The sequence below is a fragment of the Tachyglossus aculeatus genome, unplaced genomic scaffold (assembly GCF_015852505.1).
Source record: "Tachyglossus aculeatus isolate mTacAcu1 unplaced genomic scaffold, mTacAcu1.pri scaffold_78_arrow_ctg1, whole genome shotgun sequence".
Lineage (NCBI taxonomy): Eukaryota > Metazoa > Chordata > Mammalia > Monotremata > Tachyglossidae > Tachyglossus > Tachyglossus aculeatus.
Genome location: NW_024045093.1, coordinates 981,686 through 1,053,774, shown reverse-complemented (window position 1 = coordinate 1,053,774; position 72,089 = coordinate 981,686). Strand labels below are relative to the sequence as shown.

The following is a 72,089-nucleotide window of genomic DNA, read 5'->3' as shown; positions in this document are numbered from 1 at the left end:
ACCTGTCCCGCCACAAATGTTTGGTTTCTTCCAGTTTGTTCCAGACATCCATATAGTTACCAGTGGTATCCTTCCCTGAACCTTTTCTCTTCTTTACATTTGCGTGCCATTTCTCCACTCCAGGGTACGGGAACCCCTTTCCTGTTCTCCAAAAGATCTGCAAAATAATGAGAAGTGGCTCTCTGGTAACAACAGCCACTTCACTGGGGGAAAAGAGGGCGTACTACTAGGCTGGAGTGGTGTATAATACCACCAGATTTTTAGAAAGATATTCTTATATCTTATTTATTTTCCTACTCTAGTTTAGCATTCCAATTTTACAGCTCAAATAGAACTTCCCTGATGTACTGTTCCATTTGATCTTTTTTGAGAGAGAAGGAAAAAAATGAATGACATTTGTTATTTTTTATCAGATTTCCCTTCCTGTCAACTATGGGGGTGACATTTTCTTGGCCCTGTTTTTGCCAAATATAGATGACGTGGGTTCATATATCTTAGCTCGTGGCATGCTTTTTGCCTTGAGCTTTTCTAATTTTGTAAATTTATGAGCCTCCTCTTTGGTTCTCTTTAGTGATCTAGCTTAATTCCCATGCTTGGTAGCTAGTTCTTTTGCCTTTTGTGTAATGGTTAGTATAGGTTCTGGGTTTGGTCAACTTAGTATCCTGTAACCAACTTTCCTATGATATAGTTTGTTCCTTTTCTAAAATGTCCCTTTGAAGAACAACTAGCTTTCTTGGACTGACTTTCTTCTATCATATCCTCCCTACTAGTGTCCTATATCTGTTAAAATTTGCTTTCCTCTAAGTTATTTATTTCATTGTGTAATTTTTTTTCCTTCCCATCATTCAGGGTATCTTATACGTGTTTCCAGCAAAATATCCATTCACTTTCAGTTCTCAACAAATTCCTCCTTTTTCTGAAAATGGAATCAAATATATTCTGGTTTGGTGCTCTACATTTTACTTTAGGAAAGTGTTTCAGTGGAAACTCAGTGGAAACGTAAAATTTGTGTGATGATTTGTGGCCTGATGAACTGCTTTACTGCATCCTCTTCCTCCTCCTCCTCCTTTTCCTCTTCTTCCTCCTCTCTCCTTCTTATCCCCATTATCCTCCTTGTCTTTCTTCTCCCTTCCTCCTTTTTATCCCTTCCTGTTATTCGAGCACTAAGTACAGTGCTCTACACACTGTAAGCACTCAATAGATACTGTTGATTGATTAATTCTCCTCCTCTTCCTTCTCCTCCTCCTCCTCCTCTTCCTCCTCCTCCTCTTCCTCCTCCTCTTCTTCCTCCTTTTCTCTTTCCTTTCCTTCCTCTTTCCTTCCTCTTTCTCCACCTCTTCCTCCTCCACAACCTCCACCCACCATCCTACATACTGCATCAATCAACATTTAGGAGTCCCTATCATGTGTAGAACCTGAAACTGTGGTAACAGAATGCCTGTTCCCTGATACCTTAGTGAAGAAGGTATTAAAATTGATATCGAACCTCTAAACAATCTTGGTCATCATGAAGTTGAAAAGGAAGACACATCAGAGAGGGCTTTATTTTGTCAGAGCATGTTTTCCCATTCTCCAAATAACATTGAAATGATTTTCTTTCAATAAATAGCTTATTTGAGATTTAAATAATGCCAAAAGCTTTTGGAAGCCTAGGAAAGATGGTCCCTAACCTTCAGTTAAATTTGTATTATCTACACTTTATTCCCTGTCTAATTACAGTAATAAAGTCACAAAGAAAAGGAACTTTTAAAATCTCATAGCACACAGGGTTAATTAAAATTTTCTTTTTCATGGTTTAGAATCAGTCATTATATCAATCGTTAGGGATAATGTTCCTTGAACTATATCCGAATCAGCAAAGATAGAAAAACATTTGTGAATGATTCATTTCTCAAGTGAGCTCTGTGGTCTTTTCTGACCTTACTGCTGAATCACATTCTTATCAAATCAAGTTCTCTTAGCACTGGAAGGAACCTCACAAAATCATAGACTCAAACCCTCCAAACTTTGCTATGCCCAAGACAGGCAGGTTTGGGTATCTTATTCCGAAGAATAGAAATTTCATTGCTTGCACAAAATCTGTCCAATGCTAAAAAACCCTCAGTATCAAGCAATTGTTCCTTAAGATGGATCAAGCATCTCTGATTGCAATTGAAAGATATTTTCTTCAATTCTGACCTCCGTGGTGTTAGGGCATAATACCTGTGATATCCTTCAAGTATCTGGGTCCAGCTCTCAACAATTTGTTACCTTCTCTTCTCCAAACTAATGGCTTTAAATTCTCCATTTTAAATTCTCCATTTTAGTTAAGCCCTTTAATCATCTTTGAAGCTCTTCTACTGATTCTTCATGTATTCTTTATTCATCTCTTAAAATGGAGAGGTCATATCTGGGCATGGAACTTTACTGAAGACCACATTAGGGTCTACGTATTGGGTCTATTGTTTGATGCCTTTTATATAATAATAATAATAATAGCAGTATTTGTAAGTGCTTACTTAACTACTAAGCTCTGGGGTAGATTCCAGATAATAGGTCAGACACAGTCTGTGTGCCACATTGGGATCACATTCTAAGTAGGATTTCCCTCCCTCCCTGCTGAGGCACAGGTAAGATAAGTGACCTGCCCAAGATCACTCAGCAAGCTAGTAGTAGAGCTAGGATTATAACCCAGATCCTCTAATTCCCAGGCCTGTGCTCTTTCCACTAGGCCACTGCAACTGCTAGTGTCACTGCTCTCCATGTTATTCTCCACAAATCCATTTCTGTAGTCTATGGGCACCTGGGCTCTAATCCGAGCTCTGCCACAGGTCTGCTGTGTGACCTTAGGCAAGTCACTTAAGTTTTCTGGGCCCTACTTACCTCACCTGTAAAATGGTATTTGTTAAGCACTTACTATGTGCCAAGCACTGTTCTAAGTGCTGGTGTAGATACAAGGTAATCAGGTTGTCCCAAGGGAGGCTCACTGTCTTAATCCCCATTTTTACAGCTGAGGTAACTGAGGCACAGGGAAGTTAAGTCAGTTGCCCAAAGTCACAGCTGACAAATGGTGGAGCTGGGATTAGAACCCATGACCTCTGACTCTCAAGCCCCTGCTTTTTCCACTAAACCACACTGCTTAAACTGGATATTCCCGCTGAGATTCAGGTGAACTACTCTGGAGTGGGTTGGGGGAGAACCCCAGCTCTGCCACATCTGCTGTGTGATCTTGGGCAAATCACTTAACTTCTGTTTGTTTCAGTTACCTCATCTGTAAAATGGGGATGAAGACTGTGATCCCCATATGGAACACTGATTGTAACCAACCTGATTAGCTTGTACCTGCTCCAGCACTTAGTTCATGGACTGGCACATAGTAAGCACTTAACAAATACCATTTTTTAAAAATGAGAATGAAGAGTGATCCGCTGAGGACAAAGCATTTACCGAGAATCGCTTTGGGAATGAAGGGGATATTTTCCTGAGCCCGACAGTGGGCTCACTGAGCTCACAAAGGCTGATTGAACAACACTCCTTCCACGGGGCTCCTGTTTGGTTTAATAATAACCCTGGCAGTACTGGAGAGGGCAGGGCCCGCAATCAATCAATCTATCATATTTATTGAGCACTTACTGTGTGCAGAGCACTGTACTAAGCCCATGGGAAGTACAAGTTGGCAACATATTTCCCTCATCTGTAAAATGGGGATGATGACTGTGAGCCCCACGTGGGACAATCTGATCACCTTGTATCCCTCCCCAAGCGCTTAGAACAGTGCTTTGCACATAGTAAGCACTTAACAAATGCCATCATTATTATTATTATTATATAGAAACAGTTCCTACCCAACAGTGGGCTCATAGTCTAGAATGGGGAGACAGAGAACAAAACCAAACATATTAACAAAATAAAATAAATAGAATAGATATGTACAAGTAAAATAAATAAATAAATAGAGTAATAAATATGTATAAATATATATACATATATGCAGGTGCTGTGGGGAAGGGAAGGAGGTAAGACGGGGGATGGAGAGGGGGATGAGGGGGAGAGGAAGGAGGGGGCTCAGTCTGGGAAGGCCTCCTGGAGGAGGTGAGCTCTCAGTAGGGCCTTGAAGAAAGGAAGAGAGCTAGCTTGGCGGATGTTGGGAGGGAGGGCGTTCCAGGCCAGGGGGATGACGTGGGCCAGGGGTCGATGGAGAGACAGGTGAGAACGAGGCACAGTGAGGGGATTAGTGGCAGAGGAGTGGAGGGTGCAGGCTGGGCTGTAGAAGGAGAGAAGGGAGGTGAGGTAGGAGGGGTCGAGGTGATGGAGAGCCTTGAAGCCGAGGGTGAGGAGTTTCTGCCTGATGGGCAGATTGATTGGTAGCCACTGGAGATTTTTGAGGAGGGGAGTAACATGCCCAGAGCGTTTCTGGACAAAGACAATCCGGGCAGTAGCATGAAGTATGGATTGAAGTGGGGAGAGACATGAGGATGAGAGATCAGAGAGGTGGCTGATGCAGTAGTCCAGACGGGATAGGATGAGAGCTTGAACAAGGAGGGTAGCGGTTTGGATGGAGAGGAAAGAGCAGATCTTGGCAATGTTGCGGAGCTGAGACTGGTAGGTTTTGCTGATGGCTTGGATATGAGGGGTGAATGAGAGAGCAGAGTCGAGGATGACACCAAGGTTGCGGGCTAGTGAGATGGGAAGGATGGTAGTGCCGTCAACAGTGATGGGAAAGTTAGGTAGAGGGCAGGGTTTGGGAGGGAAGACAAGGAGTTCAGTCTTGGACATGTTGAGTTTTAGGTGGCGGGCAGACATCCAGATGGAGATGTCCTGAAGTCAGGAGGAGATGCGAGCCTGGAGGGAGAGGGAGAGAGCAGGGGCAAAGATGTAGATCTGGGTGTCATCAGCGTAGAGATGATAGTTGAAGCCGTGGGAGCGAATGTGGTCACCAAGGAAGTGAGTGTAGCTCGAGAACAGAAGGGGATCAAGAACTGAACCTTGGGGAACCCCCACAGTAAGGGGATGGGAGGGGGAGGTGGAGCCTGCAAAAGACACTGAGAATGAACGACCAGAGAAATAAGAGGAGAACCAGGAGAGGACGGAGTCTGTGAAGCCAAGGTTGGACAGCGTGTTGAGGAGAAGGGGGTGGTCCACAGTGTCGAAGGCAGCTGAGATGTCGATGAGGATTAGGATAGAGTATGAGCCGTTGGAGTTGGCAAACTGGAGGTCATTGGTTACCTTTGAGAGGGCAGTTTCCATGGAACATAGGGGACAGAAGCCAGACTGGTGGGGGTCGAGGAGAGAGTTGCTGTTGAGGACCCGAGGCAGCGCGTGTAGACAACTCGTTCAAGGACTTTGGAAAGGAATGGTAGGAGGGAGATGGGGCGATAACTAGAAGGGGAGGTGGGGTCAAGAGAGGGATTTTTAGTATGGGAGAGACATGGGCATGTTTGAAGGCAGAGGGGAAAGAACCAGTGGAGAGTGAGCAGTTGAAGATAGAAGTTAAGGAGGGGAGAAGAGACGGAGCGAGAGATTTCATGAGATGAGAGGGAATGGGGTCAGAAGCACAGGTGGCTGGAGTAGCACTTGAGTTAAGGGAGGAGAGCTCCTCTGAGGATACTGCTGGGAAGGATGGGAGAGTAGCTGAGAATGATGAGAGGCGGGGAGTTGGAGAAGGGGGGGGGAGTGACTATGGGGAGGTCGGACCTGATGGATTTAATTTTATTAATGAAGTAGGAGGCCAGATCGTTGGGGGTGAAGAAGGAGGAGGGGGAGGAACTGGGGGCCTGAAAAGGGAGTTGAATGTATGGAAGAGCTGACAGGATGATGGGCATGGGTGTCAAAAAGGGAGGAGAAATAGTTTTGTCTGGCAGAGGAGAGGGCAATGGGATGGGACTATCTCCCTGCTCTAGGGAAAGAGTTGCTCTGAGGGCCTTGATGTGGTGGGCTGCCATCTCATTTACACGCACAGAAAGGTGTTCTTTAAACGAGTGGGGAACGGACATTAAGAAGGTGAACTTGTTTTTCCCTGGAAGGGGGTAAGGAGAAGTGCTCCACCCTCTTGAACAAATTATTCAGGCATTCATTCAATCGTATTTATTGAGTGCTTACTGTGTGCAGAGCACTGTACTAAGCGCTTGGAAAGTACAAGTCGGCGACATATAGAGACGGTCCCTACCCAACAACGGGCTCACAGTCTAGAAACGGGAGACAGACAACAAAACATATCATGTAGACAGGTGTCAAAATCATCAGAACAAATATAATTATAGCTATAAGCACATCATTAGCAAAATAAATAGAATAGTAAGTATGTAGAAGTAAAATAAATAGAGTAATAAATCTGTACAAATATATACAAGTGCTGTGGGAAGGGAAAGGAAGTAGATTGGGGGGGTGGGCAGGAGGAGAGGAAAAAGGGGGCTCAGTCTGGGAAGGCATCCAGGAGGAGGTGAGTTCTCAGTAGGTCTTTGAAGGGAAGAAGAGAGCTAGCTTGGGGGATGTGGGGATGGATGGCATTCCAGGCCAAGGGAAGAACGTGGGCTGGGGGTAGACGGCAGGACAGGCAAGAACGAGGCACAGTGAGAAGGTTAGCAGCAGAGGAGCGGAGGATTTGTGCTGGGCTGTTGACGGAGAGAAGGTAGGTGAGGCAGGAGGGGCCGAGGTGATGGAGAGCCTTGAAGCTGAGAGTGCGGAGTTTTTGCTTGATTTGTAGGTGGACAGGCAGCCACTGGAAATTTTTGAGGAGGAGAGTAACATTCCCAGTGTGTTTTGGTACAAAGATAATCCGGGCAGCAGAGTGAAGTATAGACTGAAGTGGGGAGAGACAGGAGGATGGGAGATCAGAGAGGAGGCTGATGCTATCCAGTCGGGATAGGATGAGAGATTGAACCAACAAGGGGGCGGTTTGGATGGAGAGGAAAGGGCGGATCTTGCCGATGTTGTGGAGGTGAGACCGGCAGGTTTTGGTGATGGATTGGGTGTGTAGGGTGAACGAGAGAGCGGGGTCGAGGATGACACCAAGGTTGTGGGCTTGTGAAATGGGAAGGATGGTAGTGCCGTCTACAGTGATGGGAAAATCAGAGAGAGGGCAGGGTTTGGAAGAGAAGAAAAGGAGTTCAGGCTTGGACATATTGAGTTTTAGATGGCTCAGACATCCAGATGGAGATGTCTTGAAGGTAGGAGGAGATACGAGACTGGAGGGAGGGGGAGAGAGCAGGGACGGAGATGTAGATTTGGGTGTCATCAGCTTAGAGATGATAGTTGAAGCCGTGGGAGCAAATGAGTTCACAAAGGGAGTGAGTGTAGATAGAGAATAGAAGGAGACTAAGAACTGACCCTTGAGGAACCCCTACAGTTAGGGGATGGGAGGAGGAGGAGGAGCCCGCAAAGGATACTGAGAAGGAATGACTGGAGAGATGAGGAGAACCAGGAGAGAACAGAGTCTGTGAAGCCAAGTTGGATAGCGTGTTGAGGGGAAGAGGGTGATCCACAGTGCTGAAGGCAGCTGAGATGTCGAGGAGGATTAGGATAGAGTAGGAGCCATCGTATTTGGCAAGAAGGAGGTCACTGTTGACCTTTGATAGGGCAGTTTCGGTGGAGTGTAGGGGACAGAAACCAGATTGGAGGAGGTCAAAGAGAGAGCTGGCATTGAGGAATTCGAGTGTAGATGACTCTTTCTAGGAGTTTGGAAAGGAAGGGTAGGAGGGAGATAAGGTGATAACTAGAAGTGGAGGTGGGGTCAAGAGAGGGTTTTTTTTAGGATGGGGGAGACGTGGGCATGTTTGAAGGCAGAGGGGAAGGAACCAGTGGAGAGTGAGCAGTTGAAGGTGGAAGTTAAGGAGGGGAGGAGGGAAGGGGCGAGAGTTTTCATAAGATGAGAGGGAATGGGGTCTGAGGCACAGGTGGATGGAGTAGCACTTGAGAGGAGTGAGGAGGATCTCATCTGAAGATACTGCTGGGGAGGATGGGAGAGTCCTTGTTCCTTGTTCCATATGGGGCGCAAGTCTCAATATCCATTTTACAGATGAGGTAAATGAGGCACAGAGAAGTGAAGTGGCGTACTCAAGATCAAACATATATCCCTACACTGTGCTGTTTCCCGTAACTGTAATTTGTTTTAATGTCTGCCTTGCCTACTAAACTGTGAGCTCCTGTAAGGTTGAGATGGTGTCTTCCAACTGTATTGTTATTGAACTTCCAATAAGCATTTAGTATAGCGCTCTGCATACAGTAAGTGCTCAGTCAATACTAATGATTGATTGATTGAAATACAGGCACTATATTGGTGACTTACTTTTTTTCTTTATTATTCCCTCTGGATCTTTTACTTTTGTACTTCACTCTAGACAATGAGCTCATAGTGGACAGGGAAATCATTTACCAACTCTGTTATATTGTACTCCCTAAGCCCTTAATACAGTGCTCTACACACAGTAAGCACTCAATAAATATACTTAAATTTTGATACTTGATACTTGCCCCTTACCAGTGATTTATCCTTCTGGTTTTTGTGGTGTTCGGCTTTCATCCATAAATGTATTTCCTTGAACTGTTCCAATCTATGTCTTCTTTCCTACTGACTCACTTCATCAATTTATCAAGGTTTTAATTTTTTTTTTACAGTTTCCAGCACATTAGTGAGTCCACCAACTGGATGTCACTTGCAAATTTAACAAATGTTTTCTCTATCCCAACAGGTCATCCATGAAGTTTTATTGTACTTCCCATGCACTTAGTACAGTGCTCTGCACACAGTAAGTGTTCAATAATTATGACAATAAATGAATTGATGAAGGGAGACTTTATGGACAATAACATTTAGAGGTCATGGTAGGGTGTCAGTATAGGGAGAAGTGAGAAACAAGCCAAGGTGAGAGATAACTAGAAAGGGTTCATTCATTAATTCAATTGTATTCCTTGAGCACTTATGGTGTGTAAAGCACTGGGCTAAGTGCTTGGGAGAATACCATGAAAGAACAAGCAGGGAACAACATTACCTGCCCATAATGAAAGGGTTTTGTGGTGAAGAGTAAGAGCAAGAAGATATCTGGGAGGAAGGGTGGCTAAATATTTTGATCATTTGTCCGTTTGATGAACAGAAGACTAGAAGTCATTTATGAAGTGGCGTAAGCTCTTTGTGGCCAGGGAATGTGTCTGCCAACTCTGTTGTATATTATTATCCTAAGCCTTAATAAAGTGCTCTGCATTTGGTAGGTGTTCAATAAATGCCGTTGATGATGGTGAGGAAGTCAATAAGTGGGTTGAAGGAGAGGGATAGTACAGGAGATCAAAGGCCCCAGGGAGAGAGTTAACAAGTGAGACGTAGAGGGGGATGCCTTCTGGAGAAGATTCTGAAGAGGGAAATTGGAAAAACGGGAAGGGAAACCCACTGGAGAAAATTGAGTTGTTCAAGCACCTAACAGGGAAGGGAGTTCGGGAAAGGCAAAAGATCAAACTTGTTCAGGCAGTGAAAGAATTCAAGGAGGATGTAAATGAAGAAAAGGATGCATATAACTGTTGCTGAGCTACAAAACCCCAATCTTTTGTAATTGCAGAGTAAACATCTCTGGTAACACCCTTTGCATTCATCTATAGAATGGAGTTCATGGCAGTTACAAACAATGTTACAGAATTTGTTTTTCTAGGGCTTTCTCAAAATAAGGAGGTGCAGAAAGTGTGTTTTCTTGTATTTCTGCTCTTGTACACAGCCACTGCTCAGGGAAATCTTCTCATTGTACTAACTGTTAATGTCAGTATGAACAGTATGAATCTTGGCTCACCCACGTATTATTTCCTCAGCTATCTGTCCTATGCAGAGATCTGCTACTCCTCTACAACTGCTCCCAAACTAATTCTAGACATAGGCATTGAAAAGAAAGGGATTTCCTTGAATGACCTTATGACTCAGCTATTCTTCATTCATTTCTTTGGTGGGACAAAGATTTTCATCCTCACCGTGATGGCCTATGATCGCTACAATAATAATAATAGTATTTGTTAAGCACGTACTATGTGCAAAGCACTGTTCTAAGCACTGGGGGATACAAGGTTATCAGGTTGTCCCACGTGGGGCTCACAGTCTTAATCCCCATTTTACAAGATGAGGTAACTGAGGCACGGAGAAGTTAAGTGGCATGCCCAAGGTCACACAGCTGACAAGTGGCAGAGCCAGGATTCGAACCCATGACCTCTGACTCCCAAGCCCGGGTTCTTTCCACTGAGCCATGCCGCTTATTTCTATGTTGCCATCTGCAAGTCCCTGCACTACACCTCCTTCATGAGCCAACTTACGTGCGGCCTTCTGGTTGGAATATCCTGGATGCGTGGCTTCTTGCATTCTATGGCTCAAATTATCCTCGTATTCCGCTTACCCTTCTGTGGAACTACTGTGATTGACCACTATTTCTGCGACCTGCTCCCTCTGCTGAAACTTGCCTGCAAGGACACTTTTGTCATCGGCTTGCTGATTGTGGCTAATGGTGGGATGCTGTCTGTGGTCAACTTCCTGGTATTGGTTGTTTCATATGCTTTCTTATTCCACTTAAGACACGAGGTTCTAGAGGATGTCGCAGAGCCCTCTCGACCTATGGCTCCTATATCACGGTGGTGATCTTGTTTTTTGGACCTTGCATCTTCATCTACATGCGGCCCTCTGCCATGTTTTCCATCGACAAAATGGTGGCTGTGTTCTACACTGTCATCACCCCCGTGTTGAACCGTATCATTTACTCTTTGAGAAATACTGAAATGAAAAATGCTGTGAGGAGACTATGTGTCATTAAGATGAAAGGAAGGAAAAATGAAAGACAATATGGGAAGAAGATTGGTGATTTGTGATTAAACATCTGAGGGAATAGGAATTTTCTGTGCTGAGTGAGTGGTTACGGGAGAGATGGTATGCATTTAAGCAAATGAGTATGAGAGTGTAGGTGCGTTTGTCTGTATGTGCATGTGCATGTGTGTGACAGAGTGTGGGCATGTTTACTTCTCCCTTCCCTCTGCTTTCTCAGCCTCTTCTTCACCCTTTCTTACCTCCTCTACTCTTCAGTTTTCCCTTTACCTTACCCTCTCTTTCTCCATTTCCTTTATCACCTCTCTCCCTCTCTTCCTTTCTCTCTCCTTTCCTTTCTTCCTCACCCCCATTTCTCTTTCTCCCTTCAACCTTCTCCATTTTTCTCTCCCTCTCTAATCTAGGATCATTATGCCTGCCCCCATAGAAACCCTGCCTACCAATTCCCCACTTGCAAGACATTTTTAAAGGCAGTTCTATTCACCAATGCCATTTCTTTTCATTGTTTTAAGAATAATCTATTAAGCTAAGAGTTTTTGAAAGATTTGCTAAGGTGGCAGCATTTGTACTGAATCATTAACCTCTGAGCATTCATTCGTTCAATCGTGTTTACTGAGTGCTTACTGTGTGCAGAGCACTGTACTAAGCGCTTGGGAAGTCCAGGTTGGCAACATCTAAAGACGGTCCCTACCCCACAGCGGGCTCACAGTCTAGAAGGGGGAGACAGACAACAAAACAAAACATATTAATAAAATAAAATAAATAGGATAAAGATGTACAAAGATGTCAAGCAGAGTGGTGCAGTGGAAGCGTGCTGGGCCCATAACCCAGAGCTCGAAGGATCGAAACCTTCTTCTGCTAACTTCCTTTTCCCCCTTTTAGACTGTGAGCCCACTGTTGGGTAGGGACTGTCTCTATATGTTGCCAACTTGTACTTCCCAAGCGCTTAGTACAGTGCTCTGCACACAGTAAGTGCTCAATAAATACGATTGATGATGATGATGATGATGATGTACAAATAAAATAGAGTAGTAAATACGTACAAACATACATACATATATACAGGTGCTGTGGGGAGGGGAAGGAGGTGAGGCGGGGGGATGGGGAGGGGGAGGAGGGGGAGAGGAAGGAGGGGGCTCCATCTGGGAAGGCCTCCACTTGTCAGCTGGGTAACCTTGGGCAGGTCACTTCACTTCTCTGTGCCTCAGTTACCTCATCCGCACAGTGGGGATTAAGAGCGCTTGGTATTCAACCCAGGCTCAGCCCTCAGCCGCACATTAGCTATGTACGTAACTGCAATTTAATTATTCATGTTAATGTCTGTCTCCTCCCCTAGACTGTAGACTCGTCGTGGGCAGGGAACACGACTACCAACTCTGTTGAGGTATATTCTACCAAGCATTTAGTACAGTGCTTTGCACACAGCGCTGAATAAATATCATTGATTGATTGGTCTGCTGTAAAAAGATTCATTTAATAGGGAAGGAATTCAGAATTCTTGCAAACCAAAGTGGGATGGAGTCTCGCCTCCAAGAGGCAAGACTGGAAAAGTGGGGAAGGGCTATGGAGACAGAAGAGGACCGAGGGACCGACAGAGAAGAGGTGGAGAGATGCAAAGAGTTTGGAGACAGGGAAAGGGAGGATTATTGAATATGTCTGGCTCGGCTGGTGGCCCCAAATGACCCTGATATCAGATTTAAGTGATCCTGAAAACCCACATCACCAGAGGCCTCCGCTCATCCCGCCATAAAGAGGCCATCTAGAGCTTTCTCTAGAGGACAGTTGCAACTGATCCTTTTCTAGCCAGATCTTTTCTGGCTCCAGGATCTCAAATCTTTCCTGCATTCTTTGCTGGACAACCTCTTCTTTTCCAGGATTACAGGCTCTCCTGAAAGAAGAGGAGAGGATGATTTAAGATTGCAGTGACCATTTCTGGGACACTTTGAAGACACCAAAGATCATGGAGGGTCTTTCCCCAAAGCAAAAAAAAAAAAAAAAAAAAGAAATCAATTTGTCTTCAGAAATAAATGAGCCACAATTTACAGACCTTGGGTTAAAATCAAACCTATGAACAAAACTGGCTGTACACATTGAATCACTGTAACAATGCTTTGCACACAGTAAGTGCTCAATGAATACAACTGATTGATCATAGAGTCCCCTCAGATGCAGATGCAGGATCCAAGACGATCCCCTCATATCCTTCAACCTGCGCTGAGAGTTTAGATCTTCACTCATCTAGAACCCTCATTTCCATGGTGGGAATCCTGTACTGTGTTCCTCCTTCCTCCCTCAATTCCTCTCTTTTAATCTTGAGTTTTCTCAATTGTGATCTATTAAGGACAGGGAATGGGTGTTTTACGTCTCAGATACTATCCCAATTTCTTAAAACAGTGCTTCACACTCAGGAAGTGCTCGATAAATACCAATCATTGATTGACTGGATTAGAAAATTCTCTATGATGATGTTATGATTATGTCATCACTGCAGAGCTACACTGGAAGATAAAAATACCAGAGATTTTCCCTTTGAGACTGACATTGAGAAATTCATCAAATACTCCTGGGCTAATGAGAGATAGAGTGGCACAGATAAATGAAATCCACAGATAATCCACAAATAATCCCAAACTACACTTTATATGAAACAGTTTCAACCCCTTCTCCTATTAATCACTTTAATGGGAGCTGCTAATAGAAGCAAAAATGACTGTTTTGTATTTCACCTCCCTTCTCTTTTCTGCTCATTTTTAGGATCGGTTTAATCAGCTTCTAAATGACCACATTTAATATTGTTTGTCATTTCTTCTAGGTCAAATTATATTTATTGGAGTCCAATACTCTTGGGAGTTCAATTCCCAGCTTTAAGACATTTTGGGAAGTCACTTTAGGTTATCACCTCTGTATGCTATGGTAGGGGCAGAGAAGGGGAAAGTTCTCCAAGGATCGTATTGGATTATCTATTTAGAGGTTCTGGGAGACTGATGGTGTAGTATTTTGACTAGGAACACTCTGGAACCAAAATCCCTGTTTTCTAGTGAATCAGCTGCTGCTAACCGGAGTTGGTCTGAGCGAGGCTCTAGTTTGGACGACTTGGAGATTGGTCTTGTAGCTCTAGCAATCATTCCAGAAGACCCTGGGCATTTTTGTAGTACAAAATGCACTTGAATTCAAATTTTTGCCCTAAATCCAATATTTTAGCCCTAAGCACCAGTCCAGGCAGATTATTAGAAGAAGTGGATCAAATCACATAGCATCCAAGAAACCTTTGATGTCTTCACAGCCAAGTTCTTTCTAATAACAGCAAGAATAACAACAAAATGTGATTGTTCTCTTTTGTCCTAGTAAGAGTAAAAATAAAATAAAATCACATTGTCTATCTGACTATAATTGTTATAATGGAGTTGGATTTTCTTTTTTTTTAGTTAAGGTTGTCATTTGGTAGTGGTGGAAATTTTGATAGTTGACAATGATAATAATAGTGATATGGTATTTGTTAAGCGCTTACTATGTGCCAAGCACTGTTCCAAACGCTGGATATTTTCTTTTGTTCAGGATTAAAAACAAGCAAATTCTGATTTACACTCTTTTTTATATTTCAGTGGCATATGTTTTTAAGAACCATTTGTTACTTGAGTAACCCCCAGACCATGAATAGATTACATGGAGTCACAGGAAAAGATTACAAGGGGCATCTTATTTTGTGAAAGTATAAACAAAATTACTCGCAGAACATTCATATAAAATGCCTGCTAAATTAATGATCAAAGATTATAATAAAGAGAGTAAAGAAAAGTCTATTTGATTTTTGAAAAGCTGAATGGTTTGCAGTAATAATGCTGTCATTACTGTAGTTTTAATCTTTTTAATTATGCTAGGTGATTTTCTTTGACATAATCTTTTTTCTCATGGTGCAGTGGTTGGTAGGTAGATGTGCAAATTCCTCCTGATTTGTCAGAATTCAGCAGTAAACATTTTAAATTAAACTGATCACCACATCTTTATTATGCACATATTCATGGTATAAAATTATGAGCTATGCCTTTTAATTGAAAAGGAATAATTTGATGTCAATTGCTAGAAAATAGAAAGGTTAATGTATTTTTAATGGTATTTGTTAGGCGCATACTATGTGCCAAGCACTAAACTAAGCGCTGGAGTAGATACAAACTAATCAGGTTGGATATAGACCACGTGCCACATAGAACTCACAGTCTTAATCCCCACTTCACAGATGTGGTAACTGAGGCCCAGAGAAGTTCATTCATTCATTCAATCATATTTATTTAGCACTCACTGTGTGCAGAGCACTGTACTAAGCGCTTGGGAAATACAAGTTGGCAACATATAGAGACGGTCCCTACCCAACAACAGGCTCACAGTCTAGAAGGGAGAGACAGACAACAAAACAAAACATGTGGACAGGTGTCAAGTCATCAGAATAAATAGAGTAAAGCTAGATGCACATCATTAACAAAATAAATAGAATAGTAAATATTTACAAGTAAAATGAATAGAGTACTAAATCTGTACAAACATATATACAGGTGCAGTGGGGAGGGGAAGGAGGTAGAGTCGGGGGGGGGATGGGGAGGAAGAGAGAAAAAGGGGGCTCAGAAGTGAAGTGACTTGATCAAGGTCACAAAGAAGACAAGCGGTGGAGCCAAGATTAGAATCCAGGTCCTTCTGACTCCCAGGCCTGTGCTGTATTCACTGGGCCTTGCCTCTGATTAGATTCCACTTTGAGGGCACTGAAAGAAAGAGCTGGGGAACTAAGGAGTGTAAATAAAGACATTTTAGTAACATTTACAAATGCAGTGGGGTACGTCAAGGAAATTTTCTGCCCTTAGCAATTCCACACAGCCCTGTCCATTCCATCTTCTTCCAAATCCTGAAGTTGGTTTTTCTCTGATTGAAGAATTCTCAGTGTTGCAGTGGAAAACACATTCGAGGCATGTCCTCCGGGAAATCCCTCCTGTAGTTATTGTGTGTTTGCTGTCCATTAACTTTTGCCAACAATGTTTCAGTCATGGTTAGAAGGGCTTAGTGCATCAAAGCATTCATTCTACAAGTTGGATTCAGAACCATATTAGTTACAAACAATCCAAAAGAGAGAGGTATGGTCCTTTTAAGGTAGTGCCCATTCTGTGGTTCTAGGAAATACATTATCTGATTTAAAAGGTCTTTTGAATGGTGCTGGAACATTCTGTACAAGCTTAAAATGGAATGGGAAATCAAGCTTAAAATGCAATGAGAAATCTGACAGCCTCCTCAAATTGACAATAGAGTGAGAGGATTATAATACCTCACTGACATTTGCTTTATAAATCTAGTTGAACTCTGGTTCTCTCCTCTCCCACTTGTGTAAACAGATGTTAACCAATCAATATCATACGGGTAGGCGACACATATTTTTTATTTCGTGAAAGAGACCTCATTTTGGCTGAATTTTACAAATCCGCAGTATGAGAAGATCTGGGGAAATGACAGGTGAAAGGAATTATATATAAAAGGTGCAATAACTGTGGTATTTAAGGGCTCACTATGTTCCAAACACCGCACTGCAGCACAGGGGTAGGTACAAGAAAATCAGGTCCCACAAGGGGCTCACAGTCTAAGTAGCAGTGAGAATAGACATTGAATCCACATTTTGCAGATGAGGGACATGAGGCACAGAGAATTTTAATGACTTGCCCAAGGTTACACAGGAGGTGACTGGCACAGCCAGTATGAGAACTCAGGTCCTCTGGCTCCCCGGCCAGAGCTCTATAAATTAGGCCATGCTGTTTCTTTGGGAAACGTTCTGTAAGGGCCAGATCTTGGCTTCAGTGGCTATCAGGACCGACATGGTTGTTACGTGTACTATTAATCTGGAAATGGTGGGGAATTAGTCCTTAAAGGTTTCTGATATTCTGTAATCAATCAATCCACCTTTCAGGGCCACACATGGAGAGTCTCCAGTACTCTACCATTCTCCACTACTGGAGGGAGAGTCAAGCAGAGGCCTTTCCATTCCTTCCCATTCCATTCCATTCCACTCCATTCCATTCCATTCATTCCATTCCATTCCATTCCATTCCATTCCATTCCTAGCTTGGGTAGTGGCTAGCGAGTGGAAGGCAATCTGATGCAAGGCAAAACCCACCTGTGCTGGGCAGAAGTAGCATGTGGGGGAGTCAAGAGCAGAGACTCAAATTTACTTCACGGAAGAGGGCAATGGTAAACCACTTCTGTATTTTTACCAAGAAAATTATCTATATACAGTACCAGAACGATTGCAGATGGAGGTGGGGCATTCTGGGAGAGATGTGTCCATGGCATCTCTTTGGGTTGGAAATGACTCGACAGCAGAAGACAAGATAAGACAATCAATCAATAAATGGCATTTATTGTGTGTGAACCGTGTGCAGAGCACTGTATTAAATCCTTGGGAGGGTACAGTGCGATAGAGTTGGTAGACCCGTTCCCTGTTACAAACAGAACTTGTGAAAAACCTGTTAAGGGTTGGAATACCCTTTGGGTAGGATATCAGGGTGTGTTTCCCTGGTCCACAAACTGTAAGCTCATTGTGGGCAGGGAATGTGTCTGTTATATTGTTATATTGTACTCTCCCAAGCACTTAGTCAGTGCTCCATATACAGTAAGTGCTCAATAAATGTGAACGATTGATTGATGCAAATATCCTAATTTCTCCTGTCTGTAATCTTTTTAAATGTCTATTCCCCCTAAAGGGAAGAAGCTCTTTTTTAAAAAAACAAATGTTTTAATGGTATTTGCTAGGTGCTTCTCGACCACGAGGAGACACCGTAACCAGGAACAGGATCCAAGGTGGCAGTTCCCATCATAACCTTCCTACCCAGCATGGGGCAAAATGAGCCTCAGGTGAGCCAGAGTTGGGGACAAAGGGGCTCAGCTCTGTACTAAGCATTGGGGTAGGTACAAATTAATCAGATTGGACACACTCCATTTCCCACAAGGGGCTCGCAGTCTTAATCCCCATTTCACAGAAGATGTAACTGAGGCGCAGAGACGTGAACTGACTTGCCAAGGTCACACAACAGGCAAGTGGTAGAATGGGGATTAGAACTCAGGTCCTTCTGTAAGAGCCATTTAGACTGTAAGCTCCCTCTAGACTGAAAGCTTAATGTGGGCAGGGAATGTGTCCACCAACTCTAATATATTATTCTCTCCCAAGAACTTAGTACTGTGTTCTGTCCACAGTAAAAGATCAACAAACCTCATTGATTGATTGATTGATTCGCAGGCCCCTGCTCTATCCACTAGGTCATGGTGCTACTCTTGTGGGCAGCGGTCATGTCTACCAATTCACTTGTATTGTATCCTCCTGAGTGTTTAGTACAGTGCTCTGCACATAGTAAGTGATCAGCAAATACCATTGATTAATCGTTGTCCATACTCCCATGTTAGAGCTCCAAGAAGATGGATCATAGGGCATAGAATCAAAGAAAACATTCTAGAGACCATGGAGAACTCTTCGGATCAGAGGAATTCCCAGGGAGAATGTTTTTGGGAAAAAAAATGCATTTTGACTGAATTTGCTCCCTTCATAGTTATTTCTAATTGGGTTTTGTTGGAGATGTATTTCCCCTCTGCTCAACACAACTAAAGTGAACATATGGGGAAGAGAAACAATGCGACAGAATTTATTTTCTTGGGAATTTCGCAGAACCAGGTGTTACAGAGAATTGTTTTTTCCCTCTTTGCCCTCCTCTACACGGTATCATTGTTCATCATCAATCGTATTTATTGAGCGCTTACTATGTGCAGAGCACTGTACTAAGCGCTTGGGAAGTACAAATTGGCAACATATAGAGACAGTCCCTACCCAACAGTGGGCTCACAGTCTAACAGGGGGAGACAGAGAACAAAACCAAGCATAATAACAAAATAAAATAAATAGAATAGATATGTACAAATAAAATAAATAAATAAAAAAATAAATAAATAGAGTAATAAATATGTACAAACATATATACATATATACAGGTACTGTGGAGAAGGGAAGGAGGTAAGATGGGGGGGATGGAGAGAGTGAAGAGGAGGAGAGGAAGGAAGGAGCTCAGTCTGGGAAGGCCTCCTGGAGGAGGTGAGCTCTCAGCAGGGCCTTGAAGGGACGAAGAGAGCTAGCTTGGTGGATGGGCAGAGGGAGGGCATTCCAGGCCTGGGGGATGACGTGGGCCGGGGGTCGACGGCGGGACAGGCGAGAGTGAGCTACGGTGAGGAGATTAGCGGCAGAGGAGCGGAGGGTGCGGGCTGGGCTGTAGAAGGAGAGAAGGGAGGTGAGGTAGGAGGGGGTGAGGTGATGGACAGCCTTGAAGCCCAGGGTGAGGAGTTTCTGCCTGATGTGCAGATTGATTGGTAGCCACTGGAGATTTTTGAGGAGGGGAGTAATATGCCCAGAGCGTTTCTGGACAAAGATAATCCGGGCAGCAGCATGAAGTATGGATTGAAGTGGAGAGAGACACGAGGATGCGAGATCAGAGAGAAGGCTGATGCAGTAGTCCAGACGGAATAGGATGAAAGCTTGAATGAGCAGGGTAGCGGTTGGGATGGAGAGGAAAGGGCGAATCTTGGCAATGTTGCGGAGCTGAGACCGGCAGGTTTTGGTGACGGCTTGGATGTGAGGGATGAATGAGAGAGCGGAGTCGAGGATGACACCAAGGTTGCGGGCTTGTGAGACAGGAAGGATGGTAGTGCTGTCAACAGAGATGGGAAAGTCAGGGAGAGGGCAAGGTTTGGGAGGGAAGACAAGGAGTTCAGTCTTCGACTGTTGAGCTTTAGGTGGCAGGCAGACATCCAAATGGAGATGTCCTGAAGGCAGGAGGAGATGCGAGCCTGGAGAGAGGGGGAGAGAGCAGGGGCAGAGATGTAGATCTGGGTGTCATCAGCATAGAGATGATAGTTGAAGCCATGGGAGCGAATGAGGTCACCAAGGGAGTGCGTGTAGATCGAGAACAGAAGGGGACCAAGCACTGAACCTTGGGGAACCCCCACAGTAAGAGGATGGGAGGGGGAGGAGGAGCCTGCAAAAGAGACTGAGAAAGAACGACCGGAGAGATAAGAGGAGAACCAGGAGAGGACGGAGTCTGTGAAGCCAAGGTCAGATAACGTGTGGAGGAGAAGGGGGTGGTCCACAGTGTCAAAGGCAGCTGAGAGGTCGAGGAGGATTAGGACAGAGTAGGAGCCGTTGGATTTGGCAAGCAGGAGGTCATTGGTGACCTTTGAGAGGGCAGTTTCCGTGGAATGTAGGGGACAGAAGCCAGACTGGAGGGGGTCGAGGAGAGAGTTGTTGTTGAGGAATTCTAGGCAGGGAGTGTAGACAACTCGTTCAAGGAGTTTGGAAAGGAATGGTAGGAGGGATATGGGGCGATAACTAGAAGGTGAGGTGGGGAAAAGAGAGGGTTTTTTTAGGATGTTTTTTAGGATCATTGTTGGGAAATCTCTTCATAATGATAACCATTAGCATCAGCCCTCGCCTCGCCTCCCCCATGTACTTCTTCCTCAGCTACCTCTCCTTTCTCGACATCTGCTTTTCTACCACCATCACCCCAAAGATGATGGCCGACCTATTTGCTGAGAGAAAAACCATCTCCTTCAGCAGTTGTATGACTCAGCTGTTCGCTGTGCACTTCTATGGCTGCATGGGCATCTTCTTCCTCATAATGATAGCCTACAACTGGTGCGTGACCATCTGTGGACCTTTGTGCTACCCGACCATCATGAGCCGGCGGGTGTGTCAAGTCATGGTGACTGCCCTCTGGGGCGGTGCATTTCTACACTCCATCGTTCACACCCTCCTCATCATCCAGCTTCCCTTCTGCTGCCCTAGTGTGCCAGATGACTACTTTGCAATGTGCATCCGTTCCTGAAACTTGCCTGTGCCGACACCTCTGTGGTGGGCCTGATGGTGGTGGCCAACAGTGGGATGATCTCTCTGGTAGCCTTCTTCATTCTGGCGATCTCCTATGCCATCATCTTGTTCACCCTGAGGACCCAGTCACCTGAGGCGAGGCAGAAAATGCTCTTGACCTGTGGGGCTCACATGTCGCCGTCTTCCTATGCTTTGGCCCCTGTCTCTTCATGTACATTCATCCCTGTCACACCCTAGCGGTGGAGAAGATGGTTATTTAACACCGTTATGCCACCGATGCTGAATCCTCTCATTTATACCCTGAGGAATGATGCTGAGGTGAAAGGCTCCATGAGGGAATTGTGGAGGTGAAGGCTATCCTTCGGGAAGAAAATTAACACTGTGGTCAGCGTGGGGTTTCTGCATCATCAGTGTTATTTGCCAAGTGCTTACTGTGAGCAGAGTACTGTAGCAGAGTGGCCTAGTGGCGTCAGAAAGACCTGGGTTCTAATCCTGACCCTGCCATTTGACTGCTGTTTGACCTGGGGCAAATCACTTCACTTCTCTGTGTCTCAGTTGCCTCGTTTGTAAAATGGGGCTCGAGACAGGGCCTGTGCTCAACCTGATTAGATTTTATCTACCCCAGCCCTTAAAACAGTGCCTGACATATAGTAATCACTTAACAAATACTGTCACCATCATTATTATTATTACTAGGTGCTTGGGAGAGTAGAGTACAACAGAGGTGGTAGACATGTTCCCTGCCCACAATGAGTTTACAGTTTAGAGATGAGTTTGCATGTAATTGGTAGATTATGTTGGTAGGATCTTAGAGGACTTTACTCTGTAGGCATTTTGGTGACAGTAACAAAAACTGGGACTTAATGTTGACTGTGAGGACCAATTTAAAGAGTATATGAAACCAAATTCAATGTTTTCTTGTGAAATGGCAGAGTTTGTATCTCCAGTGGGTGAAAACAAGCTTGTTGTGGGCAAGGTATGTGGCTACCAACTCTGTTATATTGTACACTCCCAAGCACTTAGAACACTGTTTGGCACTCAGCAAGTGCTCAATAAATATAATTGATAATATTAATGATTGCATTTGTTAAGTGTTTACTATGTGCAAGGCACTGTTATAAGCGCTGGGGAGGATAGAAGGTGATCAGGTTGCCTCACATGGGGCTCACAGTCTTGATCCCCATTTTACAGTTGAAATAACTAAGGCACAGAGAAGTTAAGTGACTTGCCCAAAGTCACATGACTGACAAGCAGTGGAGCTGGGATTGAAATCCATGACCTCTGACTCTCAAGGCCGTGCTCTTTCCACTGAGCCAAGCTGAGGGCCTGAGGTAGGAATTACTGCCTTATGAATGACCACCCTGCTATCCCACTGAGGTCAATCAATCGGTCAATCAATTAATGATATTGACTGATTGTTACTGTGTCCAGAGTAAACAGCACGAGGTAGGGTGGAAGAGCCAGGGAGAAACTATAAGCTGGGAGGTGAGGTTAGGTTGGGGAAGCTGTAAGAATGAGAAATCCTATTGGTTTAGTCTTTCACTGATTCTCTGACTTTATTTCCCTGACTCTCTCTGGCCTCCTCTCCCACCATCCAGTGTGTTGCTGTCCCTGCCACCGCAAATCCTTCCTCCCACCCCATGTATCTCCTGAATTGCTGAAGCCCTTAAAGTAGTTTGTGGATAATTCCATCGTTTCTCAAAACCATGTAAATTGTCCTTATGAGTGATGACAAACATAATGATGTTTGTCCTGTTGTAGCATCTATGTCCCGATACGGGAGAAACACTTTCCCTTTCTGCAGTTTCTTGCCCGGCAATTTTTGGGCTGTAGCAGAGTAAAGCTAGGTGAGGGGGCCAATGGGGCTCTTGGCTTGTGTGCAGAGGAGAAAGTGACCCTAGTACCTACAGCCTCCCTGCCCATCTCTTTACCCCAACTTTCGGCTCCAGATCACCTTCAATCAAACAATCAATTGTATTCATTGATAGCTTACTGCGAGCCCTGTGCTATGCCCTTGGGAGAGTACAATATAACAGAGTTGGTAGACACATTCCCTGTCCACGATGAGCTTCCACTGCATAAGCAGATGGGGTAGAGGGAGGGTTTGAACTTTGATTCCTCAGCCCATCTCCCACAGCTGGGCCAAAGCTCCTTGGGTCAGATCACTGCGTGGCAACATCGGGATTGCCATCACCAGGGCCTTTCCACAATATTCTGGGCTCCTGGGCTGCCCTTACTCCTGCCACCACGGCCCACCTTGTGTTTGTTAGCAGCAGGAATCCCACTAACCTCAGTGGCTCCAGTAGCAGCAGTAGTAGCAATAACAGCAGCAATCAGGCACCTGAAGGTCTGTCCCAGGGCCAGAGCTATGCTGGTGGTCTGGCTCCAGACTAGCCGCTGCCCAGACTTTGTCCCTAAGTGGGCCAGGCCTGTGTATGGAAGGCTGCCTCTCCCTCTCGTCATCCTGTCCCCACCTCCCTTCACTCCCCACCCTTTCTGTAATTTCACTTTGAGTCATCTTTAGTAATTTTATGACAGAAAGAAGTAACAATTTACATAGGTAGCTGACACAGACCCTGTAATTTTTCTGGTTTATTTAATGATGTCTGTTAAGCATTTACTAGCACAGGCACTATGCTAAGTGCTGATATAGAATAATAATGATGGTATTTGTTAAGCACTTACTATGTTCCAAGCACTGATCTAAGCGCTGAGCAAGCTAATCAGAGAAGCAGCATGCGTTAATGTAAAGAGCATGGGCTTGGGAGTCAGAGGTCATGGGTTCTAATCCTGTCTCCACCACTTGTCAGCTGTTTGACTTTGAGCAAGTCACTTAACTTCTTTGTGCCTCAGTTAACTCATCTTTGAAGTGGGCGTTAACACTGTGAGCCCAATGTGGGACAATCTGATTACCTTGTATTTCCTCAGTGCTTAGAACAGTGCTTGGAACATAGCAAGTGCTTAACAAATGCCATCATGGTTATTATTATTAATCAGAGAGGACAAAGTCCATGTCCCACATAGGACTTATAGTCTTAACCATCATTTTATTGATGAGGTAATTGAGGCACAGAGATATTAAGTGACTTGCCCAAGGTCTCACAGCAGACAAGTGGTGGAGTTGGAGTTAGAACCCAGGCCCTTCTGACTGCCAGATTCTTGCTGTATCCACTAGGCCATGCTGCTTCTCACTGACCCCATCGTTCTGGAGCCCCAAACCTATGCCCCTTGATTCAGACACCCATCCTCATCCCACCTCTCAGTTAAGAGTATGTACTGAATACCTACCATGTACTGAGTACCAAACCTAGCACTTGGATAAGTACAGTAGTATAATAGATAAGGAGCTTATCATTTCTGCATTTTCCTTTCTCTCTAGTAGTAAATATTTTCATGTTTTTCTCTTTCACTGGAGTGTAAGCTTCTTGTAGTTGGGAAATATATATCACTTGTTATTGGGTACTTCTCAAGTGCAATACACCGAACCGAGTGGAAATCAATAAATATTATTACCTCTATACACACACACACACACACACACACACACACACACACACACACACACACACACAATCACAGAAGATTAACTACTTATTAAAACCAACTTGGTTAAAATTGATTCGAGTAGAGCAATAATGGCAGGAGAAGTTAACTGAAGCACTAACCCGCACCCTCCACTCCTCTGCCGCTAACCTCCTCATTGTGCCTCGTTCTCGCCTATCCCCCATCAACCTCCAGCCCACGTCTTTCCCCTGACCTGGAATGCCCTCCCTCCACACATCTGTCAAACTAGCTCTCTTCCTCCCTTCAAAGCCCTACTGAGAGCACACCTCCTCCAGGAGGCCTTCCCAGACTGAGCCCCTTTTTCCCTCTCCTATTCCCCATCCCCCCACCCTACCTCCTTCCCATTCCCACAGCACTTGTGTATATTTGAACAGATTTATTACTCTATTTATTTTACCTGTACATACTTACTATTCTATTTGTTTTGTTAATGATGTGCATATAGCTATAATTCTATTTTTTTCTGACGATTTTGACACCTGTGTACATTTTTTTGTTGTTGTTGTCTGTCTCCCCCTTCTAGACCGTGAGCCCGTTGTTGGGTAGGGACCATCTCTATATGCTGCCAACTTGTACTTACCAAGCACTTAATACAGTGCTCTGTACACAGTAAACTCTCAATAAATACGACTGAATGAATTAATTAATTGGTGTCAAAAGTTTGAACTGAGTGTTTCAGTTTAGGGAGTACAGACTGCACCTGTTCTGCCTACCAGTCATCTCACAATGCTTTTCAGAGGAGAGAGACTGTAGATGACTCAGTGCAAACCACCACCACTATGGTAAAAAAAACTCACACCCATGATCTGTTGGTAGTTCAGATCCACCTCTTCACCCTTGGCCATTGGTGCTTGAGCAATGTTCAAATGAATAGAAAGGGGCCAGAAAAGGTTCACTCCTGGGACAAAATGTTCAAGAGATTCTCTCTCATGGATGCAGTCACAACTTAATTACTGAATGCAGACCTGTGTATTTACTAGATGTCTGGGGACCCTACCAAAGATGTAAAAGTCGTCCTCCCCACCCTTAAAGAGTTTAGTGTAAAATGGGAGAGAGATTAGATATGAAGTAATGGATCTTCCACCACTGAGAGCAAGATAATAGATCTAAATAAAAGACATAAGTGAATGAATGAGCAGATGGTTTCAGAATCTCTGATGGTATGGAGTGACTGTGAAGGATTATCCGTTTGTCCAGATTTTCTCCTCCATCCCCATGAAAAGGCTCTGGGATGGGAATTCCTAGTCAATGGCAATCACCATGGTACAGGTAACAATAAATGTTCCCAGTCATCACGACAAAAATCAGTTTCTGAATTTCTATGTCTTTGTTAGTGTGTGGGGGTGGGGTGGGGGGGTTGGGGGGCTGCATGACATGAGTTGGAGCAGGTATATTTGCCTGAGGGAACGTGTGTGTTAGCATGGCTAATTGGCTGACTGGTGCTTGTCCCTCTAAGATCTACACTAGCCTACTCACCTGGGTGTCTTACTGGTGTGGGCCAGTGTAGATCTCAGAGGGAGAAGAAGCAGGTGAGGCTGTATTTGCAGAGGGCACAAGGGAGAAGGAAGGCCAGCCACTGACTCACCCTGCTTCAGGGTTATTTCCCCCCGAAGGTGATTACCGAGGGACCCAAGAGGTGCACCCTGTTTGTTAGCACTAGGGAAGAGCTCAGTGTATGGCAGAGAGCAATGTGACCTAATGGAAGAAGCATGGGCCTGTGAGTTGAGAGCTGGATTCTAATACCAGCTCCCCGATTTGCCTGCTGTGTGACTTTGGGCAAGTCATTTAACTTCTTTGTTATCCCCATAAGTGCTCTGCACATAGTAAATGCTCAATGAATACCACAAATTGATCGATCTGGAAAATGGGGTAAAATACCTGTTCTTTCTTTCCCGTAAACTGTGAGCACGATGTTGGGTAGGGACTCTGTCCAACCTGATTATCTTGTATCTTGTACAGTGCTTGACATGTAGTAAGGGGTTAAAGATATAACTATTATTAATAGCATTATTATTATTATTGTTATTATTATTGTTATTATTGTATGGATGGAACAGGAGGCATGCTGGGGAGACAGCTGCTGAGAGAAAAGGGCCCAAGAGGGTATGCACTGCCTTGGTAAAGTGGAAGAGTGAGCAATTTCACTGTTCATTCATTCATGCATTCAATCATATTCATTGAGTGCTTACTGTGTGCAGAGCACTGTACTAAGCACTTGGGAAGTACAAGTCGGCAACATAGTAGTAGTAGGAGTAATAGTAGCAGTAATAGCAATAGTATTTATTAAACAACTACTGTGTGTAGAGCTCTGTACTAAGCACTGGGGAAAATTACACAAGTGTGAGTTAGACTGTTGATTTCAGTCTTGACTGTAAGTTTGTTATGGGCCAGGAACTTGTCTGCTAATTCCTTTGTATTGTACTCTCTCGAGTGCTTAGTACACTGCTCTGTACATGGTAAGTGCTCAATAAATTGCATCGATTGAGTGGTTCCATGCATGGATGGATCTATCCTGGATCTAACATATTCAAGCCGGAAATGCAGGCCTTGAATTCCTCTGGCTGTGCTAGCTTTGGGAAGTGAATCAGTAATTAATAATAATTATGATGTTAAGTACACTTACTATGTGTCAAGCACTGTTCTAAACGCTGGGGTAGATACAAGTTAATCTGGTCAGGTCAGGCAGGTAATTTTTATGGTGTTTGTTAAGCATTTACTATGTACCAGGCACTGTACTAAAGCACTGGGGTAGATACAAGCTAATCAGGTTGGACACAGTCCCTCTCCCACATGGGACTCACAATCTTAATCCCTATTTTACTGTTGAGGCCCAGAGAAGTGAAGTGCCTTACTCAAGGTCACACAGAAGACACGTGGTGGGGCAGGATTAGAACCCAGGTCCTTCTGATTCCCAGGCCTGTGCTGTATCCATTAGGCCATGCTGTTTCTCAATTCCTCCATCTTCCCCATCATTTGGCCTAGGCGAACCTGGCCCCCCTCAACAATGACTCTCCAGTAAAGAGTGACACCATGACCAGGGTTAGACAACCTCCACCTCATGGGCGACAAATCCCTGGGATGCAATCTGCTATTTGGAGAGTTTAATGATGAGATTTCTTGGGAAAGAGTAAAAAGCATAGGGTACTACCAGGTACTGGGGCATCAGAAGGACCTGGGTTCTAATCCCAGCTCTGACCCATGTCTGCTGTGTGATTCTGGGCCAGTCATTTCACTTCTCTTTGCCTCTTTTGCCTCAGCTGTAAAATGGGAATTAAGATTCGGAGCCTCATGAGAGACAGGGACTGTGTACTTCCCAAGTGCTTAGTACAGTTCTCTGCACACAGTGAGAGCTCAATAAATATGATTGAATGAATGAATTAATAAACAAATACCACAATTGCTTTTATTAACCTACAGACTGGGCATTGTTAAATGTAAGGCTGGAGGCTAGAGAGGTTGAGGATTTGGTGTCTGCCCTATCTCACTGCTCTACTTGCTCTACAACCTTAGCAGCCAGTACTGGATCTGAGCTACAGCTGCTCAGTGCCCTTCAATCATATTCACTGAGCACTTAGTGCAAAGCACTGGACTAAGTGTTTGGGAGAGTAATAATAATAATACTAATAATAATACTAATAATAATAATAATAGTATTTACTAAGCGCTTACCATGTGCCAAGCACTGTTCTAAGTGCTGGGGTAGATACAAGGTAATCAGATCATCCCACATGGGGCTCACAGTCTTAACCCCCATTTTACAGATGAGGGAAGTGAGGCACAGAGAAGTTAAGTGACTTGCCCAAGGTCACGCAGCAGACAAGTGGCAGAGTTGGGATTAGAACCCATGACTTCTGACCCCCAAGCCTGGGCTCTTTCCACTGAGCCACACTGCTTTTCAATACAAAGGTGGTAGACATGTTCCCAGACCGTGAGGACCATACCTTCAGTTGAAGAGATTTTGGTTCAGCCTTGATAAACTGTAGTCTTCTTTCATGCATTTTGTGTAAGGATAATAATAATATTGATAATAATAATGATAATAATAATAATAGTATTTGTAAAATGCCTACTTTGTGCCAAGCACTGTTCTAAGAGCCGGGATGGATACAAGGTAAAAGCGTTGGACCCTGTCCTTGTCCCACATGGGGCTCATCAAGCAAGATTAGCATACACTGAGGGGCAGCATGGCCTAGTGGAAATAATAATAATAAAAATTATAGTATTTGTTAAGTGATTACTATGTGCCAGACACGATTCTAATCACTGGAAGAGCACTGGCCTGGGAGTCAGAGGACCTGGGTTCTAATTCCAACTCTGCCACATGCCTGCTGTGTGACCTTGGGCAAGTCGTTAAATTTTTCTGTGCCTCAGTTATCTCATTTGTAAAATGGAGATTAAATACCTGTTCTCTCCCCGACTTAGATTGTGAATACTGTGTGGGATAAAGGACTTTGTCCTGACTATCTTGTATCTTCCCTAGGGCTTAGAACAGTTCTTGATACATATTAAACAATTATCATTATTGCTTTCTGATTAAAGGAGTGCCCACCGGGGGTCAGAGGCAATTTTGACTCCCTCAGTTAAGCATCAGTGGAGCATTTGAGCTAGAATACAGCAGGGCAGACTTATCTAATGCTCAATGGACAAGTAGCTCATATAAATTTGAGATGTCAGTAGTGAGTATGTTCATTATCTTTGTGTTTTCTTGGAAGGAAAAGTGACTCTCATCTGTGTGCTCACCGTCCCCCTAGACTCAATGGAAAATGAAAACAGTGTGACAGAATTCATTCTTTTGGGTCTTACACAGAATCCAGGGATGCAGAAAATAGTATTTAACGTGTTTTTAGCCATCTACAGTGTTACTATGATTGACAACTTGCTTATCATTACAACCATAACCAGGAGCAAGACTTTGGGCTCTCCCGTGTACTTTTTTCTTACTCATTCATCCTTCACAGATATGATTGATTCTTCTTCCTCAGCCCCCAAGCTGATTGCAGACTCCATCCGGGAGAAAAACACCATCTCCTTTGAAGGGTGCATTACTCAGGTCTTGGAGGTGCTGAGATCATCCTCCTCAATGTGATGGCCTAAAATCACTACGTGGCCATCCATAAGCCTCTGCACTACCCGACCATCATCAACAGGTAGTTATGCAGGCTGCTGGTGGGGGTCGTCTGCATGGGAGGGATTCTTCACTCAATGATCCAGATTCTCTTCATAATGAGGTTGCCATTCTGTGGCCCCAGTGTGATCGATCACTTCATGTGTGATCTATACCTTTTGCTGAAACCCAACTGCAGTGACACCCAAACCCTTGGTCTCTTCATAGCTGCCTGCAGCGGGGTGATCTGCCTGTTCAATTTCATTCTGTTGATGCTTTCCTATGTTGTCATCTTACGTTACCTCAAAACTCACAACTTGGAAGGCAGATTGCTGAGCCCTTTACACCTACCACATCACTGTTGTTGTCTTACACTTTATTCCCTGTATATTTGTGCATATGTAACCCTTGACCACTTTGCCTATACATAAAAACATGGCTGTGTTTTAAACCATGGTAGCCCCTATGCTAAACCCCCTAATCTACACTCTGAGAAATGCAGTGGTGAAGAATGCCATGAGGAAACTATGGCGAAGGAAAGTGTCAAGCCACAAGATAAATGGCCCAAAATGAAACTCATGTTCACATAAACGAGAGAAGCAGCTGACTTTCTAAGAGAAAATTGACCAAGAGAAATGTACCCATTGGGGTTCGTGGTCAGAAACTTTAATTGTGTAGTCTCTTTCCTTTTTTAGAAACCCTTCTAGATTTTAGGTGCTTTTTTCCCATCTCCTTCCAGCCATGTGTAGTGTGTTTTCTAAGAGAAAATTGACCAAGAGAAATATACCCATTGGGGTTCGTGGTCAGAAACTTTAATTGTGTATTCTCTTACTTTTCCAGATTTTAGGTGCTTCTTTCCCAACTCCTTCCAGACATGTGTAGTGTGTTTTCTCAGCTTTCTACAGGGAATAATAATAATACTTTTGGTATTTGTTAAGTGCTTACTGTTTTCCAGGTACTTTACTAAGTTCTGGGTGGATACAAGCAAATTGGGTAGGACACAGTCTATGTCCAACATGGGGCTCACAGTCTTAATCCCCATTTTACAGATGAGGAAACTGCGGCACAGAAAAGTGAAGTGACTTGCCCAAGGTCACACAGCAGACAAGTAGTAGAGCTGGAATTTGAGCCCACTACCTTCTGAATCCCAGGCCTGTGCTCAATCCACTACACCATGATGCTTCACAACCGACCTGATGCCAGACTTTGGGGTCTGTTTCCTGGATGAACACTACTTTCTATTCTAATTTAGCAAAAAGCAAATCCCACCCAAAGCCCCCCAAAACAGTAGCATTATTCATAGTGTCTTTGTTTAGTGTTCTATTAGACCAGTTATGTCTGGCTATAATCAGTGAAGGGTATCTCTGACCAGAGGGATGATATAATAATTAAATGCCTGATATGGTGCACAGAGAAGGTGTGCTTGCCTCTTTGTTTACGGTATTGGTTAAGCACTTACTATGTGCCAAGCACTGTTCGAAGCGCTGGACTAGATACAAGGTAATCAGGTTGTCCCACATGGGGCTCACAGACTTAATCCCCATTTTAAATATGAGGTAACAGAGGCACAGAGACGTAAAGTGACTTGCCTAAGGTCACACAGCAGACAAATGGCAGATCCGACATTTGAACCCACATCCTCTGACACCCAAGCCCGTGCTCTTTCCACTAAGCCACCTTACTTCAGGATAATTTCAAATGGAGTTGTCTGCTGTTCTCCAAGTCCAGGTGGGACTTAAAGTGGATGGGATGGGTTGGAGAGGTCGAAAAAAGAGCAGTTCAGGCTGTTAGCCTTTTGAGGGTCAATCATGCTATTTGCAAAACTGCACCCAGTTCCCCAGAGAGGCAAGTGCTGAAAACATTGCTGAATTCTTCAGTTTCTCTGCACATTCTCTCCCACTGAGGGAAGCTGTGAAATGACAAATCAAAGTACTCTTACTGCAAGGAGAGGAAAAACATACAAACAAGAATGATAGAAAACTGGGGTGAACTCATCTGTGTTCAACTCCTACCTGACTCTCACCAGTTAAACTCCGTCCCAAGATCCCAGGTGAATGTCCCTTATAGACTTTTCTGATGCTTCTGGAATACTAACCAGGCCTATTTTCTCCCAAAGGAAGATCATATGGCTCTATGTCCTACCTACTATCACACAATAGGGGACATGACATGAATGGGGAGCGGTGGCAAGGGCAAAAGAGTGTGGATGGATCAGAAACTGAGGAGCATCAGTTGATCAAAAAGATTTATTGAGCACTTACTAGGGGTGGAGCACTGTATTAAGCAATTGAGAAAGCATAATACAATAGAGTTAATAGATGTTATGCCCACTCACAAGGAATTTATACCAACAGGAGCAAGGCCTGCAGGTGGTAGACCAGACTTTCCCCTTTTTATCACTCAATCAAAGATATTTATTGTTTACTGAGTACAGAGAGCAGGAGTAAGTAATTGGGGCAGAATAAGGGAGAGAAGCAGCATGACCTAGTGGATAGACCACTGGCCTGGGAGTCAGAGGACCTGGGTTTTAATCCCATCTCTACCATTTGCCTGTTGTGTGACCTTGGGCAAGTCACTTAACTTGCTGTGCTTCAGTTCCCTCATCTGCAAAATGGGGATTCACTTCCTGTTTTCCCTCTTAGACTGTGAGGCACATGTGGGACCTGGTCAGCACATAGTACAGTGGCTGGCACAAAGTAAATGCTTAACAAATACCAGAATTAGTATTATTATTATTACCTCGTATCGACACTAGCATGTAATACAGTGCTTGATGCATACTAAGCACTTAACAATTACTACCATTATAATTATTATTACAACACAATCGAGTTGGTAGACACATTCCCTGCCCACAAGGACCTTACACACCTCAGTGATGCCTTAGGAAGACTCAGCTGAACGGCAATTGACTAGAAAAGGGATACTATTTTCATGGACAAAATGTGTAAGGGAGAGCCTTTCTTAATATCACACTCATGGATGCAGTCTCATCCATGACAGGACAATATTGGACCGTAAGGCCAAGGAAATGCATGCAAAGGTGAGATTAGATTAGAAAAAGAAGGAATTTGAGAAGTATTCCCTCTGTTTCACCCAAACCACCTTGCTTCGGTTCAGCAGTTAAATTAAATGTAGTAGCTTTAATGCTTACACGGATTGGTCTTCTGAGCTCCTAAGTCTGCTTATTGTGACTGCGGCATTCCAAAATGTTTTCCTGGAATGGACTAAGTCTCAAAGCATCAAACTCGTCTCATCTCTGTGTCTCCATGTTCTTACTCTATGAATAGGTCGATAAAGCCTGCATTTATGATGCTGGCACCCACTAACAATCCCTCTTCAGCCCTTCCCAAAAGAGAAAAAAAGCATGGCCAGTAAATCCATCAGTTGTAGTTTTTGAGCACTTACTACGTGAGAGCACAGAACTAAACGCTTGGGAGGGTACAGATAGGAACAGTGCTTGGCACATAGTAAGTGCTTAACAAATATCCTCATTATTATTATATAACGGCCACATTCCCTGCCCAAAGCGAGCTTGCAGCCCAGATGGACTGGTCCCCATGTTGTCATTTAAGGTACTGAGTAAATGTCCTTGAATAATCAACTCTTTTCTCAGCTAGACTCAGTCCTTACTCACTTGGAACTAGAAGTGGCATCCTGTGATAATATGATAACAGGACGCATCATGGCATAGTGGAAAGAGCACAGGTCTGGGAGTCAGAAGGCCTGTGTTCTTATCCCGGCTAGCCACTTGTCTGCTGGGTGACCTTGGGAAACTCACTTCACTTCTCTATACCTCAGGTAACTCAATTGTAAAATGGGGATTCAATACCTGTTCTTCCTCCTACTTAATCTATGGGCCTCATGTGAGACAGGAACCAACCTGATTGATATATGTCTATATCATCATCATCATCATCATCAATCGTATTTATTGAGCGCTTACTGTGTGCAGAGCACTGTACTAAGCACTTCGGAAGTACAAATTGGCAACATATAAAGACAGTCCCTACCCAACAGTGGGCTCACAGTCTAAAAGGGGGAGACAAAACCAAACATACTAACAAAATAAAATAAATAGAATAGATATGTACAAGTAAAATTAATAAATAAATAAATAGAGTAATAAATATGTACAAACATATATACATATATACAGGTGCTGTGGGGAAGGGAAGGAGGTAAGATGGGGGGATGGAGAGGGGGACGAGGTGGAGAGGAAGGAAGGGGCTCAGTCTGGGAAGGCCTCCTGGAGGAGGTGAGCTCTCAGTAGGGCCTCTAAGGGAGGAAGAGAGCGAGCTTGGCAGATGGGCAGAGGGAGGGCATTCCAGGCCCGGGGGATGATATGGGCCGGGGGTCGATGGTGGGACAGGCGAGAACGAGGTACGGTGAGGAGATTAGCAGCAGAGGAGTGGAGGGTGCGGGGTGGGCTGTAGAAGGAGAGAAGGGAGGTGAGGTAGGAGGGGGCGAGGTGATGGAGAGCCTTGAAGCCCAGGGTGAGGAGTTTCTGCCTGATGCGCAGATTGATTGGTAGCCACTGGAGATATTTGAGGAGGGGAGTAATATGCCCAGAGCGTTTCTGGACAAAGATAATCCGGGCAGCAGCATGAAGTATGGATTGAAGTGGAGAGAGACATGAGGATGGGAGATCAGAGAGAAGGCTGATGCAGTAGTCCAGATGGGACCAGTGCTTAGCAAATACCATTGAAAAATAATCCCATTTTATCCCTCCCTGTTACTTGCTGACACCTGAACGAAGCGACTCGTATTTCTCTAATGTCCCTAGAGAACGAATATGAAAAGAGATGACAAAGAATCAATAAATCATGTTTATTAAGCACTTACTGTGTGCAGAGTCCTGTACAAACAACTTAGGAGAGTACAGTATAATAGAGTTCGTAGACACATTTCCTGCTCACGACAAGCTTAGGTACTAGAGGGGGAGTAGAATCAAGTAGAACAATAGTTCAACAATGGAATGAAGAAATTCCTATGAATTTTCTCCTCAAAGTTATGGCCTAGAAGACAACAGTCATTGATTGTGAGTTCAGTCATTCAGTCATATTCCAATTGGGCACTAGCTGTGGCACTCTTGGCATTCATGAATGAAATTCAACCTTCTAGATTTTCCAAGTATGAGTCTCAGAAGATCTGCGTCTGTTCTAGAGGATGGCCAATTCAAGAAAACATCCAGAACATTCCCCCTTTTAGACTGTGAGCCCACTGTTTGGTAGGGACTGTCTCTATATGTTGCCAATTTGTACTTCCCAAGCGCTTAGTACAGTGCTCTGCACATAGTAAGCGCTCAATAAATACGATTGATGATGATGATGGAGAAACAGACATTCATATGAAGCATATTCTGCAATGAGTGATAAAACCCCTAAATGACTACATGTGCCTGATCTTCAAATATTGCTTGTCAAGGGATTTTTTAAAATAACTTGGCTCCCTCAGCAGAGAGAGATAATTAATACTGTTGACGTAACAGTTGGGTATTCATTGAAAAATGAGTCACTTTACAGGATTACTAAAGGACAATGTCAGAAGATGGTTTTTCATGTTGATCCAAATGCTTTATGTTTCTGAGGAGAACTCCATGTCCCCAGAATTGAATTACTGAAAAACACTGATTAAAATTTATAATGTAGGTGCAAAAGTGAAAACAATGAATTTAATTTCATTCAAAGGGAATTTCAATTTGCTGAGTGATGGTGTTAAAATTAATCAAAATGGAATACAGGTGAGCAAGTCTCACAAAAGAGAAATAAGAGTTACAGGTAATGAGGAAGTATTTGGCTTTTCAGGCAAGTACATTTCATATCTAGCACAAGAAACAAGACATTTAAGACCTTTCAAAGAGGATAAATACCACAAGAGTCAAAAAGTATTGAGTAAAAGAGCATTGCCACTGCAGTATACTCAGAGAAAACAAAATATTAACGAGTACCTGAAAACAAAGACCCAGTACAACAATATACATGTAATAATGTGGAGCCAAAAGGTATCAGAAGCATAAGAAGCTAAATCAGCCAATTATATTTATTGAGCACTTACTATTTGCAGAGCACTGTACTAAGCTCTTGGGAGAGTACAAGACAACAGAACCTAAAGTTGAGACAGAGACTAAGCTCAAATGAAAACAGAGCCCCTCTAATTTACAATTGGCCAAAAACCAGTAACAATACGTGTCTGAAATTGTACCACTCCATAATTACAAATGTTAAATTTTAGTTATTATTATAATAATAATAATGTTATTTGTTCAGCACTTACTATGTGCAAAGCACTGTTCTAAGCGCTGGGGAGATACAAGGTGATCAGGTCATCCCACATGGGGCTCACAGTCTTAATCCCCATTTTACAGATGAGGGAACTGAGGCACAGAGAAGTTAAGTGACTTGCCCAAAGTCACACAGCTGACAATTGGCAGAGCCAGGATTTGAACCCATGACCTCTGACTCCAAACACCATGCTCTTTCCACTGAGCTACGCTGCTTCTCTATGTATTCTAGGGGTCTGGCATAGTGGATAGAGCAACAGCCTGGGAGTCAGAAGATCATGGTTTCCCATCCTGGCTCCATCACTAGTTTGCTGTGTTATCTTGGACAACTCCCTTAACTTCTCTATGCCTCAGTTACCTCATCTGTGAAATGGGGATTGAGCCTGTGAGTCCTATGTGGACCTGGGACTGCATCCAACCTGGTTTGCTTGTATCTATCCCGGCGCTTAATACAGTGCCTGACACATAGTAAGCACTGAACAAACACCAATATTATTATCATTATTTGTGAAATGTATCAAAAATATCAACAATGACTGTGGATTAGGAAATACTGAGGCCTTGGTTAAAAGTGGTAACTGATCTCTTTTAATATAAAGGAAATGTCTGTATTTTTAGATATTAAAATTCCAATTTCCTGAATGTGAAATGCTGATTAGGATTATGGAGAGTGTAGTAGCTAGAATCGAGACTGTTTTAGTAAGCCATCATCATTCTTGTAGCATTGCATTCAAAAAAATTGAATTGGCTTTAAATTTCCTACACTGCCTGTCTAAGATAATTCCTGGTTATAGATTTAGCAGAAAAAGGGACAAAATAATAAGAAAGACTATTTGTCAAAGCTAAACATTTAGGAGAGAGCTCCACTTGGGTTTAGGAAATTTAACACCATGTTTGACAATTGGACTAATCACCACCAGAGTTTTCTTTCTGGAAGCAAGTCTAAGCTACATTTCCAATTAATTTGTAGGCAAAACGGGTGAAGGGGACATTTAGTAGAGATAGGATGTCAAGGAAAAAAAAGCAAGAAGCTCAAGGATATACTGCAGAATGGGCGAGGACATAAGGAGTTTATATCCACTTGTCATTTGGGTGTAAGGATGTCACTATTGAGATTTTTATTGGTCTAAGTGTGACTAACAATTCCTTCCACACTGTGGGCATATAAAGATGCTCCCTTTCCCCCTTTTTGGATATTTGTTAAGTGTTTACTATGTGTCCTCCCTCTGCCCATCCACCAAGCTAGCTCTCTTCCTCCCTTCAAGGCCCTACTGAGAGCTCACCTCCTCCAGAAGGCCTTCCCAGACTGAGCCCCTTCCTTCCTCTCCCCCTCGTCCCCTTCTCCATCCCCCTCATCTTACCTCCTTCCCTTCCCCTCAGCACCGGTATATATGTATATATGTTTGTACATGTTTATTACTCAATTTATTTATTTGTTTTACTTGTACATATCTATTCTGTTTATTTTATTTTGTTAGTATGTTTGGTTTTGTTCTCTGTCTCCCCCTTTTTGACGGTGAGACCACTGTTGGGTAGGGACTGTCTCTATATGTTGCCAACTTGTACTTCCCAAGCGCTTAGTACAGTGCTCTTCACACTGTAAGCGCTCAATAAATACGATTGATTTATTGATTGATTGATGTGTCAGGAACAGTTCTAAGCACCAGGGTAGATACAAGATGGTTAGGTTGGACACAGTCCGTGTTCTACATGGGGCCCATAGCTTTAAACCCCAAGCTCAGCTGGCTGCTGCCCTACCATGTTCAGTTAACAAAGACCTTGTGACTGTGTGTTTTGACAGAGGGCTGAGAACTTAATTCCTGGAGGACAGCTCACTGACCTTCCTCTTTGCAAATCTATAGCTGCAGAAAATAGGAAAGACCACTAAGAGGAGACCCTTTTATTAATGCCTCTCCATCACTCCTTCCAGTCTACAACTTCACAGGTTTCTCTTTGACCTGCAGACAGACATTTAAAGGGGATCCCATACAAGTTCATAGCTCTATTATAATGCTTAGGATTCTCTCTCCTTCCCTCAGAGGAATTTACTTTTTTTTCCTTGAAGCATGTGCCAGAGTAATAATAATGTTGGTATTTGTTAAGCACTGTTCTAAGCGCTGGTGGGGGGAATACAAGGTAATCAAGGTTGTCCCATGTGGGGCTCACAGTCTTAATCCCCATTCTACAGATGAGGGAACTGAGGCCCAGAGAAGTTAAATGACTTGCCCAAAGTCACACAGCTGACAAGCCGTGTAGCTGGGATTAGAGCCCATGACCTCTGACTCCCAAGCGCGGGCTATTTCCACTGAGCCACGCTGCTTCTCAGCCATGCTGCTTCTCAGCCACGCTGCTTCTCAGCCACGCTGCTTAACTCCTGTGTAAAGACACAGATAATCTCCCAGATAACCCCGGGCTTAACTACTTTGAGAAGCAGCGTGGCTGAGAAGCCACCACTATGACTCAAACCCTTGCTGCCTCACTCTCCCTCTGTTTTCTGTCCCACTATCCTTCATTTATGTAAGAAGACAATTTTGTTCTACTTGTTGTGGTCACTGCATTCTCAGACACTTTCTGCCCTTGTAGTAGTAGTAGTAGTAGTAGTAGTAGTAGTAGTAGTAGTAGTAGTAGTAGTAGTTAGACTGCTAACTCCACGTGGGACAGGAACCGTGTCTGATCTGATTAACTTGTATCTATTCCAGCACTTTGTGTCAAACATTGATTTACATAGTTACTATCTATGAAGAGCCTGGAAAAAGTCATGAAATGTGCTGAAGCAACAATTGCCATAAAAATACAAATTATCAACTCTATGGTGATTCCAGTGACAATGTATGGATCTGAAAGCTGGACAGTGAAAAAACGGGATAGGAAGAACATCGATTATTTTTTTAAATGTGGTGTTGGAGAAGGCTTTTGCGAATGCCTTGGACTGCCCAAAAAACAAACAAATGGAGTTCGGATCTAATTAAACCAAAGTGGTCTTTGGAAGGCTAAATGACTCGACATGGATTAGCATACTTTGGACACATAATCAGGAGGACTACTTCTCTGGAGAAGACGTTAATGCTAGGAAAAGTCCAGGGAAATCGTGGAAGAGGCAGACCGGCAGATAGATGAATAAAGACCATAACAACGATAAGCAGAAGAACCATTAGAAAGGTTGTGGATTATGGCAGAGGACAGGACGTTCTGGAGAAAGTATATCCGTGGAGTCACCATGACTCGGAAATGACTCGATGGCACTTAATAATAATGATAAATATGTCAAGCAGTGTTTTACATATAGTAACCCCTTAACAAATACCATAATTAGTAGTAGTAAGTGTAGGCAGTAGTAAGCAGAAAAGCAGCGTGGCTCAGTGGAAGGAGCCCGGGCTTGGGAGTCAGAGGTCTAATCCTGGCCCTGCCAGTTGTCAGCTGTGTGACTTTGGGCAAGTCACTTCACTTCTCTGTGCCTCAATTACCTCATCTGTAAAAGGGGGATTAAGATTATGAGCCCCATATGGGACAACCTGATCACCTTTTATCCCCTACCCACCCCAGTGCTTAGAACAGTTCCTCGCACATAGTAAGCACTTAACAAATACCATCTTTATCATTATTAATAATAGTAGTAGTATTGGTTTAGGGCTCGCTGGGTCTGATGCACTATACAGCCAAACTAGAGACCACACCCAGAAATAGACCTCATCCAACACCTGAGGAAGGAGGACCTAGAAGGTAAGTCAGCAACTCTCCCTGCCCACCACTCCCTCTACACTCATTCTATTCAACTAGCCCACCCCCCAGCCTGTATGACAACTTTGGCCAATGTTCCACGTGGCTCCTACTAAGAGCCAGATATAAGCCTCCTACCTCAGAGGTGAAAGTTGGGAGCCTCCACCACACCTGCCCTCTGTTGGTCCATAAGGTCATAGAGGCTTTGATCAGGGTGGATGGATGCACCCTATAACCTTGGATCTTGTTTTGATTTTTTGTCTGTCTTCTCCTTCTAGACTGTGAGCCCATTGTTGGGTAAGGATCGTCTTTATATGTTGCTGATTTGTACTTTCCAAACCCTTAGTACAGTTCTCTGCACACAGTAAGCGCTTGATAAATATGATTGATTGAATGAATGAATGATTAAAAAGCTCCACAAGATTTGGACTGGACCAGCCACTGTGAAGTTGTTCTAGGCCTGGCCAGGGTCCCGCATCCAGCGCATGTGGAGCATGTCCTTGTCAGATGATGAGTTCAAAGTAGAGAGGCCATTTTTTATGACATTTGTTAAGGGCTAACTATTTTCAAACAGTGTTTTAAGCGCTGGGGTATGTACAGGCCAATTAGGTCAGATGCAGTCCCTGTCTCACATGGGTCTCACAGTCTAAGTAGGTGGGAGAACAGGTATTGAATCCCCATTTTATAGTTGCAAAAACTGAGGCACTGAGAAGTCAAGTGATTTTGCCCAAGATTTACAAAGCAAGCAATTGGCAGAGTCAGGATTAGAATCCGGACCCTCTGACTCCTAGTCCTGTGCTCTTTCTGCCAGGGCACACATCTTCCCTACTTCCCCTGATCAATTCTATGGGCAATAGGTAAGTTTGAAACTGTTAGTGAGACAAGAGTCCATGCTCAAGACAGACCACAGGGGAAACTGTGGGAGGGTCTTGGAAACTGTAAAACTGAGGAGTTGGAGAATGGAATTTCTAGCTGTAGTTCTGGTGGCCGGGAACAGAGGATTCTTTTGAGTCTTTCTTCTTCTCCCTTTCCTTCCCCACACTGAAGGTCACTTGTCACAGAGATAGAACTACAATTCCCACTGTCACCACCAACCTGCTGGAACAGGATGTCCTGATGTTGCCGCCTTCCCTTACTCATTCCAGTGACTCATTCTAGAGCCTTCTCTGGAACATTGTGACTAGCCCCAACTCTACAGGGGGCTGGGCTATCGTTCTGAGCTGGGTTAGGGAGCACTGGGAAGTTTATCAGGCCTCCAGCTGACCTTGTCTCTTGGTCATCTGAACTGAAACTGTTAATGGTCTTTTGGCTTAATCTTCCCTGTCCATTCCTTTATGCCTGAGTATCTGAGAGGCCACCTCTGGGCATATGCTTAGTGACCTTTACTGACCCCCTCTGCATAGGCAGCAGGGTTTTCCTGACCCCAGAGGTCAAAAATATGCAAGTCATGGGTGACCAGTTTCTGTTTATGTCTCTCAGGCTGGTGACAATATTAAATGCCAGGTAGTTGTGGTAAGAAACTTTTTTTTCACTTTCACCGATGCTCCCATCTATCTTTCTCTCCTTGGGTTGGTCATCCCTAAGTCTCTTCCCTCCACTCCAACTCTTTCCTCCCTTCCCTCCAGCTCTAGGACACTAACAATCATCTCCTATCACCTTTCCTCCAGCCAGTCAGTGGTATTTATTGAGTGCTTACTATATGAGAGTACTGCACTAAGCTTCTGGGAGAGTACAATATAACAGAGTTTGTAGCCACATTCCCTGCCCACAGTGAGATTACATTTGGAAACAACATGTCTCTTGCCCTTTCTTCCCCTTCCTTTCTCTGTTCTAGTTTCAGCACCTCATCATGAGCTTTTCTCCGGAGGTGAACTGTGGAAAAAATGGGAAGAGTGAGAAAGCAAGTAGGAGTTGAGAATCTTTTGACTCAAACCAAACATTTTCCATTCATTTTAAGAGGCTGTCTTTAGTGTGTGGGGGAATGAGAGGTGTGAGAGAGAGAAGAAAAGGAAGACTTGAATCTGTTCTGAAGGAGGGGCTAGAGGTAAAGTAGAGCAACACTTTCACACAGGTGCCTCTGCCACCCAGATTATCCAAAGATTCCCCAAGACAGGTCATGCAAACCTAGTTCCAGTGTTATGATTCTGTTCTTGTCGCAGCATCAATTGAACCAATTGGTGGATTATGTGGGTTATCTGGGGCTCGGTCTTTCTAACCATTATCTATCATTTTGAAAACCCTGGGGATGGTCAGTTCCTAACCTGGGTAGGGCCTGGATAGAGGGATAGAATGCCTCATGATCCCGGGCCTGCCATGCCTATAAGGAATTCAACAGAGTCACATTAGCAGACAGAGCCCTCTCTGCCTAGGGAGAATCCTTTCACGGTCAATGGTGTTTACTGAGTGCTTACTGTGTGCAGAGCACTAAACTAAAAGCTTGAGAGAATACAGCGTAACAGTAACCATACATATTCCCTGCACACAATGAGCTTTCAGTTTGGAAGTCTCTTCTCCAATAGCTGGCTCCTCCAACGAGGAGGACCATTTTGATGGCAGCCCAGAAACCCATCCACACACCAGAGATCACCTAGCAGGACTCAGGCTTCCACTGCACCTCTATCCTGTAAGTGACCAAGAACTGTTTTACCAGTGGAATGGTTTCCTCTGGAATTAGAGGAAATGATTTTGCCTTTTGCACCCTCCTGGCTTTTTTTTAATGGTATTTGCTATGTTCTTACTGTGTGCCAGGCAGTATACTGAGCCCTGGGGAAGGTACAAGCTAATCAGGTTGAACACAATCTATGTGCCACAAGGGGCTGCCAGTCTTAATACCCATTTTACCAATGAGGTAACTGAGGCACAGAATAGTGACTTGCTCAGGGTTACATAGCAGAGAAGTGGTAGAGCAGAAATTAGAACCCAGATCCTCTGACACCCAAGCCTGTGCTCAATCCACTAGACCATGCTGCTTCTGAGCTATTCCAAGTTCTCAAAAAGTTTGGCTGATGATACCAGCCTGGGCCATTAGTCCTTCCTACCTCCTCAGAGTTTCACGGTGTCAGTTAGGGTAACTAATTCTCTCCCAACTCTCAATTATGTAGACTACTCCATCATCTAGGATGAGATTTTGCACCAGGGGAGACAGTCTCCATTTTTGAGCAAGGCTGTGAAGCATGATGGGAAGTCTCAATGCCTTGGTCACCACCTCTGGATAGAGCCCCACCTTCCCTCTGAAATGCTTCACTGTAGATGGCACCATCATCCTTCCCATCTCACAAGCCTGCAACCTTGGTGTCATCCTTGACCCCATGTCTCATTCACCCCACACATACAATCCATCACCAACACCTGCAGGTCTCACCCCCACAACATCGCCCAGATCCGCCCTTTCCTCTCCATCCAAACCGTTATCTTGCTGACTCAATATCTCATCCTATCCCGACTAAATTACTGCTTCAGCCTCCTCTCTGGTCTCCCATCCTCCTATCTCTCCCTGCTTCACTCTATAACTTCATTCTGCTGCCCGGATTATCTTTGTATACAAACGCTCTGGGCATGTCACTCCCCTCCTCAAAAATCTCCAGTGGTTGCCTGTTAACTATGAACCAAGCAAAAAATTCCTCACTCTCGGCTCCAAGGCTCTCCATCACCTCGCCCCCTCCCACCTCACCTCCCTTCTCTCTTACAGCCCAGCTCGCACCCTCTGCTCCTCTGCCCCTAACCTCCTCACTGTGCCTCATTCTCACGCGTCCCACTGTCGACCCCCGGCCAATGTCCTTCCCCTGGCCTGTAATGCCCTTCCTCCACACATCCGCCAAACTAGCTCTCTTCCTCCCTTCAAAGCCCTACTGAGAGCTCACCTCCTCCAGGAGGCTTTCCCAGACCTAACCACCTTTTTCCTCTCCTCGCCATCCCCCAGCCTTACATCCTTCCCCTTCCCACAGCACTTGTATTTATTTGTACAGATTTGTTACTCTATTTTACTTGTACATATTTACTATTCGATTTATTTTGTTAAAGATGTGCATATAGCTATAATTCTATTTATTCAGATGATTTTGACACCTACATGTTGTTGCTTTTTGGCTGTCTCCCCCTTCTAGACTGTGAACCCGTTGTTGGGTAGGGACCGTCTCTATATGTTGCCGACTTGTACTTCCCAAGCGCTTAGTACAGTTCTCTGCACACAGTAAGCACTCAATAAATACGATTGAATGAATGAATGAATGAATGCTTCTAAACTTGATCAATCAAATGCTTAATAATTCCTTGGGTCTTCTTTTGTGATGGCACTTGGAACCAATACATTCTCTATCAAGTAATAGCTTATGTCCCTGAGAGAAAAGTAAAAACCAATTGACAAATTCATCCCTTTCCTTGTTCTTCTCTTGCCACCACAAGCACCTCTGTCTTTTCCTTTTCTCTCTTTTTTTTAAATGGTATTTGTTAAGTGCTTATTATGTGCCAGGCACTGTAGTAAGTACTGAGGTTGAAACAACATAATCAAGTTGGACACAGTCCCTGTCCCTCATGGGCTCAAAGCCTGAATCTCCATTTTACCGATGAGAGAACTAAGGCACAGAGAAGTGAAGTGCCTTGCCCAAGGTCACACAGCCAATAAGTGGAGTATCCAGGATTAGAACCTGGATACTCTGCCTCCCAGGCCTGCATTCTTTCCAGTGTCACGCTACCTCTCACAGTGGACCCAGACTGGTTTCTAACAGCTCTCATTTTCATGATCTGATGCATACTTATTCATTCATTCATTCATTCATTCATTCATTCAATCGTATTTATTGAGTGCTTACAGTGTGCAGAGCACTGTACTAAGCGCTTGGGAAGTACAAGTTGGTACTTGGTAACTTGGTAACATATAGAGATGGTCCCTACCCAACAGCAGGCTCACAGTCTAGAAAGGGGAGACAGACAACAAAACAAAACATATTAACAAAATAAAATAAATAGAATAGTAAATATGTACACGTAAAATAGAGTAATAAATATGTACAAACATATATACAGGTGCTGTGGGGAGGGGAAGGAGGTAAGGCGGGGGGATGGGGAGGGGGAGGAGGGGAGAGGAAGGAGGGGGCTCAGTCTGGGAAGACCTCCTGGAGGAAGTGAGCTCTCAGTAGGGCTCTGAAGGTAGGAAGAGAGCTAGCTTGGCGGATGTGCAGAGGGAGGGCATTACACACCAGGGGGAAGACATGGGCCGGGGGTCAATGGCGGGACAGGCAAGAACAAGGCACAGTGAGGAGGTTAGTGGCAGAGGAGTGGAGGGTGCGTTCTGGGCTGTAGAAGGAAAGAAAGGAGGTGAGGTAGGAGGTGGCAAGGTAATGGAGAGCTTTGAAGTCCAGAATGAGGACTTATGCAAACTTCGATCCCTCAAATTGGACAGTGACCTATTTAAGCCACTTTATTTGGGCTGAGATAGTTTGCCAAGCAGTCCCAATGTCTCTGATTTGATCTTGGGCTCCTCCAAGTTGTTTTTGTTTTCTGATTTGCTTAATCTAGTGCAGAATCAATGAATGAAAGAACACTTGGAATGCCTTCATAGCTAAGTATCATGATATGCATGTGGAATGTTATCATGGATCATTATTCCTAATCTCCCTCTCTGATTGTTGATTGGCAAAACAATTAGCATTGATTTGTTTTGAAATTCACAGGGAATTCCCATTTTCTATGACCTGCTTTGCAGGAATCAAATTAGTAAACATCCCATTTTACTGTTAATGAATATGTTATGTCTGGTACAAAGTGATATTAGATGGGGCTATGGGAAAAGGAATGGTAAAAAGACAACACTCTGTTGCTAAATATACATTTATTTTATTCTTTAAACTAGAACAGGTCTGACGGTGTGCTACTGAGCAGGCTCCTCTCATTTCTCCTCATTTGAGGTGAGAGAAGGATAAAAAAATAAATGAGAGCAGCCGCAACAGGAACAAAACCAGCTCTTTAACATGTAAAGATTGCTAAATAAGCTGAAGTGAGAATGAATACCTCTACAGCTAAGAAACTCTTTAGTAGATCATGTAGTGGTATTTCAGCACCTACTGAATGCAATACACTACAATGAGCTTTTGGGAAATACAACAGATATATGAGACGTGCTTCACTGAGCTTTGAATGCTCTATACATTTTTCCTAAAAAAGTTACCTGAAATCCATGCTTGCCACTTCCCTTGTACAAATATTACCATTTTCACAGGGTGATGCCTATTTATCTTCAGAAGTCAGTTTTCTGCTCCATAGCTTCCTGATGGCATTTTTCATCTGGACATTTCTCAGGGTGTAGATGAGGGGGTTTAGCATAGTGGTTATAATCGTATAAAATACTGCAATAGCTTTATCCAAGGGGAAGGTGAAGGCAGGCCGCATATATATAAACATACACGGAATGAAGAACAGGATGACAATGGTGATGTGGGAGGTGCAGGTGGAGAGCGCTTTGCGCCTACCCTCTTTACTGTGTGTTTTCAAGGAGCGCAGGATCACGACATAGGAAATCATCAACATGATGAAGTTTAATAGACAGATCAACCCACTGTTGGTGACTACAAAGAGGCCGAGGGTGTGGGTGTCCATGCAGGCAAGTTTCAGCAAAGTGTTCAAATCACACATGAAGTAATCGATGACATTGGGGCCACAGAAGTGTAAATTTATCATGAAGAGAATCTGGATGGTCGCGTTCACCAGGCCCCCCATCCAGACAACCCCTATCAGCACACCGCACATGCGCCAGTTCATGATGGTCGTGTAATGCAGAGGCTTACATATTGCCACACAACGGTCATAGGCCATCACTGTGAGGAGAATAACTTCGGCCCCACCAAATTAATGTTCTCCAAAGACCTGAGTCATACAGCCTTTGAAATCGATGGTTTTCTTCTCACAGAGAAAGTCGATGATCAGTTTAGGTGTGTTGACAGAAGAGTAGCAGTATAAATGACAAATAGGCCAGGAAGAAATACACGAGGTAGTCCAAAGTCTAACTGGCAGTTATGGTTACCACAATGATCATATTTCCCACCATGGTGATGATGTAGTTGATTAAAAAGACAACAAAGATGACTTTCTGCAACCTTGGATTCGGTGTAAGTCCCAATAGAATGAATTCTGTGACGTTGTTTTCCATTACCCATCAACTCAGGATAGGCAATGAAGGTACAGGTGAGAGCTGCAGATTCTGTATAGAGAATGATGACCTTGGCTAGTTTTGCTTTGAAACGATCAAGTTACAGAACCCAAAGTACCACATCTAGCATCTTGTCAACTTTCTCCGAACCCCAGGGCAAGATGTGAAAGTATTTACTGTACTCAGTTCATGCAGTGGAAAATTGAAGCAGATCAGGTTAATGTAACTTAACTCCTCAAAGCCGATGGGCAATTACTCTGCTCACTTCAAAGACTTATTGAAGGTACATCTCCTCTAAGGGGCCTTCCCTGACTAAACCCCCCTTTTCTATTCTCCCTATCCCTTCTGCATCACCCTGACTTGATCCCTTTATCCATCCACCCTGCCCATCCCCATAGCACTTATATAGATTTCTGTAATTCATTTATATATGTTAATATCTGTCTCTCCATATAGACTGTAAACTCAGTGTGGGCAGGGAGTGTCTATTTATTGTACTCTCCCCAGTTAGTACAGTGCTCGGTACACAGTAAGCACAGTAAGCACTCAATAAGTAATGATTAAATGAATGAATGAACTTACCCAGAGGTGTCCTAAAAGGTCAGTGATGGAGTTGGCAACACAGTCAATATCTTCAGAGCCTTTTTGATGTAGTCATCTCTGAAGTACACTCTGCTTGATTTTCATGCCCTTTTCAATAGACAAGCTCAGTAATTCTGACTATTCTTGTCTCAAAAATGCCAACTGATAATCACATTCACATTACCCTTAAGAGAAAAGTGTATTAGGCTGATAGTTCAGAACTTTCTAAAATCCTACTGGGAAGAGGATGATAAACCAAATGTTTAGCAGACAAGAGACCTACAACCTTTTGTATTCTCCTGATGCTGTTCTACGATTGTTTCTCCTCTTATGGCAGCCCTAGGTTTCTTCCTCTTCCTTATGGGATCAGTGAACATATATTTTCCAGAAAAAGAAGAAATGACAGTTCTGCCAAGGAAACAGATTGTAGGTAACCCAGGAACTCACATAGAAACATGAAATACACAATTAACCCAAAATTTAATATAAAACAATAGCAGACTCCCTTCCCAGTGATAGGAGTGGTAATTGCTACCTCTCCAACTTCTACTGATGGTAGGGCCAAGCTTGAAGTCTCTGTTATAAGTTTTAATGCATAGATATTGGTACAAACAAAATATTGGAAGGTGGTATCCAACCTTTCAAAAACAATCAAGCTCTGGGAAAAGACTTGAATAGTGGCTGTAGGCAGGAATTGTGTCTGCCTGTTGTTATACTACACACTCCCAAGTGGTTAGTACAGTGCCTTGCACACAGTAAGTGCTCAATAATTATGATTGATTGATTGGTAGTCCTGTTTTGTAAGGTATTTTTAAATACTTACCATGTGCCAGCACCGTACTAAGTGCTGGGGTAGGTACAAGCTGATCAGGCTGGACTCAGGCCCTCTCCCACATGAGGCTCACTGTCTTAATTCCCATTTTACAGGGTCCAAGTTCCCACAGCAGACACGTGGCACAGCTAGGATTAGAATCCCAGTCCTTCTGATTCCCAGCCAATGCTCTATCCACTAGGCCACACTGCTTCCTAGGTCCTTGGTGGCAAATGCACAGTAGCCCTGCTGGAACAAGGAAACTCAGATAGGTCTCGATGTGGACAGTGAGTAGATGGGAATGGATTTAGGAAGCTATCAAGCTGGGGGGCTCAGCAAAGTGACATCACCAAGATTAATACTACTACTAATAATAACAACAATAACAACAATAGTGGTATTTGTTAAGCATTACTCCATGCTAGGCACTACACTAATGCTGGGGTGGATACAAGCGAATCGGGTTGGACACAGCCCCTGTCCAACCTGAGGCTTACAGTCTCAATACTCATTTTACAGATGAGCTAACTAAGGCCCAGAGAAGTGAAGTGACTTGCCCAAGGTCACACAGAAGACAAGTGGCAGAGCCGGGATTAGAACCCATGACCTTGGTTGATAAAAATGGCAGCGGGTTAAAGACTACTGACCACAAAATAGGAAATGCATCAACATCTCTGAGCTCCTGATAATCAAAACAAAATATTTGTTTACAAAATCCTGCCAAGGGATTTATAGTTCAAGCTAGGTTAGGAAGATAAGCAATGGTGGGATATCAGAGTGGAAGAGATCAGGTACATGCTGAATGTCACAGTCTAAAGGCAAGGGAGAACAAGGAGGGAATTGCCATTTTACAGAGGAGGACTCAGAGGGACAGAGAAGTGAAGTGACTTGCTCAAGTTCACCCAGAAGACAAGTGGCAGAGTTAGGTTAAAACTCAGGTCCTATGACTCTCAATCCCATACTCTTTCCATTAGGCCACACTGCTCCCAGTTGCAATATGTTTTAAAAAGAAACATTTCAAGTCAGTATCAGGTGAATGTAAATAAGACCTAGAAATATACTCGAATACTTTTTGAGCTATACGAAGAGAATCTATTTGTAGACACCACCAAAAATATTATAGAGTAATGATGAAAATGTGGTTGTTTTAATGTGAATGCAAAATAAAAATCAGGAAGGCTGGAAAACTTACACTAGTCAGATTTGTTGATGCTGAAAAGGTCTGAAGGAGTGAGGCTTTATCCTATCTTTCCACTTACCTCTTCACATGGTAAAGTCCTTTACAGATGAAAGACAAAATAGGGCTTTAAAGCAGAAAGTTCAGATTGTCTAGCCACAAAGTCATCAGTCAGGAATTCATTTTAATAAATCTTCTAGGGGAAATGCATTTGGTGGTAGAAATTCACATCCTGTTCACCAGACCTCTTTGCTCATTAAGGAGACAGGACAATGAATAGACCAGGGAGGACATTCTGAACATCCCCTTTTCAAATCTATAACCACAAAAGAGGAAAAAATTGGAGTTAATAGTTCTCCCTCCAGCCCCACTCTCAAATTGCTCTTACTCAGATTATTCTTTGGGTTACAGAATGACATTTAAAGTTGCCTCTACAGGAGTGTGGAGACCTATTGTAATACTTAGGGATCTGAGTCTCTGTAGAATTTCTTACCTCCCTTTCTGGTAGGGTCTTTATGCCAAAAGCAATAGGCTTAAGGCTTAAGCCTTATGTGAATTTGGCTAGCTCTTTGGGAAAATACCTGTGTCCTTGACTAATTGGTTCTTTTCATTACGAGCCTTGTCTTATAACAGGTTCTTGGTTACTTTCTTGAAAGTGGCACTGGTTATTATGTAGACTCTGACATTAACTCCCATCATGGGGGCAGGGGATGAGAGGGCTCAGCACCCTGTGGATATGTTTTGAACAATAACAACCCAAGGTTGCATCATTTGACTGGACTGTCCCTGATGCTATGTCTATTCTGTGAGTTCAGAGAAGATTGCTGCAGTCCCCCAATGAATTTATTATCTTCCATGTGAGCCTAACTGGGGTTCAGACTCTGAAGAGACTCTTGGGGATGAAAACATCAGCAAGGTGAATTCCTACTGTGGACAAAACATCTGCCAGCGGTTCATCCAACACTGAAGTTCACAAAAGGGGTTCATTGAAAGGTGCACTTCCCTTGAGAGCTTTTGATAGATTAGAGAGCCTTCCAATCTCTGCCATTCAGAATGGCAGAGCCGCCCCAGGTGATTGACAGCTGCTGCTGGGAAGTCCCCCAAGTCTTCCTTCCTACCCAGTTTAGAAATTCCCAGCAATGAGGAGCCTCTATATCTGCAGGCTGGACCAGAAAAGAGAGGCAATGGACAGACCACCTAGATAGATAATAGTAATCATTATGGTATTTATTAGGCTCTTACTCTGTGCCAGACACTGTATTACGTGCTGGGGTGGGTAGAAGCAAATCGGATTGGGCACAGTCCCTTGTCCAACTTGGGGCTCACCCACATATTTGGTCTTTTAGTTGTCACTACAGTGAATCTTAATCTTTGCAATACTTCTTGTCTCTCATTTTGTCATTTTAGCTTCCTGGAAATCTCTCAGGTCTGAGGGGAGATGCCAAGCTCTTTCACTTGTACTACCCACACCACTGTTATCTTATTTTTTGTACATTTCATCTTTGTGTGTGTTTGTAACCTACATCCACCCTGCCCATCAATGAGTGGCAGCAGTATTTTATTCTATTATAAGCCCCATGCTAAACCCCTAAACATACATTCTGAGAAATTCATAAGTGAAAAGCATCATGGAAGAGGTATGGTGCAGGAAAGTGACTGCTATCATCCATAAATGTCTCAATACCAAATTAATTTATTGGTATTTGGAAAAATTTGCTAAAATAGATTTTCTGTTGATTTTTTGAGGAGAAATTTCCCCACTATTGATCAAGAGGATGCTGGACACTGAAATAACTAGATCATACATGCAGACAAGCACAGTCACCTTTCTCTCCCAAGTTTCATGTTCATATTAATGTCAGTCTCCCCATCTAGACTGTAAGCTCATTATGGGCAGGGAATGTGCCTACCAATTCTCCTGTATTACACTCTCCCAAGTGCTTAGAAAAGTGCCCTGCACACACTAACCACTCAGTAAATACGATTGTTTGATTGATTGATTGTTGGCAGAGAGAATGGGTGATCCAAGAGTCATGTCAACGAAGTCAAGTCTTCTCCATGTTCGGTAGCTGTCACAAGGGAGTAGTGGAGAACACCTTCCCTGCCCCTAAACCTGGATTCAGAGATGCTGAGATGTTTTAATTCTCTTGGGGGAATGATTTGGGCTGGGAAATAGATAGGGAGGGTTAGGGCTGCGGTGATTTGCTCCAGCTGTCCTTAGCTCCTCCAAAATGTCCGAGACTTAGCCTTTTACCTCATTGATTTTTCGATGCTTTGAGAGGCCTTACTTTGGCCAGCAAGCGGCCAGGACCTGCTGGTTGTGAGTGGCCAATCAATTCTCTGAAGTAACCAAATGCAAACCTCCTATAGAGATGGAGAGGGATAGAAGGAAGAGTTGAGATGTTCTTTCAAGCAAGAGAGGAAGAATCAAACTTTACTTGTAAACTCCAATTTCAAATTTTGCTTACAAATGGGTCTCCAAATTTTAGATCCTGCTGGACATGTTCCCTCTAGTTATTTTTAGCATATCCCATGGCTTGCTGGAAAGAACCCGGGCTTTGGAGTCAGAGGTCATGGGTTCAAATCGTGGCACTGACAATTGTCAACTGTTCGACTGAGCAAGTCACTTCACTTCTCTGTGCCTCAGTTACCTCATCTGTAAAATGGGGATTAAGACTGTGAGCCCCCCGTGGGATAACCTGATCACCTTGTAACCTCCCCTGCACTAGGAACAGTGCTTTGCACATAGTAAGCGCTTCGTAAATGCCATTATTATGATTAATATCTCAAGAGCCCAATTCTCCCTTCCTGCTGATCCTGGTACCAGGTCATACTTGTCAGTTCCTTGCACTCACTACCGAGTCCCCAAAAGGGTATGGCCTCCACGGCATCCCCAGCAGGATACATACAAAATAGTAATGATAATGCTAATTGTGATATTTGTTAAGGGCTTACTATGTGCCAGGCACTGTACTAAGTACATATGCAAATCAGGTTGGATGCTATCCCTTTCTCATGTATGGTTCACAGTCTCAATCCCCATTTTACAGATGAGGTAACTGAGGCTCAGAGAAGTGAAGTGACTGTCCCAAAGCAGCAGACAAGTGGTGGAATATGTTGAAATGATATTAACTATTTGACCAGCAGTAGGTATGTGACAGACAGAGAAGGAGGTGAGGGGGGGTGTTATTTGCCTAAGAGGTATTTGATTGGATTATGGATGTACCTGGGTTCCCCTATCTAATTGACCTCCATCTTGTTAAAGGGGGTGATTTACAAGTTGCTAATGAGTCTTGCTAATGAGTTGACAAATCCTTTGGAAGATTTCTCAGTTCTAGAATGCAATCTGAAGCAACCTGGGAGGGCTTGGGTTCTAAACCTGGCTTTTCCACTTGTCTGCTTTGGGTCCTTGGGTAAGTCACTTTTCTGTGTCTCAGTTACCTCATTTACAAAATGGGGATCATGTCTGTGAGCCCCATGTGGGATGTGGACTGTATCCAACCTGATTAGCTTGTACTTACCCCAGCACTTATTACAGTGCCTCTATATACTGTGATTCATTTATTTATTTATATACCTATTTATTTATTTCTACTAATGTCTGTCTCCCCATCTGGACTATGAGCTCTTTGTGGGTAAGGAATGTTTCTGCTTGTTGTTTTACCATACTCTCCCATGTCCTTAGTTTAGTATAGTGCTTTAGACACAGTAAGCACTCAATAAATACAATTGAATGAATTAATGAATGCCTGGCATACTGTAAGCACCAAAAAATACCATTAAAAAATAAAACATTACAAAACAAAAGAAAAAAACCAAACTCTACAACTTCTTACCTCTTTTCACCAAGACATAGTAGAGCATATAGGACGTGGTTTCAGCCAGTCAGGAAATCATATTTATCGAGTACTTACTGTGTGCAGAGCTCTTAACTTAGCGCTTGGGAGAGTAAAATATAACATTACAACAGACACATTCCCTGCGCACAATAAGCTTAAAGTCTAGAGGGGGAGACAGACATTAATATAAATAAAATTATAGATGTGTATGTAAGTTTTGTGGGGCTGGGAGGGAGAAAGAATAAAGGGAGCAAGTCAAGGTGATGCAAAATTGAGTGGAAGAGTAAAGGAGAGATTAGTCAGGGAAGGTCTTTTGGGAAGAAATGTAATTTCCATGACACTTCAAAGAGGGGGAGAGTAATTGCCTTTTGGATATGAAGAGGAAGGGCATTCCAAGCCAGAGGCGAAATGTGGGTGAGAGGTCGATTGTGAGATAGATGAGACTGAGGTACAGTGAGAAAGTTGACATTAGTAATAGGAGAATGAAGACTTCAGGAAGATCCCAAGTGACCTGGGGCCTTGTGAGTTTTGAAAGACCACTTTAATGGGACACCATCTCTACTGCTGACTGATTCTCATTCTTAAGTGGATGTTATCTACATAGACCTTCAGTGTAGATGAGCTGGCATTTCTGAGCAATATTTTCATCCATGCATTCTGTCAGAATTAATGCATTATTTTTGGCTAAATCCATGTAATACCCTTGAGAACCCACAGGTTCTCTGTGGATGTGAAATATTCGTTCCCCACAAAATGTGATAACTGGGGGCCAAGGGTTGGGTAGGCTTGGGAATAGAACAGGGAACATCCAAGAATACGACTGGTGAATCTGGACTAAGCTGTCCAACAGAAAGACTTGCCAATCAGGCAAGCAGGAAGGCAAGGTTAGAGTGCAAGCCCAACTTTTGCCTGAATTTAAAGAGAAATCTGTTAGAGAACAAAATAGAACATTCAGTAAAACCAAGTGGATTTACCATGCATAATAAGACCAAATGTTAAATCAACCTGGAATGGATTAGTTTTAATAGTGGATGTGCTCTCTTCATCTTTGTTTTTGTTTTCTGAACTGATAATTTTGCTTCCTGTTGCCAAGATGTAATACTGGCTATTTTCCTAGGGGAGCATTCTATTTTTCAGATTCAACTCTTTTGTCCTCTAGATTGTAAGCTTGTTGTGGGCAGTGAATGTGTCTACCAACTTTGCTCAGAGGAAGTGCTCAATAAATATCATTGATTGATTTTGTCTATTAACAATGTTATCAACCTGAAGTGCCCGCTGATGCTGTCTTCACTTGAGAAATGTATGAAATCAGAGGTGCAAGTCAGGCAAGCAAGTGAGCAATATCTTTTGCTTGAAATACATAGATAAATGAGCTGGAAAATTTCCCTCCAAAATTATCTGAAAATTTTTCTCAGCTATCTCCTCTAAATCACCAGTGGATATTTGATTGCAAGGTTCTGGTGATTGGCAATTTGATGATGATCATAAGGGGAACAGAAATGATTTCTCTTTTGGTATCAAAATCCAGTGAAAATGTGTTTTTCCTTTCCTGTATCTCTACTCATTTTTCTAAAGCAAAATTCAGTTTGGCATCATCTTGGGCAAACCTTCTGCAAGGAGAGACTGGTCATACTCTCATGAGGCTGATTGGACAGAATGTCATGAGGTTCTTGAATATCTGCAGAATCCAGTTTAAATGTGAGAAGAGAAACAGTGAACCTAATGACTCTGCTTCAGTGCAGACCTAAAGCAAGGATGGACAAATCGAGTCAGGTAGAGACGTTTGTCACAGTCCGGGCAAACTATATTCTTTCTGACTGACCTGGAGAAGTCACCAAGTTTTTAGTGCACTTAGAAGTCCTCCTTCATAAAGGATCCAGATGTTCTGAGAGGAGGATCTTGAACTAATATTGCAGAGAAAGATTGGCAATCAAAGGAAATTGGACTAAAACACATTGCTGCTCTAAATCCAGACTTTACTCCATGAAAAGAGATCTCAGATTAAGTCTGGGGTTATCCAGAAGCCACCTGGGATGTTATGGAATCTCAGACCTGGTGCTTTTCTAGTTTCTAGGATTTTTGTATATTTGTTAGGGGTAAGAAAACGAAGCTGAGAAACATGGTTGTGGCTGGAATGGAGTGGCCACCAGTTCCATGTTAACCGTGTTGGACTTGTGTCTGTTCTACCTCAAGGAGACTATGGAGCAAGCTGTTGCTGGAGTTGGGTGCACAGGGAACAGAGGAAGAAATCCACATCTGCAAAGGCACAGAAAGTGAGCATTTGGATGGGTCTTTAATCACTCCTTCCAAGCAAAAGAAGTCACACTTTGTTTTTATCTTGGAGCAATCAGGATACTATAAATTGACTAAGCACCTACTGTGTGCAGAGCACTGTACTAAGCACTTGGGAGAGTACAATGTAATTAACAGACATGGTCTTTGCCCTTAAGGAGTTTGCATTTTAGCAAGGAAAATAGATACTGAAACAATGTAGAGAGAGGAGGAAAGAGCAAAAGGGGAGGTCTATATGAATTAATGCTTGCAGAATTTATTATATAAGATATGGACATAAGTGTTATGGAAGCTTGAGTTTGTAGATACTCCGATGGCACCGAAGTGCTGAGATGGCAATTGAAAGAAACATAGCCTGAAGAGAGGAAATAATTAATCAGAGTAGATCTCTTTATCAGAGATATGATTTCAGTAACACTTTGAGGAGTTGGAGGACATGGGGGAAGAGGTTCTGTAGGATTTGCAGAGGAAGGGAGTTCCAGGCAGAAAGAAAAAAAACATGAGAAAGTGATCCCTAGCAGAAGACAAAAGAATGCAGCACCGTCTGGGAGGAGCGAAGAGTGCTCATTGGGTGCAGTGAGGAAAGAGAGTGGATAAGTAGGAAGGACAGAGTTTATTGAGTGTTTTAAAGCCAGTGATTAGGAGTCCCTACTTAATGTGGAGAGGACTGAAAAACCATTGGAGGTTTTTGAGGAGTGGAGAGATGTGGCAGAACAACATATTAAAAAGATCAACATTTTAGAGAACCAGTGTGGCCTAATGAATAGAGCACGGGTCTGGGAGTCAGATGGACCTGAGTTCTAATCCCTGCCATGCCTTTAGCTTGCTATGTGACATTGGGCAAGTCATCTCACTTCTTTGTGCTTCAATTACCTGATTAGCATGTATCTACCCCAGCACTTAGTATAGTGCCTGGCACATAGTAAGCACATAACAAATATAATAAAAAATAAATGCTGGGCTCAGAATGAAATATGGATAGGAGAGGAGAGTGACTGATGCAGCTGTCAATCCATGAGTATGTCTCTGAGAGGGAATATCTTGCCTGCTACTAGCTAAAGTTGTTTAGCAAATGAGCTATTGAGGTTGGGGGACAATACTACAAACATCATAGGAAATTATCCACTTTGATATTACACATTTATCAAATATATCATCATCATCATCATCATCATCATCAATCGTATTTATTGAGTGCTTACTGTTTGCAGAGCACTGTACTAAGCACTTGGGAAGTACAAGTTGGCAACATATAGAGACATTACCGACCCAACAGTGGGCTCACAGTCTAAAAGGGGGAGACAGAGAACAAAACCAAACATACTAACAAAATAAAATAAATAGAATATATATGTACAAGTAAAATAAATAAATAGAGTAATAAATATGTACAAACATATATACATATATACAGGTGCAGTGGGGAAGGGAAGGAGGTAAAATGGGGGGGATGGAGAGAGGGACGAGGGGGAGAGGAAGGAAGGGACTCAGTCTGGGAAGGCCTACTGGAGTAGGTGAGCTCTCAGTAGGGCCTTGAAGGGAGGAAGAGAGCTAGCTTGGCGGATGGTCAGAGGGAGGGCATTCCAGGCCCGGGGGATGACGTGGGCCGGGGGTCGATGGCGGGACAGGCGAGAACGAGGTACGGTGAGGAGATTAGCGGCAGAGGAGCGGAGGGTGCGGGGTGGGCTGTAGAAGGAGAGAAGGGAGGTGAGGTAGGAGGGGGCGAGGTGATGGAGAGCCTTCCATTCCTTCCTTCCATTCCATTCCATATGTCTTCCATTCTGGCTGATCATGACTTCAATTACTTTTTTTCATCTCACTGAAAGGAATTTTATTCTAACTCTCATTGGCCAGCATTTTTCTCTAATGATGATCATGTCTGGAGACTGCAAAGTCCGTATGAATGTTTGTTTCTCCTTCATGTGCTTATATCAAGGCAGCTAATTGGAAAATCAATTATTTAGGGCACCAATAAGCCCCATAAAACTGTGAATAAAATTAGGAATTGACCTTATTTGTTCCAAATCCAAATCCAGTTTTGAAACGACTCCAGGGAATAGTTATGTGTTTGTATTGGAAATCTTAGACGTATACAGGTGCTCAAAAATGCCTTTTTCACTGCATTTATATTTGGCCCTTCAGAAATATTGCCCATATTTTTCCTTTCCCAAGCACTCAGTAACCAATCAACCACATTCATTAAGTGCCGTGTGTAGAGTACTGTACTAAGCGCTTGGGAGAGTGCAGTATAGCAGAGTTAATAGGTATGTTCCCTACCCACAATGAGTTTACAGGCTAGAGGGAGAGATAGACAATATAATAATAATGATAATGATATCTGTTAAGTGCTTACTATGTGCCAAGCACTGTTCTAAGCACTGGGGTAGATACAAATAAATAAATTACAGTTATGTACATAAATGCTGTGAATCTGAGGGAGTGATGCAAATCCAAATGCAAAGGTGACACAGAAGGGAGTGGTAAAGGAGGAAATCAGGGCTTATTCAGGATAATCCTCTTGGAGATGTGCCTTCAACGAGGCTTTGAAGGTGGGGATAGTGATTGTCTGTTGAATATGAAGAGGAAGGGCAACCAGGATAGAGGCAGAATATGGGCAAGAGGTTGGCAACGAGATAGATGAGATCAAGATACAGTGAGTAGGTTGGCACAAGAGGGGAGAAGTGTCTGGGCTGGGTTAGAGTAGGAAGTAGTGAGGTAATAATAATAATAATAATAATGGCATTTATTAAGCACTTACTATATGCAAAGCACTGTTCTAAGTGCTGGGGAGGTTACAAGGTGATCAGGTTGACCCACGTGGGGCTCACAGTCCTAATCCTCATTTTACAGATGAGGTAACTGAGGCCCAGGGAAGTTAAGTGACTTGCCCAAAGTCACACAGCTGACAGGTGGTGGAGCCGGGATTTGAACCCATGATCTCTGACTCCAAAGCCCGGGCTCTTTCCACTGAGCTATGCTGCTTCCCCAGGTAATGTAGGAGGGGGCAAGGTGATTAAGTGCTTTAAAGCTGATGGTAAGGAGTTCCTGTTTAATGTGGAAGTTCTTGAAGAGTGGGGAATCATGGACTGAATTTTTTTTGCAGAAAAGTAGTCTGGGCAACAGAATGAATTATGGATTAGAGTGGAGAGAAATGGGAGGCAGGGAGGTTAGAAAGAAGGTGAGTACAGTGATCAAGATGGGATAGGACAGTACTTGGATTAATGTGGTAACAGTTTGGATGGAGAGGAAAAGGCAGATTTTAGCGATGTTGTAAAGGTTGGACGGACAGGATTTAGTGACAGATTGAATATGTGAGTTGAATGAGAGAGTTGGGTCGAGGATAACACCAAGGGTATGAGTTTGAGAGGCAGGAAGGATGGTACTGTTGTGTACAGTGATGGGAAAATCATGGGGAGGACAGAGTTTGGGTGGGAAAATAAGATAGTGCTGTTTAGGACATGTTACATTTGAGGTGTCGGTGGTACATTTAAGTAGAGATGTCTTGAAGGCAGAAATAAATATGAGACTGCAGAGGAGAGAGATCTGGGTTGGAGATGTAGATCTGGGAAACTTTCGCATAGAGATGGTAGGTAGTTGGAGCCATGGAAGCAAATGAGTGGGAGTGGGTGTAGATAGACAATAGTAGGTGACCCAGAACTGAACCCTGAGGGACCCCCACGGTTAGAAGATGTGAGACAGAGGAGGAGCCTGTGAAAGGGACTGAGACTGAGCAGCCAGAGAGGTAGGAGAAGAACCAGGAGTACCAGGACAATAGACATTCAATACATGGATTGATTGATTAAGTGAGTGCTTAGTACAGTGCTCTGAACACAATAAGCACTCAATAAGTACGATTGAATGAATGAGTGACTGATTGATTGATGTAAAGAGTGGGTGGGCATTGAACGTTTGAGAGAAAGGTTGCAGGGTATAGGGTACAAGGAATCTTAGGAGTTGAGAATTATTTGTTAAAAAGAGAGAACAGGAAGTGGGGAGGGGCAAGGGCAATGCTTTAAAAGAAGAGTACTACACATTTCCAAGTTTTTGTCTGGGAAGCAGAAGCCCAAGACGGGATTGAGTAGAAACTTAAGCCTGGAAGGAAAGGAGTTAACTCCCAGGTATGTTTCTTGTTATGACTGTCCTTTTTTCTGAGAGGACTACTCTCCCCATCTTCAAATCCCTTCTAAAATCAGGTCTTCTCCATGAGGCTTTTCCTAACTATGCCCCCACTTCTCCAATTTTTCCTCTCTTCTGCATTACCTGCGCTTGGGTCTCTACCCTTTCAACACTTTAACATTCATCCCTGTACCACAGCACTTATGGGCATAATCATCTATCCTTTATTTTAATGTCTACCTCCCCCTCCATTTTGTAAGCTACTTGTGGGCAGGGATCAGGTCTACCTACTCTAGTCAGTTAATCATATTTATTGAGCATTTACATGTGCACAGTACTATAGTAAGTACTTGGGAGAGTAGAACATAGCAATATGACAGTCACATTCCCTGCTCACAATGAGTTTACAATCTCTATTGTATTGTATTCTCCCAGGCATTGAATACAGCACTCCAGGCTTTCAATAAATACCATTGATTGAATGGTTGATTGATAATAGGACAAGAAAGAGAATCCAATATGTTAATTCAATTATTAAATCCCTCATTTTGAGAATAAAAAAGCAGAGAGATTGTAGTTTTATGGACTATGAACCTTTTCAGGAATATGTGTGGCTATTTGCTTCCTCTCACCAATAGAACCAATTACCTATAAGGGAGCCTCTCTCAAGTGGAATCACAGAATCAGGATAGACTGAAAGAAGAACGTTTAGTTGTCCTAACGTGCCACAAGATGCATTCACAGTGAGAGGAGGGAATAAATTTCACCTAACAGTAAGTACACCTTGTCTACTAAAAAAAAAAAAAACAGTTTTCTAAAGAAAACAATTCAACAAGCCTATTCGTGGCTTAGTGGAAAGAGCACGGGCTTGGGAGTCAGAAGTCATGGGTTCTAATTCCAGCCCTACCACTTCTCAGCCGCGTGATTTTGGGCAATGCACTTCTCTTCTCTGTGCCTCAGTACATCATTTGAAAATTGGGAATTAAGACTGAGAACCCAACGGGGAACAACCTGATCACCTTGTATCTGCTGCACTGCTTAGAACAGTGCTTGGCACATTGTAAGTGCTTTACAAATGCCATTATTACTATTATTATCATTATGATCATTCCTCAGTAAAGCAAAATGGCTTCTGTCAGGAGCTTCAGCGTGCTGTAAAATCCATCAGTCAATCGATCACATTTATTGAGCACTTATTGTGTGCAGAGCACTGATGATGATGCTATTTGTTATGTGCTTAATTTGTGCCAAGCACTGTTCTAAGCTCTGGGGTAGGTACAAGTAATCAGGTTGTTCCACATGGGGCTCACTGTCTTCATCCCCATTTTCCAGATGGGGGAACTGAGGCACAGAGGACATAAGTGACTTGCCCAGGGTCACACAGCTGACAAGTGGCAGAGCTGGGATTAGAACCCATGACCTCTAACTCCCAAGCCCGTGCTCTTTCCAGTAGGCCACACTGTTGTTCAAGCACTCTACTAAGTGCTTAGAAAATACAATACCACAGAGTTGGTAGACATGTTCCCTGCTCACAGTGAGCTCAATTATAAATAAATAAATTGCAGGTAGATACATAAGTTCTATGGGGCTAAGGGAGGGGTGAATAAAGGGTGAAAATCCAAGTGAAATGCTACCAGTGGTACTAGCCATGCTGGTTGACAAGCTCTGAACTAAGTGGATAGAATACTGGATTCAGCATGTCTAAGCACTTAGTACAGCACTCTGCACAGAGTAAGCACTCAGTGAATACCACTGATTGATTTATAACCCTTGGCTGATGGTGGGGTATAATACAAGTTACTTGGCTTGATTTTTCTTTTTGTCGAATGGGACAGAGGTGTTTAAAGGATGAGTGAAATATTAGGTAGTAGAAATAAAGTATCTTGGGTTACATGGGAAAAAAAAACAGTACTAAAGAAATTCAATTATCTTTATCTTTTCACGTAAACCAGTTCTCTGTCGTGCAAGCTCACTATGTTCATCACCAACACTGAATCGATGGAAAAAGCAACAATGTGACCAAATTAATTCTCCTGGGACTTACCCAGAATCCAGAGTTGCAGAAACTTTTGTTTTGTTCCTAATCATCTATCTGGTAACTCTTTTGAGAAACCTGTTTATGGTCATAACCATCAAGGCCAGCCAAAATCTCAGCTCCCCATGTACTACTTCCTCTCATACTTATCTTTCATAGACGCCGTCTACTCATTCATTCAATCATATTTATTGAATGCTTACTGTGTGCAGAGCACTGTACTAAGCGCTTGGGAAGTACAAGTCGGCAACATATAGAGATGGTCCCTTACCCAACAGCGGGCTCACAGTCTAGAATTATTCTATTATTATTCTAATAAATAAATAATAATAAATAAATAAATACTCCTCTTCCAGTACTCCAGAAATGATTGTAGACAGTCTGTCTGCCAGGAAAGTCATCTCTTATGATGGCTGTATGGTCCAGCTCTTTGTATTACACTTCTTTGAAGGGACAGAGGCCATCTTTCTCATTTTGATGGCCTATGACCATTAAGTGGCCATCTGCAAACCTCTGCACTATCTGATCATCATGAACCAGCAGGTGTGTATCCTAATGGTGGTGGTGGCCTGGGTAGTGGGCTTCTTTTATTCAATAATTCAGATTCTCTTCCTACTCCGGCTGCCCTTCTGTGGTCCCAATGTCAATTATTATTTTCTCTGTCACATGTACCCTGTGTTGGAACTTGCCTGCACAGACACCTATGTCGTGGGCCTGTCAGTGGCTGCCAACGGCGGCCTTATTTACACTCTCTGTTTCCTCATGTTGGTAATCTCGTACGTTGTCATCTTGAACTCCCTAATTAATAGTTCAGAGGGAAGGCGCAAAGCCTCCCCTCCCTCTCAACCTGTGGCTCTCACATCATAGTCTTCACGCGGTTCTTCGTTCCCTGTATCTTCACCTACATGAGGCCTGTCTCCACCTTCCCCACGGATAAAGCAGTGGCCGTACTCTATGTTGTCATTACTCCCGTGTTAAACCCCTTGATCTACACCATGAGAAATATGGAGGTGAAAAATGCCATGAGGAAGTTATGGAGACAAATAATGACTTCAGGACAGAAGTGAATCACTTTCTGAGAATTATGTTGTTGCTTTTTTCAGTGAGAGAAAGAAGGAATCAGTGGGTTCTTCAGATGCTTTAAGAAACCTCATTGTGGCTTAATGTCTTCCCAAAGAACCACACTTGAAGGTTTTCATGTATACTGAATTGTCGGAACAATGAATGTCATTTCCCATATGTGAATAAGTCTTCCTTCTCATTACACACATCGATTAAAAGACTGTTTTCAGTACATGCTAGTGGTAATTGGAATGCTCTTAAGGGACGAATATTCATTCAATCGTTCATTCAATCGTATTTATTGAGCACATATATTTATTGAGCACAGAGCACCGTACTAAGGGCTTAAGAAGTACAAGTCGGCAGCATATAGAGACGGTCCCTACCCAACAACGGGCTGTAGGTTGACAGGCAACCACTGGAGATTTTTGAGTAGGGGAGTAACATGCCTAGAGCGTTTCTGCACAGAGATGATCTGGGCAGCAGCGTGAAGTATAGGCTAAAGCGGAGAGAGGCAGGAGGATGGGAAATCACAGAGGAGGCTGATGCAGTAATCCAGTCTGGATAAGATGAGAGATTGAACCAGCAAGGTAGAGGTTTGGATGGAGAGGAAAGGGCAGTTCTTGACGATGTTGTGGAGGTGAGACCGGCAGGTTTTTGTGAAGGATTGGATGTGTGGGGTGAACGAGAAAGCAGAGTAGAGGATGACACCAAGGTTGCTGGTTCGTGAGACGGGAAGGATGGTAGTGCTGTCTACAGTGATGGGAAAGTCAAAGAAAGGGCAGGGTTTGGGAGGGTAGATAAGGAGTTCAGTCTTGGACACATTGAGTTTTAGATGGAGGGCAGACATCCAGATGGAGATGTCCTGAAGGCAGGAGGAGATACGAACGTGAAGGGAGGGAGAGAGAGCAGGGGCAGAGATGTAGATTTCGGTGTCATCAGCATAGAGATGACAGTTGAAGCCGTTGGAGCGAATGTGTTCGTCAAGGGAGTGAGTGTGGATAGAGAACAGAAGGGGACCAAGAACTGACCCTTGAGGAACCCCTGTAGTAAAGTGATGGGACGGGGAGGAGGAGCCCGCAAAAGAGATTGAGAATGAACGGCCAGAGAGATAAGAGGAGAACCAGGAGAGGACAGAGTCTGTGAAGCCAAGGTTGGAGAGTGTGTTGAGGAGAAGGGGGTGGTCCACAGTGTCGAAGGCAGCTTAGAGGTCGAGGAGGATTAAGATACAGTAGGAGCCATTGGATTTTGCAAGCAGAAGGTCATTGGTGACCTTTGAGAGGGCAGTCTCGGTGGACTGTAGGGGACGGAAGCCAGATTGGAGGGGGTTGAGGAGAGAGTTGGCATTGAGGAATTCGAGTCAGCGGGTGTAGACCACTCGTTCTAGGAGTTTGGAAAGGAAAGGTAGGAGGGAGATACGTCGATAACTAGAAGGGGAGGTGGGGTCAAGAGAGGGTTTTTTTAGGATGGGGGAGACGTGGGCATGTTCGAAGGCAGAGGGGAAAGAGCAGTGGAGAGTGAGCAGTTGAAGATGGAAGTTAAGGAGGGGAGGAGGGACAGAGCGAGAGATTTCATAAGATGGGAGGGAATGGGGTCTGAAGCACAGGTGGATGTAGTAGCAGTTGAGAGGAGGGAGGAGAGCTCATCTGAAGAGAGTGCTGGGAAGGATGGGAGAGTAGCGGAGAGGGTTGACAGCAGGGGGTGTTGGAGAAGGGGGAGGAGTGTGCTACTCCAGCCACCTGTGCTTCTGACCTCCACACATCCACCAAGCTCGATCTCTTCCTCCCTTCAAAGCCCTATTGAGAGCTCACCTCCTCCAGGAAACCTTTCTAGACTGAGCCCACTCTTTCCTCTCCTCCTCCCCATCGCCCCCGCCCTACCTCCTTCCCCTCCCCTCTGCACCTGTATATATGTTTGTACAGATTTATTACTCTATTTATTTTACTTGTACATATTTACTATTCTATTATTTTGTTACTGGTGCACATCTAGCTTTACTTCTACTTACTCCTGAGGGGAAGGGACCGTCTCTATATGTTGCCAACTTGTACTTCCCAAGTGCTTAGTACAGTACTCTACACACAGTAAGCGCTCAATAAATACGATTGAATGAATGAATGAACTGATCCACTCTCTTCTCCCTCTACACTCTAGCTCACACTCTTCATTCCTCTCAAATTAAACTTCTCATTATACCTCATTATTATCCCACTTCTCACGTCTTGATCATGCTCTTCCCCTTGCCTGGAAATCTCTCCTTCTTCAAATTCAACAGAATGCAGCTCTCCCCAACCCCAAAGCACTTCCAAAGTCACACCTCTTACAAAAGGCTGTGTAATTTTTTATCTCTCCATATTATAGCCTCCTCTACTGCCACTTCAACACTTCTACAGTCAATCAATCAATCAATCAATGAGCACTTACTATATGCAGAGCACTGTACTGAGTGCTTGGGAGAACACAATGCAACAGAATTAACAGACACATTCCCTGTCCATAATGAGCTTACAATATAGAGGGGAAGACAGATACCAATATGAATAAATAATTTAAAATTCGGCATTGCCTAAACATTGGTTTTTCACAACTGCCTGAAGCATATAATAATGACGAAATAATAATTGTGGTATTTGTTAAGCACTTACTATGAGCCAAGCATTGGACAAAATGCTGGGGTAGATACAAGATCATCAAGTACAACGTGGGAGTCACAGTCAAAGTAGGAGAAGGAACTGAGATTAGGGAACTGTGGCACAGAGAAGTAAAAATATTTGCCCAAGGCCAGACAGCAGAAAAGTGGCCAAGGAGGGATGAGAACCCAGGTCTTCTGACTCCCAGGCCAGTGTTGTTTTTTCAAGGTAACACTGCTTCTCGACTTATATTCATAGTTTATAAACCTCATTTAATTAATTATGAACTCATGCACAAATCTCCTTTTCCTTCTTCCTGCTTCCTATACTTTATTTGTAAATTATTTTAGTGTCTGTCTAACCCTTCTAGATTAAGAAGTAGTGTGGCTTAGTGGATAGAGCATGGGCTTGGGAGTCAGAAGGACCTGGGTTCTAATCCCAGCTCTGCCACAAGTACGTTGTGTGACCTTGGGCAAGTTACTTAATTTCTCTGTGCCTCCTTTATCCCATCTGTAAAAAATGAGGATTAAGAGTATGATCCCAATGCTGGGACAGGGACTGCGTCCAACGTAATTAACTTGTATCTACCCCAGTGCTTAGAACAGGCTTGGTACAGAGGCGCCTAGAACAGGCTTTGTACAGAGTTAGCCCTTAACACGTACCATAATTATTTATTAGATTATAAACTCCTTGAGGGCAGGGTCACGTGAATGAACTTTATCATATTCTATCAAGTGCATAGTACAGTGTTCGGCATGAGGTAGGCAGTCAATAAATATTCTTCATTGATTTTAAAATCGTATTTTCCTTTTGACATCTAGATTAAGGCACTTTTAAATTCCACCCCAAAGCCATGAAAATAAAGTAGAATACAGGCCTTCCTTGTTTTCTGTTATACTCTCCCAAGCTTTTCATACAGGGCTTACAGTCTAGATTCTACAGCCTCTGGCTAATAAAGTCCTGAAACTCCACCTAATGCTACATATGTAAAGAGACTAATACCATGTCAAAACGACCTGGGTTTGGCTAATATGCCTTCGGTAACAGCGTACAATATACTTTCCCAGGGATAATTGTTTTTCTATCTGCCCAGTGTTCACACAGTAACAAAAGGTAGAGAGTCCCTGAATGTTTAACAGTTCCCCTTGATTTTAATTTTATGGAGTCCTGGTTATGATGAAATAACTAAGCATTTGGCTTAGAATTTAGGGAACCTGTTTCATTTAGTCTAGGTAGCCTGGCAAAATGTTGTTTTTGAGCAGTCCATTTCTCCATCTGTGGCTGAATACCTGTCTGGAGTCTTCTGTTTCATTCAATGGCTTTTACTGAGCACTTACTGAGTGCTAGGCACTGTATTCAGCGCTAGTAGTATAGAACTCAAACCTGGGGTCCTGAGCCTAGAGACATCAGTTCTTTCTTCTTATCAGTGTCTTCAATGAACTGATGAAGCAATCCTGCTTATCTTTGAAATTCTGCTCCTTTATTTCTACTTCAAACTCCTTCAAAAGATGCTTGTCTGACTGAAGAAAACCATGCATATCAGTGTCTTCGATACCGACTAAAAATCACAAATAAAAGGGCAGACTTCAAGAGTAAAAATGTTTGATCAGGCTTGGTTCATGTGAGAGAACTCTAGAGAGCTAAAGTGAAGATATGGATGTTTTGTCTTATCAGCTATGTTTCAATATTTTCTCATTTCAGGCAAAGTCACATATTCCAGGAACAGCTTTTGCTGACTTCATGGTAAACCAGAACAATAGTTCAGAATTTATTCTCTTGGGACTTTCCCCAAATCCTACGGTGCAGGTTTTCTGTTCCGAGATATTTCTGCTCCTTTTCATGGGCATCATGTTGGGAAATCTTCTCATTCTCCTCACTAGCTAGTTCAGCTACCTAATCAATCAGCCGATGTATTTCTTCCTCAGTTACTTGTCCCTTGAGGATCTCTGCTACACCTCCACCATCTCCCCTAAACTCATCGCTGACTTGATGATGGAGAGGAGGTCTATTTCCTTCCCCAGCTGTATGACCCAGTTTTTTGCTTCTCACTTCTTTGGCGGTGTTGAGATGGCTTATGATCGTTTCCTGGCCAGTTGCAAGCCACTGCAGTGTACGGTCGTCATGAACCAGCAGGAGTGTAATGGCATGCTGCTTCTCCCCTTTGTTGTGACATTTGTGCATTCGATGTCTCAGTCAATCCTCACCCTCCAGTTGCCTTTCTGTGGGCCCAATCAGATCGATCACTATTTTTGTGATGTGAACCTTTGCTGAAACTCGCCTGCACTGACCCCTCTGTTGTAGGCCTGTTGGAGTTGGCCAACACAGGAATGATTGCCATGTTCACCTTTGTGGTGTTGCTTATTTCTTACATAGTCATATTAGTTTCCCTAAGAATATGCTCTCCTCACAGTCAGCTCAAAGCCCTGTCCACCAGCGGTTTCCATATCACTGTGGTGGTCTTATTCCTTGGGCCCTGAATCTTCATCTACATATCTACATCTACATCTACATCAGGCAAAAACTCCTCACTCTCGGCTTCAAGGCTCTCCATCACCTCGCCCCCCCCCCCCAACCTCACCTCCATTCTTTCCTTCTACAGCCCAGACCACACCCTTTGCTCCTCTGCCACTAACCTCCTCACTGTGCCTCGTTCTCACCTGTCCCACTGTCGACCCCCAGGCCCACGTCCTCCCCCTGGCCTGGAATGCCCTGCCTCCGCACATCTGCCAAGCTAGCTCTCTTCCTCCCTTCAAAGTCCTACTGAGGGCTCACCTCCTCCAGGAGGCCTTCCCACACTGATCCCCTTCCTTCCTCTCCCCCTCCTCCCCATCCCCATCCCCCGTCTTACCTCCTTCTCCTCCCCACAGCACCTGTATATATGTAAATATGTTTGTACATATTTATTACTCTATTTATTTATTTTACTTGTACATATTTATTCTATTTATTTTATTTTGTTAGTATGTTTTGTTTTGTTGTCTTTCTCCCCATTCTAAACTGTGAGCCCGCTGTTGGGTAGGGACCGTCTCTATATGTTGTTAACTTGTACTTCCTAAGCACTTAGTACAGTGCTCTGCATGCACACAGTAAGCGCTCAATAAATACGATTGAATGAATGAATGAATGAATATGTCCAGCCACCACCTTCATGGCGGACAAAGTACTAGCTGTGTTTTACACCATAAATGTTCCCATGTTCAACCCTCTCATTTACACGCTGAGAAACACAAGAGATGAAAAGTGCCAACAGAAAGGTGTGGTGCAGGAGGGTGTATCCTAGGGGGAAATAAAGGTTTTCTTGCTTGTGACTCCCATCGCATGTTCCCATTGATTCAATCCACCATATTTATTGAGCACTTACTGTGTTCAGAGCACTGCACTAAGCTCTTGGGAAGTACAATTCAGCAACAAAGAGAGACAATCCCTGCCCACAGTGGGCTCACAGTCAATAATGTCCTTCAGCATCCCCTAATCTCTTTGGTCACACCAAAGCAGCATGGTCTAATGTCTAGAGAACCAGGCTACAAATTAGGAGGACATGTCCTCCTAATTCTGAATCTGTCACTTGTCTACTGTGGGACCTTGGGCAAGTCACATAACTTCGTTGCTTCTTTGAGAAGCACCGTGGCCAAGTAGAAAGAGCCCGGGCTTGGGAGTCAGAGGTCATGAGTTCTAATCTTACCTCTGCCATTTGCCAGCTGTGTGACGTTGGTCAAGTCACTTCACTTCTCTGCACCCTCAGTTACCTCATCTGTAAAATGGGGATCAAGACTGTGACCCCAAAGGGGACAACCTGATCACCTTGTATTCCCCCCAGCACGTAAAACAGTGCTTCACACATAGTAAATGCTTAATAAATGTCATCATCATCATCATCATTATTATTATTATAGTATTATTATTATTCTCTGGGTCTCAGTTACCTCTTCTGTAAAATGGGGATTAAGATTGTGAGCCTCATGAAGGACATGGACTGTGTCCAACCAGATTAGCTTGTTTCTACCCCAGAGCTTAATACAGTCCCTGACACAGAGTAAGCACCAAAAAAGAAATCCTATCCACGACCTACAATCTGCAGGTCATAGGTTTTATGTTTCCAAAGGAATCTTAATGGTTTTAACCATTGCTCTATTGTCCCGGCAAGGGCCACTGCCGGGTTCCCTAAACTGGTAAGGCACCGTACCAAAAGGAGATCTTCCCATTGCAGCTTGTAGCCACTCAAATAAATAATGGGCCTCTTAGGGCAACTGCTCTCCTGTCTAGAGACTGAATCATTTCTGGAGTTGCCAGAACGGTAACACAGGCTCATGACAAGAGAACTAGCCCTCAGTTGGCCCCAGTGGTCCAACAGACTCTCTGGTGGCTAGCTTTGTCCTGTAATCTTCCTAAGGGTTCCAATTTATTAGAATGGAAAGTTGGGAGAAAGAAGAAACAATAGGAAGCACAGGTCACCTAATTTTTCCTGTCCCTCATCAGCAGCCTTCTTTTCCTGAATATTCCTTCTTCTCACTTGCTCCATCTGATTCTCACTCCTGACAGTATTTGATATTATTCCTTACTGTCTCAGATTACAAATTTAAAAAAAGTGTCCAGACTTCATGTGTCTATTTTTGAAGCAAAGTAGAGTTTGTCCCTGAGCAGGTTTTGGAAATTCCTGGGTTCCCAGGCTTCTGACAACATTCTTGTGGTAGAACTGTAGGAGATTTGTCCTACCCAAAATGCATCATGTATTCTAGCTCTGTTGCATTCTCCCAGGCATTTGTTGCAGTGCTCTGCACACAGGTGCTCAATACGTGCTATTGATTGACCAGTGTGATGCAGTGGGGGCAGAGCTGAGAATCTATCAGTCAATTATTTTGCAGTCAGAGAGGTCTGGATCAGTTTAAAGTAATTATAGACAAAGCAAGCAGCAACAACAGTCAAGGGCTGATGTTTTCGATTTTTTTAAAAACCATGCCCAACCCAGTGAATGTTAGCATGAAATGCTGTCACTGAATCATCACTGGAGAGGCCTAATAAAGGGTAGAGCACAGGCTTAGCTCTGCAGTTCATTGCTCTATATTTCCCTTCCATGTTCTCCCTCCTCAAATATATGGGCTTGTCCTCCAGGCCAGAGTTTGACCCTTAAGCAAAGTAAGATATTTATGTCCTTCTGAAGTTATGCTCTCTTCTAGCTATTTTATGCTGGGCAATTTCCCCAGTTAATTTTCCTCGCCTTAAGTTATGTACTTCCAACATTTGCATCCATACATATGCATTCACAAGCAGTAACTGCCTCTATAAATACTGAATTATGTCCTTTAGCTTTGAAGAAGTCACTCATCTTCATATCTATCTTTCCATTTTTGTCTTCCTCATATCTGTAAATGAGTTTATATCAGTCTTACCTTTTAGTTCGAAAGATCACTGAGAAAAGGGATCCTGCCACTCATGGTAGGAAGCAGCTTGGCAATGTCACAGGTCTGGGAGCCAGAGGGCCCAAATTCTAATCCTGGCTCCACCACCTGCCTGCTGTGTGTCCTTGGCTTAGTTACTTAACTTCTCTGTGCCTCAGTATTATCAACTGCAAAATGGCGATTCAATACCTGTTCTCCCTCTTACTAGACTGTGAATCCCATGTGGATCAGGGACTGTACCTCACCTGATTCACTTGTATCAACCCCAGTGCTTAGAATGGTGCATGACACATAGCAAGTGCATAACAAATACTATTAAAACTAAATTAAACGAAACAAAAACTTCACCATACTCTCTCAGGTCCCTGGAACAGTGCTCTGTATTGCTCTGCTCATTGATTGACTGATTAATTGATTACTTTGTGTTTTCTCCTCCACCTCTATAGTATGTAATTTCCTTGAGGAAAGGGGCCTTGCCTGTTACTTTTATTGTATGTTCTAAAACAATTGGTACAGAAGATGCTAAGTGGTGATCATGATGATGGTGGTGATGAAAGGGGTCAGGCTGGCACTTCTTTGACCATAGAGCTGAGGGCACAGGGTGGAGGAGGGAAGAAGGATTCATTGCTGACCGAGATTGTAACCTCACAGTGGGCCTGGAATGTGTTTAAAAATCTGTTATATTTTCTCTTCCCCAGCGCTTAGTACAGTGCCCTTCACCCAGTAAATGCTCAATAAATATGACTTATTATTGACCCATGTATATAGATGATTATGCAAGGTAGGTGAGAGTGCAGCTGCTACTACCACTCAAACCCCGACCCCTTCCTATCTGAGCTGGAATGTCAGAGAAGTTTGACCTCCAATGGAAGGAGAGGTTGAATTAAGTTGACATGGCAACTTTCTTATTGCATTTAATTCCCTGCATTGGGCACTCAACAGGTTATTAAAACCCACTCGGTGCTCCACTCAAATCATGACAAGTTTGAATAGTAAAAAATCCCAACATACTACATTGCTTCCTGCTACCATGATTTATTTTAGTCTCCTCCACTAAATTGTCAGCAATGTAAGGGCAGGGGTCATGCCCAGTAATAATAATGATAATAGTAATAATAATAATAATAATGGCATTTGTTAAGTGCTTACTATGTGCCAAGCTCTGTTCTAAGCACTAGAGTAGATACAAGGTAATAAGGTTGTTGCACGTGGGGCTCACAATCTTAAACCCCATTTTACAGATGAGGTAACTGAGGCACAAAGAAGTTAAGTGAATTGTCCAAAGTCACACAGCTGACATTTGGCAGAGGCGGTATTAGAACCAACAACCTCTGACTCCCAAGCCTGTGCTGTTTCCGCTAAGCCACACTGCTTCTCTATTGTATTCTTACAAGCACTTAGGACAGTATTTTTCACAGAGGAAGCACTCACAAAACACCAGTGATTGAGTACTAGAATGAGGGAGCACCCACTGACATGAGGCTCAAGATTAACAAGCCATTCGTTTATAGAACAAATACTGAGCATAGTGACCACAAGATCTTTGGGGCCAGAAACCTGCATACTAATTCCAAATTGAACAGTCCTCCGTTTTTTCACCTTGAGTAAGACGTTCAACTTCTCTGTAATTCCATTTTCTCATTTTTGAAATACTATTATTGCCCAGAAAGACTCTAAGAGAACGTTTCC

The 72,089-nt window shown here is 43.4% G+C and overlaps 4 pseudogenes; 3 read left to right on the top strand and 1 right to left on the bottom strand.

Moving 5' to 3' along the window:
* The first annotated feature begins 9,301 nt into the window (after positions 1-9,301).
* LOC119924038 lies at positions 9,302-10,806 on the top strand (annotated as a pseudogene).
* Positions 10,807-18,395: 7,589 nt separating this feature from the next.
* On the top strand, positions 18,396-21,002 carry LOC119924056 (annotated as a pseudogene).
* Positions 21,003-45,541: 24,539 nt separating this feature from the next.
* LOC119924037 lies at positions 45,542-46,460 on the bottom strand (annotated as a pseudogene).
* Positions 46,461-66,744: 20,284 nt separating this feature from the next.
* Positions 66,745-68,294, top strand: LOC119924058 (annotated as a pseudogene).
* Positions 68,295-72,089: the final 3,795 nt, after the last annotated feature.